Source organism: Bos mutus, chromosome 7 (genome assembly GCF_027580195.1).
Source record: "Bos mutus isolate GX-2022 chromosome 7, NWIPB_WYAK_1.1, whole genome shotgun sequence".
Classification (NCBI taxonomy): domain Eukaryota; kingdom Metazoa; phylum Chordata; class Mammalia; order Artiodactyla; family Bovidae; genus Bos; species Bos mutus.
Genome location: NC_091623.1, coordinates 82,494,539 through 82,566,627, shown reverse-complemented (window position 1 = coordinate 82,566,627; position 72,089 = coordinate 82,494,539). Strand labels below are relative to the sequence as shown.

The 72,089-nt window shown below is 40.4% G+C and overlaps 2 protein-coding genes across 2 annotated transcripts; one reads left to right on the top strand and one right to left on the bottom strand.

Moving 5' to 3' along the window:
- The first annotated feature begins 8,256 nt into the window (after positions 1–8,256).
- Positions 8,257–10,489, top strand: LOC102284129 (olfactory receptor 2V1). The gene has a single exon (XM_005892755.2). It carries the CDS (start codon positions 9,552–9,554, stop codon positions 10,473–10,475), a length of 924 nt encoding a protein of 307 aa, XP_005892817.1. The 5' UTR covers positions 8,257–9,551; the 3' UTR covers positions 10,476–10,489.
- A 22,867-nt stretch (positions 10,490–33,356) lies between these two features.
- PGBD2 (piggyBac transposable element derived 2) lies at positions 33,357–48,697 on the bottom strand. Its single transcript, XM_005892756.3, has 3 exons — positions 48,414–48,697; positions 44,182–44,245; positions 33,357–41,347 (listed from the first exon to the last, which is right to left on the bottom strand). Exons 2-3 carry the CDS (start codon positions 44,196–44,198, stop codon positions 39,583–39,585), a joined length of 1,782 nt encoding a protein of 593 aa, XP_005892818.2. The 5' UTR covers positions 44,199–44,245; positions 48,414–48,697; the 3' UTR covers positions 33,357–39,582.
- Between the last annotated feature and the right edge of the window lie 23,392 nt (positions 48,698–72,089).

Sequence of the window (72,089 nt, the reverse complement as noted above, 5' to 3'; positions counted from 1 at the left end):
AGGCCACAAAAAAAGTCTTAGCAAATTTTAGAAAACTGAAATCATACCAAGTATGTTTTCCAACAACAATGGTATGTAGGCAGAAATCAGTAAGAAGAGAAAAGCTGGAAATTTTACAACATGGAAACTAAACAAATACTCTTGAACAAACCAATGGATCAAAAAAAAAATCAAAGGAGAAAGTATAAAATATTATTAAACAAATGAAAATGGAAGCACAACACACCAAATCCTTTGAGATGCTGCAAAAGCAATTCTTAGAAGGAAGTTATCTATAAATGCATATATTAAGAAAAAATATATGTCAAAAAAAAAACAAAAACAAACTTATGCACGGTACTGGATGCTTGGGGCTAGTGCACTGGGACGACCCAGAGGGATGGTATGGGGAGGGAGGAGGGAGGAGGGTTCAGGATGGGGAACACATGTATACCTGTGGCGGATTCATTTTGATATTTTTGAAACTAATACAATTATGTAAAGTTTAAAAATAAAATAAAATTAAAAAAAAAAAAAACACACCAAACTTTAGACCTCAAGGAACTAAAAAAACAAACTAAGCCCAAATTTAGCAAAAGGAAAGAAAGAAAGATCAGAACAGAAATAAATAATATAAAGACCAGAAAAACAATACAAAAGATCAATGAAGCTAATAGCTGGCTTAAAAAAAAAAAGGGTAAACAAAAGAAACTTTTAGCTAGACAATAAAGAAAAGGCAAATATCTAAAAAAAAAAAAATCAGAAATAACAAAGGGGATGTTAACTTTGATAACACAAAAATACAAATGATCCTGAGTCACCTATGAGCATTTATATGCCAAGAAATTAAACAACCTGTAATACCACCTGACCTGCCTCTTGAGAAACCTATATGCAGGTCAAGAAGCAACAGTTAGAACTGGACATGGAACAACAGACTGGTTCCAAACAGGAAAAAGAGTATGTCAAGGCTGTATATTGTCACCCTGCTTATTTAACTTATATGCAGAGTACATCATGAGAAACGCTGGGCTGGAGGAAGCACAAGCTGGAATCAAGTTTGCCGGGAGAAATATCAATAACCTCAAATATGCAGATGACACCACCCTTATGGCAGAAAGTGAAGAGAAACTAAAAAGCCTCTTGATGAAAGTGAAAGAGGAGAGTGAAAAAGTTGGCTTAAAGCTCAACATCCAGAAAACTAAGATTATGGCATCTGGTCCCATCACTTCATGGGAAATAGATGGGGAAACAGTGGAAACAGTGTCAGACTTTATTTTTCTGGGCTCCAAAATCACTGCAGATGGTGATTGCAGCCATGAAATTAAAAGACGCTTACTCCTTGGAAGGAAAGTTATGACCAACCTAGATAACATATTCAAAAGCAGAGATATTACTTTGCCAAAAAAGGTCCGTCTAGTCAAGGTATGGTTTTTCCAGTGGTCATGTATGGATGTGAGAGTTGGACTATGAAGAAAGCTGAGTGCCGAAGAATTGATGCTTTTTGAACTGTGGTGTTGGAGAAGACTCTTGAGAGTCCCTTGGACTGCAAGGAGATCCAACCAGTCCATTCCAAAGGAGATCAGTCCTGGGTGTTCTTTGGAAGGAATGATACTAAAGCTGAAACTTCAATATTTTGGCCAACGCTGCAAAGAGTTGACTTATTGGAAAAGACTCTGATGCTGGGAGGGATTGGGGGCAAGATGAGAAGGGGATGACAGAGGATGAGATGGCTGGATGGCATTACCGACTCGTTGGACATGAGTTTGAGTGAACTCCAGGAGTTGATGATGGACAAGGAGGCCTGGCGTGCTGCGATTCATGGGGTCGCAAAGAATTGGACACGACTGAGCAACTGAACTGAACTGAAGAAGCTTATACATTTCCAGAAATATACAATCTACCAAGACTGAATCAAGTAGAGATACAAAATCAGAACAAACCAGTAATGTGAAAGGAGACTGAATCAGTAATCAAAAACCTCCCAACACAGACAAGCCCAGAACCATTTGCTTTTATTGGTTAACTCTACCAAAGCAGTAAAAAAGAATTAAAGTCAATTCTTTCCAAACCTTTCCAAAAACCTGAATTGGAGGAAACTCTCAAACTCTTTTTATAATACCAGAGTTACCCTGAAATCAAAATCAACTAAGGTACTACAAAAAAGAAAATTATAAATCAATATCCCTGATGAATACAGGTGTAAAAATTTAGCAAAATACTAGTAAAACAAATTCAACAGCACATTAAAAGGATCACACTCAACGATCAAATAGGATTGAACCCTGGGATTCAAGGATGGTTCAACATAAACATATCAATAAATGTGATATACCACATTAATAGAATGAAAGATAGAAATATTAGAATCATTTCAGTAGGTGCAGAAAAATCATTTTACAAAATGTAACATTTTATTTTCACAGAAAAAATCTTCAACAATTTAGGTACAGAAAGAATATACCTCAATATAATAAAGGCTATAAAAAACAAATTCATAGCTAACATTATACTCAATGGTGAAAGTTTCAAAGTTTTTCCTTTAAGACCAGGAATAAGATAAATGTGCCTAATCTCACCAATTTTATTCAACATAGTACTGCAAGTCCTATCTAGAGTAGTTACAAAAGATTAAAGAAATAAAAGTCATCCAAATCAGAAAGACAGAAGTAAATTTTTATTTATTTGCAGGTGATATGATATACATTGAAAATCCTAAAGACTTAACCAAAAAACTCTTGTAATTAGTTAACAATTCAGTAAAGTTGCAAGATACAAGGTCAACCTATAGAAATTCATTTCTGATATTTATAAACACTAACAGTAAAGCACTGGATAAAGAAACAAGGAAGACCATCTTATTCACGATAGAACACAAAAGAATATACTACTAGGAATAAATTTAAACAAAATATGAATGATCTATACAACCAAACTGGCAAGAATTTGATAAAAGAAACTGAAGAAGACACAAACAAATGCAAAGATATCTTGTGCTCATGGGTTAGAAAAATTAATATTATTAAAATATTCAGAGTATCCAGAGCCATCTATACATTCAAGAAAATCATAACTCAAAAAGACACATGTACCCAAATGTTCATTGCAGTACTATTTACAACAGCCAGGACATGGAAGAAATCTAGATGTTTAGCAACAGATGAATGGATAAAGAAGATGTGGTATATATAATATATATACAATGGAATATTACTCAGCCATGAAAAGGAATGAAGTTGTCAGTTGAAGTGATATGAACCTAGAGTCTGTCATACAGTCTGAAGTAAGTCAGAAAGAGAAAAATAAATATCATATATTAATGTTTATATATGGAATCTAGAAAATGGTACTCATGAACCCATTTGCAGGGCAGGAATAGAGGCACAGATGAGAGAACAGACTTGTGCATATGGAGGGAGAAGGAGAGAGGGAGACTTGAGGAAGAACTGAGAAGAATTGAGAAAGTAGCATTGACATGTATACACTACCATGTGCAAAATAGATAGTTAGTGGGAAGCTGCTGCATAGCCCAAGGAGCTCAGCTTGGTGCTCTGTGATGACCTAGAGGGGTAAAATCGGAGGATGGGAGGGAGGCTCAAGAGGGAAGGGATATATGTATGCATATGGCCAATTCACAATGTTGTACAGCAGAAACTAACACAACATTATAAAGCAATTATATTCCAATAAAGCACAAACAAAAAACAACTTGGCTCCTGGAAAAGGAAAAAACATTCAATAAAATTTTTATAGAAATAGAAAAAATAATCTTCAAAAAGTCACTGAACAACCAACATTTCTTAGAAATGGCTCACCTCCCTGATTTCAAAGTATGCTTCATAGCTATAGCAATAAAAATGGTATGATGTTAATACTAAAATAGATATATACACCATTAAGCAAAATAAAGAGCCCCAAATTAAACATATGCATAAACAGTCAATTATTTGACAAGGAAGCCAAGTTCCTTATTTATGATGATAACACATTGTCTCAACTTCACATTGTCCTCTTGAGAACTGTATGAGGCAAGGTAAGCAAAATTATTTATGTCAAATCTAAACTCCAGATACAACTTGCTGTTTCAACTTCAAAGCAGAAACATGTAAATCTCAGTAACATACTCCTCCCATCACTCTCATGAATAGCTCATTCTGATCAGAAACCAGAGCAGGCACCAGGACAACAGAAGTGTCTACAGAGATCCAAGGAATCTGCTTGCACTGGGTCCTTTGGGAAAGGACAACATAGAAAGGGCAGAGAATGGTTCTTCATGTTACAGAGAACTTCTGTTACCAGCTCCCATTAACTGGTTGAAATAAAAAATCAGGGGGAACTTCCTGAGCATAAGAAACCTACCTGCCTAACAATTTCTGGATTTTCTTCTATGGATGACAACAAAAAAATAGTTCTGTCTGCTTGGCTGGATTAGCCCAAGAAAACGGTCAAGAGCAAAGAAATAAATACATTGTCAAACTGCGCAATTATGGATTCAACTAGAAATTTACAGTGAGGAAGAAAAGGAAAATGGTCTACTTTATGACATAACATTTACCTTGCTTGTATTTATCATATGTCATAAGAAGTTTCATCTTGAATATTCAGAAGTCTATTCTTTTGATAAACCATTTCACAAATTCAAAGTTCCACATTACATTCAACAAATGTATTTTGTGAGTTACCTGTTAAAACACTGCCTTTAAACCAGAAAATAACTGTCTTCTTTTACCTAGTGATTTACTTGAAAATGATATTAAAGAAATTTCACAGAGGTGATAAAATTTGAAATACTTAAGATAATCTTCTCAGAAATAGCTGTGAATTGTGGGTTCCTCTAACCATGTAATGTTCTATAAAGGAAAGAGTATTCCATTCATCATGATTAGTTAGTCAATAACCAATAAACAACAAAGCCCCTCTCTGTATACCACAGACATATTTTCTGTTAAACTATATTTCCTCTCCTTCAGCAACCATCAGAGTAATTAGAATTTGATTTTGCTCTTAAAGGGAAGGTGAAATGGAAGAAACAGTGTGTGGTCCTTAGGGGTGGTCCTCTAGGGAAGCATAGAAAAGAAAATTAACAGGGTTGACAGTTAACTAAGAAAAGAAAGTAGAGAGGAATAGTGAGTGGAAGAGTAAAACTTTAAATGAGAGAAAGGGAGATGGAGATGCTTTTTGGAGACTAAGCATGTGACTTTAAGTGGCAGGTGGACTTGAAGCCAATAGGTGTGTGGATAAAGGAGAATAAATAGATGAAGAGAAGAGATGCTGATTCCGTTTCATGCATGCATAAAAGGTGCCAGGAATGTCCCCACACTCTGCATTTCTGCCAATTGGTTCCTGAGGCCAGAATGACTCCTTTAAAGGTCCGTGTCTTTGATTCTTGAATTTATTTCCTGTGGAACTCAGTGCATTCTCACAGAGGATAGCCTGTTAGATCATAAGGCATGCATTTAGCAGATCCTTTGCTAAAGATGTTTAATCAGAGAAAGGGTGTCAGAACAAGAGGGCATAAGTCCTTCCAGGATAATAAGAAAGTAATTCACCAACAAGGCAACGTTGGAAATGGGATGGATCTCGAGATGAATGTCCCATGTTATACCATCAACCAAAGGATTCACTGGCATGTGAACTCACAGGAGATGCTAAGGATGAGGACATTCTACTCAGAGTAATTTACTTGTTTACTACTTTGCTCAGGGCTGCCAACTGTGGGAATCAAAGGTCTGAATCTATACATGTGACAATATAAGGGTTAAGACCCAGAAAAAGAGTTGCAGAGCAGGCTATAATGCCTAATAACTTGGGTTTATATCAAGTAGCAGCTTCTACCATAAAACGGCTGATTTTTCTAATCTGGTTCTGCTTGTCCCACCACTTTGCAGTCCAACCAAAATGATTCATTTACCTAACAATTAAAAAATAGAACAGTTATCAAAATAGTCAACCTGTCAAGATATAGAAAATAACCCAAAATATATTGTCACATCTATTTGCAGATTTAAGGGTTAAATATGAATATCTTTTAAATGGGTGGGCTCAGGAAACTCAAACAGGGGCTCTGTATCAACCTAGAGGGGTGGGATGGGGAGGGAGATGGGAGGGAGGTTCAAAAGGGAAGGGATATATGTATACCTATGGCTGATTTATGCTGAGGTTTGACAGAAAACAACAAAATTATATAAAGCAATTATCCTTCAATAAATAAATAAAAGGTTTTATGCATAAATGAAATTTATAAATTTATTTCCTGAAGAACTCAGTGTTCCACTTAACATATAAAACTGAAATACATTAATATTAGAGTATGTTCTAGGTGGTTAAAATCCACACACAAACTAATAATTTGGAAGTTAAAAGTAGTTTTTTCAGAGCTTTCTAAACACTTTTTCACAATTCTTACCTATGAGAGTGAATTTTATGCTGATCTAGAGCATCATTGGTAGTTCTTTAAGGATTCTAGAAGGAAAACAACTAATGTAAATAACTTTATAAAAAATCTTTTTATTTTATATTGGAGTATAGCTGATTAACAATGTTGTAATAGTTTCACATGGACAGCAAAGGGACTCAGCCATACATATACATGTAGCTATTTTCCTCCAAGTTCCCCTCCCATCCAGTCTGCCACATAACATTGAGCAGAGTTCCACATGCTATACAGTAGGTCCTTGTTGGTTGTCCATTTTATTTTTAAAATTTTTAAATTGGAGAAAAATTGCTTTATAATGTTGTGTGAATAATTTATGAAATAATTTATGGTCAAGTCCTGATAGTCAAGAAAATCAAAGTAATAGTAGAGTTGGGTAAATTTCTTTCCTTGTTGGGCTTCCCCGGTGGCTCAGATGGTAAAGAAATCTTCCTGCAAGGTAGGAGATCTGGGTCTGATCACTGGGACATGAAGATACCCTGGAGAAGGGAATGGTTATCCACTCCAGTATTCTTGCCTGGAGAATTCTATGGACTGAGGGGCCTGGTGGGCTGCAGTCCATGAGGTCACAAAGGTCACAACTGTGAGACTAGCACTGAGAGACTAACACTTTTACTTTTTACTTCCTTCCTGGTTAACTAGCTGGTTGATATGGAACTAACCATTTAACTTTTTGGAACTGTAAATCCGTCACTAAAGTAACAAGGACAAAAAATTTACTGGGGATAAGAGTGAAGTAGATTTTTCTAAAGCAGATTTCAACTTTAAAGGTCAAAGCTTCTGCAAATATACAATCAACTTACAGAATCTTTGATATAGGTAACCTCAACCCTGCCTGCTGTGCTGCAATGCATGGGGTTGCAAAGAGTTGGACACAACTGAGTGCTGAACTGAACTGAACCTCAACCCTAATGATCCTTGCCTGCCAATATTCATACCCTTATGTATTCTGCCTTTAACAAAGGGCTGGGCCTTTTTACTCATTACTTCTGATATTAGGTTACAAAAAGACTGATTTCCATCCTGCTCTCATGATCTTCCTTCTCCCTCCCCTCTTTCTTGAAGGAAACTACCATGATGTGAGCTGTCCCATGGAAAGGCAAGGAACTGAGAGAGGCTCCCAGCCAATAGCCAGCAAGGATTTGAGGCCATTGGTCCAAAAGCGCAGGAGGGCTGCACTGAACCCTGCCAATGACACCTGAGTGGGCTTGGAAGCAGATCTTCCCCCAGTGGAAAATTCAGATGAGACTATAGCACCAGCTAGTACTTGATTATAGTCTTGTCAGAGATCTTTAGCAAGGCATCAGCCAAGCTTCACTCAGATTCCTATTGGAAGAGCTGTAAGGTAATAAATGTGTGTTGTTTTATCTTGGGATAGTTATTATGCTGCAATAGTAATTATCAATTACTAATACAGGCTCCAAAAAAAGATCACACCTATTTTGAAAGAGCCAAGAATTGGGATCATAGATAGGGGAATGAGGAATTTCTTTCCTGAGTGACTAGACTCAACAAGCACTGATAGAACAGGTCAAGCAAAGTAAAGGAATGCAATACAGTATTCCTGCTATGAACCAGCTTACAGGCTTTGTACAAACACAAAGTAACTTAGAAATGACAGGGACTGGCAGCTGTTTACCAAACCTATTTCTGTTCTGTCCATTCACTAAGCTAGAAACACTTCCCAGCCTCCCCTGGAATGTGACTTGATCCAAATATTAGGTGAGGGCTCAGGCAGGGCAGTAGTTTTAGGCTTGGTCCTAAACCTTTCCGTATCTTGCCTGCTACCTGTTTGATACAGAAGAGCAGAACAACCTTAGAAATCAACATTGAAGATGGTAAGCAACAAAAGCAGAAGCAGGTGAGCATGAGCCTCGGTCTGTGAAATGTCACTCAGACGAGAGCCAACCGCCTATCAACAATGTCTATTTTGGACTTCATCTGATGAGAAATACACTTCTATTATCTTAAGCCACTGAGATTTGGCAGATTATCTGTTACATGAGCTAGCATTATACTATTAAATGTAGTACAGAACAATACAAGGCTATATGTAATTAACATTCTTAATGAGGATTTGAAAGAGGCCTATAACTGAAAAACGCTGGGACATGATTTTTAGTCATTTCTCTTCAGTGTTAGGGCTTCCCTGGTAGCTCAGCGGTTAAAGCGTCTGTCAGCAATGCGGGAGACCTGCGTTCGATCCCTGGGTTGGGAAGATGCCCTGGAGAAGGAAATGGCAACCCACTCCAGTATTCTTGCCTGGAGAATCCCATGGATGGAGGAGCCTGGTGGGCTACAGTCCACAGGGTCGCAAAGAGACGGATACGACTGAGCGACTTCACTTTCGCTTTCTTCAATGTTAAGTACTGATATGACTTTGAACAAGTCACTTTTCTGGGCTAGATAATATTTCAAACAGCCTTCCTTTCTAAATGCCTACCTTTGCAGAATGCTAAGTCTTAAATTTGATAGTTCAAAGACTGTGTGAGGTTACACTTAGCCATCATGCAATTCCTCTAGCTTTTGAAAATGAAGCAATTTGCATCTCCATTGTACAGTGTATCATCTATATTCTTCCATTATAACATCTTTCATCCATTTTTCATAGGTACCTTTCATTGGTCTTCTTCAATAAAGCTAAATGTCTTTGGCATCAGAAATTATATTTTATTAATCTTTACACTGTAAGACTTAGCATAGTGTCTGGTACAGAGTAGGATGGAAAAACAAGTGATTTGGTGAGGGTGGAACAAATGTCATAACATTTTCAAAGGTTCAAGCAGGGACTGAGACAGCATAAAGAGGAGAGGGGAAGGAGTCTCTGAGTAATGAGGTGGATAGGAGGGGAGATGGTAGTATTGGAATTTGAACTACTATGTACTAGATATGGGTTAAACATTAACTGTTCCAGGTGGTGGCAATTTGTTCCATGAGTAAAGGAAATAGGTGGGGACTTGAGAGAGCCTACCTAACCAAAAAATTGGCCAAATTGCTGTTATCTACATAAGTATCCTAGCCTGTTGACACTTTATATAAGGATTAAAAAGGAAAGACCTTGGAGGACAGAATCCAATAAATCCTCATGAGTTCTACAACTCTTTCCTCCAGGGTTGATTAATTCTAACAAGGCAGAGACATGGACAAAAGAAATGAGTCTTCAAATACAGATTTAATACTCCTGGGCCTCTTCCCTGATATGAAACATGTCAACTTCCTTGTCTGTGCCATTCTCCTGATCTACACCATGGCTCTCACCTCAAACTCCATTCTAATCCTCCTAATCTGGGTGGATTCTCACCTCCACATGCCCATGTACTTCCTGCTCAGCCAACTGGCTCTCATGGACATGACATTAATCTCTAGCATCGTACCCAAGATGGCAACTGACTTCTTCTCAGGGAAGAGAAACATATCACTAGTGGCCTGTGGAACTCAGATTTTCTTCTTCCTGACTGTAGGAATTGCTGAGTGCACCCTCATCACCCTCATGTCCTATGACCGATATGTGGCCATCTGCAACCCTCTGAGATACACCCTCATCATGAGCCAGAAAGTCTGTCTGCAGATGGCTGCCATCTCCTGGGCTGGGGGTGCCCTTACATCACTTGCACACACGGCCTATGCCATGCATTTCCCCATCTGCGGTTCCAGAGAGATTCCCCATTTCCTCTGTGAGATCATGTCCATCCTAAAATTGGCCTGTGATGATGTCTCTGCCTGTGAGAAGGCTTTGGTAGTGACAAGTATTGTGGTACTCCTCATCCCCTTGTCCCTCATCATGTCCTCTTACGCTCTCATATTCCTTGTTGTCCTCCACATGAAATCTCCAAAGGGAAGGGACAAAGCTCTAGCCACTTGCTTTTCCCACTTGACTGTAGTGTGCCTCTATTATGGCCCTGCCATGGTGGTCTACATGAGGCCTAGTTCCTATCATAATCCCAGACTGGACCAAGTCCTCTTTATACTTGACCCTATTCTTACTCCTCTGCTAAATCCTTTGATTTATAGTCTTAGAAACAAAGAAGTGCTGGGGGCCCTAAGGAAGGTTCTAACTTCATGATACAGAATCAAACTAAAAGAAGAAGATATGCCCATTTGTAATCACTAACTTTAATATAGTCTAAATAAATTAGACTCATGTTAAGAAGTCTTACATTTCAAATTATCCATTCATCCACAAATATTTAATGTCTCCATTTTAGGTACTTTTGGCATCATCTTTAGAATCACTTTAGAATCATAGTGGAATTTCTCAGTTTTTTTTTTTTTTTTCTTTCTATTTCTCGTGGTTTCACTTGTGCTTCCCTGCTTTGGAACATTTTTACAATATTCAGTTTCTACATAGAAGCTGTGAACTTCCACAAGTGTGGTGGCAGTAGCAAACTGATGATAAAACTCCACAGAAACTGGAGTTTTGGCAAGTTGGAAAATTAGATCAATGATAGAACTTTCTACCGCTGAGAAACATATAGGTCTCATTCAACCCCTTAAAGAAGCACACCTTGACATAAATCCAGAAATGTTATATGCCTGTGTTCTCCATCTTCAAAAACATGCATGTATCCATTCACACACAAAATGACCATATATAAACCACTCTTGATACACAACACTTTGCATTTCCAAAACCTTAATTAAGTATACTCAAGTTGAACTGTAACACTGCAACCAAAGAATAGAATAAAGAGAGCCAAGATTACAGATTTTGATAATAATTTAAAAGCCACTGAGCACAAACCAGTGGATGAAATGTTTTCATTTTTTAGCTCAATCAAGTAGTTCATCTGAATACAACTAATAGATGGGGAAACAGTGGAAACAGTGTCAGACTTTATTTTTTTGGACTCCAAAATCACTGCAGATGGTGACTGCAGCCATGAAATTAAAAGACACTTGCTCCTTGGAAGGAAAGTTATGACCCACCTAGACAGCATATTAAAAAGCAGAGACATTACTTTGTCAACAAAGGTGTATCTAGTCAAGGCTATGGTTTTTCCAGTGGTCATGTATGGATGTGAGAGTTGGACTATAAAGAAGGCTGAGTGCTGAAGAATTGATGCTTTCAAACTGTGTACAAAGTCACGAACCTCCATCCATAGTTCATCAGGCACTCTGTCTATCAGATCTAGTCCCTTAAATCTATTTCTCACTTCATTTAAATGCAGAGTTCCAGAGAATAGCAAGGAGAGATAAGAAAGCCTTCCTCAGAGATCAATGCAAAGAAGTAGAGGAAAACAATAGAATGGGAAAGACCAGAGATCACTTCAAGAAAATTAGAGATACCAAGGGAACATTTCATGCAAATATGGGCTCAATAAAGGACAGAAATGGTATGGACCTGACAGAAGCAGAAGATATTAAAAGGAGGTGGCAAGAATACACAGAAGAACTGTACAAAAAAGATCTTCACGATCAAGATAATCACGAAGTGTGATCACTCACACTCACCTAGAGCCAGACATCCTGGAATGTGAAGTCAAGTGGGCTTTAGGAAGCAGCACTACGAACAAAGCTAGTGGAGGTGATGGAATTCCAGTTGAACTATTTCAAATCCTTAAAGATGATTCTGTGAAAGTGCTGCACTCAATATGCCAGCAAATTTGGAAAACTCAGCAGTGGCCACAGGACTGGAAAAGGTCAGTTTTCATTCCAATCCCAAAGAAAGGCAATGCCAAAGAATGCTCAAACTACTGCACAATTGCACTCATCTCACACACTAGTAAAGTAATGCTCAAAATTCTCCAAGCCAGGCTTCAGCAATACGTGAACCATGAATTTCCAGATATTCAAGCTGGTTTTAGAAAAGGCAGAGGAACCAGAGATCAAATTGCTAACATCTGATGGATCACAGAAAAAGCAAGAGAGTTCCAGAAAAACATCTATTTCTGCTTTATTGACTATGCCAAAGCCTTTGACTGTGAGGATCACAATAAACTGTGGAAAATTCTGAAGGAGATGGGAATACCAGACCGCCTGACCTGCCTCTTGAGAAACCTGTATACAGGTCAGGAAGCAACAGTTAGAACTGGACATGGAACAACAGACTGGTTCCAAATAGGAAAAGGAGTACATCAAGGCTGTATATTGTCACCCTGCTTATTTAACTTATATGCAGAATACATCATGAGAAACACTGGGCTGGAGGAAGCACAAGCTGGAAACAAGATTGCTGGGAGAAATATCAATAACGTCAGATATGCAGATGACACCACCCTTATGGCAGAAAGTGAAGAGGAACTAAAGAGCCTCTTGATGAAAGTGAAAGTGGAGAGTGAAAAAGTTGGCTTAAAGCTCAACATTCAGAAAACTAAGATCATAGCATCCGGTCCCATCACTTCATGGGAAATAGATGGGGCAACAGTGTCAGACTTTATTTTTTGGGGCTCCCAAATCACTGCAGATGGTGATTGCAGCCATGAAATTAAAAGACACTTTCTGCTTTTTGGTATTTGTTATCAATTTTGTACCTATATCTTCTTTATAATTTTTGTGACTTTTTTTTTCTCTTTCTTTTCCTTCTTCTTTTCTTTAACATTGCATTTTTGAAATTCCAAACTCTACTCTAGATTTTTAACTTTTGATTTTTGGTATTGGTTATCAATTTTGTACCTATATTTTCTTAAATTTTTGTGATTTTGTTTTTTCTTTTTCTTTTTCTCTCTTTCTTTTCCTTCTTCTTTTCTTTAACATCGTATTTTTGAAATTCCAAACTCTACTCTAGATTTTTAATTTTTGCTTTTAGGTATTTGTTACCAATTTTGTACCCTTAATAACCCAATCTTCAGTACCCATTTTTTACTAGGGAGCGAGATTACTGGCTTGACTGCTCTCTCCCCCTTTGGACTCTCCTTTTTTTCCACCAGGTCGCCTGTGTCTCCTCCCTAACCCCTCTCTACTCTACCCAACTCTGTGAATTTCTGTGTGTTCCAGATGGTGGAGAACACTTAGGGAACTGATTACTGGCTGGATCTGTCTCTCTCCTTTTCATTCCCTCCTTTTATCCTCCTGGCCACCTCTGTTTCCTTCCTCCCTCTTCTTTTCTCTGTATAACTCCGTGAACATCTCTGAGCGGTCCAGTTGTGGAGTGCACATAAGGAAGTGATTACTGGTTAGCCCGCTCTCTCCTCTATTGATTCCACCTCATCTCATTCGGGTCACCTCTAACTTCCTCCTCCCTCTTCTCTTCTCCATGTAATGCTGTGCACCTCTCTGGGTGACCCTCACGGTGGAGAAACTTTTCATCTTTAACCTAGATGTTTTATCAATGGTGCTGTATAGAAGGAAAAGTTTTGAGACTACTGTAAAAATAAGACCGATAACTGGAAGCAGGAGACTTAAGTCCAAACCCTGACTCCAGGGAACATTAATTGACAGGAGCTCATCAAATGCCTCCATAACTACACTGAAACCAAGCACCACACAAGGGCCAACAAGTTCCAGGGCAAGACATACCAAGCAAATTCTCCAGCAACACAGGAACACAGCCCTGAGCTCCAATATACAGGCCGCCCAAAGTCACCCCAAAACCATAGACATTTCATAACTCATTACTGGACACTTCATTGCACTCCAGAGAGAAGAAATCCAGCTCCACCCACCAGAACACCGACACAAGCTTCTCTAACCAAGAAACCTCGACAAGCCACCTGTACAAACCCACACACAGTGAGGAAACGCCACAATAAATAGAACTCCACAAACTGCCAGAATACAGAAAGGACACCCCAAACTCAGCAATTTAAACCAGATGAAGAGACAGAGGAATATCCAGCAGGTAAAGGAACAGGATAAATGCCCACCAAACCAAACCAAAGAGGAAGAGATAGGGAATCTACCTGATAAAGAATTCCGAATAATGATAGTGAAATTGATCCAAAATCTTGAAATCAAAATGGAATCACAGATAAATAGCCTGGAGACAAAGATTGAGAAGATGCAAGAAAGGTTTAACAAGGACCTAGAAGAAATAAAAAAGAGTCAATATATAATGAATAATGCAATAAATGAGATCAAAAACAATCTGGAGGCAACAAATAGTAGAATAACAGAGGCAGAAGATAGGATTAGTGAATTAGAAGATAGAATGGTAGAAATAAATGAATCAGAGAAAAAAAAAAAAACGAATTAAAAGAAATGAGGACAATCTCAGAGACCTCCAGGACAATATTAAATGCTACAACATTCGAATCATAGGGGTCCCAGAAGAAGAAGACAAAAAGAAAGACCATGAGAAAATACTTGAGGAGATAATAGTTGAAAACTTTCCTAAAATGGGGAAGGAAATAATCACTCAAGTCCAAGAAACCCAGAGAGTCCCAAACAGGATAAATCCAACAAGTAAACACCCCAAGACACATATTAATTAAATTAACAAAGATCAAACACAAAGAACAAATATTAAAAGCAGCAAGGGAAAAACAACAAATAACACACAAGGGAATTCCCATAAGGCTAACAGCCGATCTTTCAATAGAAACTCTCCAAGCCAGGAGGGAATGGCAAGACATACTTAAAGTGATGAAAGAAAATAACCTACAGCCCAGATTATTGTACCCAGCAAGGATCTCATTCAAATATGAAGGAGAAATCAAAAGCTTTACAGACAAGCAAAAGCTGAGAGAATTCAGCACCACCAAACCAGCTCTCCAACAAATACTAAAGGATATTCTCTAGACAGGAAACACAAAAATGGTGTATAAATCTGAACCCAAAACAATAAAGTAAATGGCAATGGGATCATACTTATCAATAATTACCTTAAACATAAATGGGTTGAATGCCCCAACCAAAAGACAAAGACTGGCTGAATGCATACAAAAACAAGACCCCTACATATGTTGTCTACAAGAGACCCACCTCAAAACAGGGGACACATATAGACTGAAAGTGAAGGGCTGGAAAAAGATTTTCCATGCAAATAGGGACCAAAAGAAAGCAGGAGTAGCAATACTCGTATCATATAAGATAGACTTTAAAACAAAGGCTGTGAAAAGAGACAAAGAAGGTCATTACATAATGATCAAAGGATCAATCCAAGAAGATATAACAATTATAAATATATATGCACCCAACATAGGAGCACTGCAATATGTAAGACAAATACTAACAAGTATGAAAGGAGAAATTAACAATAACACAATAATAGTGGGAGACTTTAATACCCCACTCACACCTATGGATAGATCAACTAAACAGAAAATTAACAAGGAAACACAAACTTTAAACAATACAATAGACCAGTTAGACCTAATTGATATCTATAGGACATTTCATCCCAAAACAATGAATTTCACCTTTTTCTCAAGCGCACATGGAACCTTCTCCAGGATAGATCACATCCTGGGCCATAAAGCTAGCCTTGGTAAATTCAAAAAAATAGAAATCATTCCAAGCATCTTTTCTGACCACAATGCAGTAAGATTAGATCTCAACTACAGGAGAAAAACTATTAAAAATTCCAACATATGGAGGCTGAACAACACACTGCTGAGTAACCAAAAAATCACAGAAGAAATCAAAAAAGAAATCAAAATTTGCATAGAAACGAATGAAAATGAAAACACAACAACCCAAAACCTGTGGGACACTGTAAAAGCAGTCCTAAGGGGAAAGTTCATAGCAATACAGGCATACCTCAAGAAACAAGAAAAAAGTCAAATAAACAATCTAACTCTACACCTAAAGCAACTAGAAAAGGAAGAAATGAAGAACCCCAGGGTTAGTAGAAGGAAAGAAATCTTAAAAATTAGGGCAGAAATAAATGCAAAAGAAACAAAAGCGACCATAGCAAAAATCAACAAAGCCAAAAGCTCGTTCTTTGAAAGGATAAATAAAATTGACAAACCATTAGCCAGACTCATCAAGAAACAAAGGGAGAAAAATCAAATCAATAAAATTAGAAATGAAAATGGAGAGATCACAACAGACAACACAGAAATACAAAGGATCATAAGAGACTACTATCAACAATTATATGGCGATAAAATGGACAACGTGGAAGAAATGGACAAATTCTTAGAAAAGTACAACTTTCCAAAACTGGACCAGGAAGAAATAGAAAATCTTAACAGACCCATCACAAGCACAGAAATTGAAACTGTAATCGGAAATCTTCCAGCAAACAAAAGCCCAGGTCCAGACGGCTTCACAGCTGAATTCCATCAAAAATTTAGAGAAGAGCTAACACCTATCCTACTCAAACTCTTCCAGAAAATTGCAGAGAAAGGTAAACTTCCAAACTCATTCTATGAGGCCACCATCACCCTAATACCAAAACCTGACAAAGATGCCACAAAAAAAGAAAACTACAGGCCAATATCACTGATGAACATAGATGCAAAAATCCTTAACAAAATTCTAGCAATCAGAATCCAACAACACATTAAAAAGATCATACACCATGACCAAGTGGGCTTTATCCCAGGGATGCAAGGATTCTTCAATATCCACAAATCAATCAATGTAATACACCACATTAACAAATTGAAAAATAAAAACCATATGATTATCTCAATAGATGCAGAGAAAGCCTTTGACAAAATTCAACATCTATTTATGATAAAAACTCTCCAGAAAGCAGGAATACAAGGAACATACCTCAACATAATAAAAGCTATATATGACAAACCCACAGCAAACATTATCCTCAATGGTGAAAAATTGAAAGCATTTCCTCTACAGTCAGGAACAAGACAAGGGTGCCCACTTTCACCATTACTATTCAACATAGTTTTGGAAGTTTTGGCCACAGCAATCAGAGCAGAAAAAGAAATACAAGGAATCCAAATTGGAAAGGAAGAAGTAAAACTCCCACTGTTTGCAGATGACATGATCCTCTACATAGAAAACCCTAAAGACTCCACCAGAAAATTACTAGAACTAATCAATGATTATAGTAAAGTCGCAGGATATAAAATCAACACACAGAAATCCCTTGCATTCCTATACACTAATAATGAGAAAACAGAAAGAGAAATTAAGGAAACAATTCCATTCACCATTGCAACGAAAAGAATAAAATACTTAGGAATATATCTACCTAAAGAAACTAAAGACCTATATATAGAAAACTATAAAACACTGGTGAAAGAAATCAAAGAGGACACTAATAGATGGAGAAATATACCATGTTCATGGGTTGGAAGAATCAATATAGTGAAAATGAGTATACTACCCAAAGCAATTTATAGATTCAATGCAATCCCTATCAAGCTACCAACGGTATTCTTCACAGAGCTAGAACAAATAATTTCACAATTTGTATGGAAATACAAAAAACCTCGAATAGCCAAAGCAATCTTGAGAAAGAAGAATGGAACTGGAGGAATCAACCTACCTGACTTCAGGCTCTACTACAAAGCCACAGTTATCAAGACAGTATGGTACTGGCACAAAGACAGAAATATAGATCAGTGGGACAAAATAGAAAGCCCAGAGATAAATCCACGCACATATGGACACCTTATCTTTGACAAAGGAGGCAAGAATATACAATGGATTAAAGACAATCTCTTTAACAAGTGGTGCTGGGAAAACTGGTCAACCACGTGTAAAAGAATGAAACTAGAGCACTTTCTAACACCATACACAAAAATAAACTCAAAATGGATTAAAGATCTAAACGTAAGACCAGAAACTATAAAACTCCTAGAGGAGAACATAGGCAAAACACTCTCTGACATACATCACAGCAGGATCCTCTATGACCCACCTGCCAGAATATTGGAAATGAAAGCAAAAATAAACAAATGGGACCTAATTGAACTTAAAAGCTTCTGCACAACTAAGGAAACTATTAGCAAGGTGAAAAGACAGCTTTCAGAATGGGAGAAAATAATAGCAAATGAAGCAACTGACAAACAACTAATCACAAAAATACATAAGCAACTCCTACAGCTCAATTCCAGAAAAATAAATGACCCAATCAAAGAATGGGCTGAAGAACTAAATAGACCTTTCTCCAAAGAAGACATACAGATGGCTAACAAACACATGAAAAGATGCTCAACATCACTCATTATCAGAGAAATGCAAATCAAAACCACTATGAGGTACCAATTCACGCCAGTCAGAATGGCTGCGATCCAAAAGTCCACAAGCAATAAATGCTGGAGAGGGTGTGGAGAAAAGGGAACCCTCTTACACTGTTGGCGGGAATGCAAACTAGTACAGCCACTATGGAGAACAGTGTGGAGATTCCTTAAAAAACTGGAAATAGAACTGCCTTATGATCCAGCAATCCCACTGCTGGGCATACACACTGAGGAAACCAGAATTGAAAGAGACACGTGTACCCCAATGTTCATCGCAGCATTGTTTGTAATAGCCAGGACATGGAAGCAACCTAGATGTCCATCAGCAGATGAATGGATAAGAAAGCTGTGGTACCTATACACAATGGAGTATTACTAAGCCATTAAAAAGAATACATTTGAATCAGTTCTAATGAGGTGGATGAAACTGGAGCCTATTATACAGAGTGAAGTAAGCCAGAAAGAAAAACACCAATACAGTATACTAAGGCATATATATGGAATTTAGAAAGATGGTAATAATAACCCTGTATACGAGACAGCAAAAGAGACACTGACGTATAGAACAGTCTTTTGGACTCTGTGGGAGAGGGAGAGGGTGGGATGATTTGGGAGAATGGCATTGAAATATGTATAATATCATATATGAAACGAGTTGCCAGTCCAGGTTCGATGCACGATACTGGATGCTTGGGGCTGGTGCACTGGGATGACCCAGAGGGATGGTATGGGGAGGGAGGAGGGAGGAGGGTTCAGGATGGGGAACACATGTATACCTGAGGCAGATTCATTTTGATATATGGCAAAACCAATACAATATTGTAAAGTTAAATAAAATAAAATTTAAAAATGAAAAATGAAAAAAAAATTAAGATAAAAAAAAAGACACTTTCTCCTTGGAAGGAAAGTTATGACCTACCTAGAAAGCATATTAAAAAGCAGAGACATTACTTTGTCAACAAAGGTGTGTCTAGTCAAGGCTATGGTTTTTCCAGTGGTCATGTATGGATGTGAGAGATGGACTATAAAGAAAGCTGAGCGCTGAAGAATTGATGCTTTCGAACTGTGGTGTTGGAGAAGACTCTTGAGAGTCCCTGGGACTGCAAGGAGATCCAACCAGTCCATTCTGAAGATCAGTCCTCGGTGTTCATTGGAAGGACTGATGTTGACAGTGAAACTCCAATATTTGGCCACCCGATGCAAAGAGCTGATTCATTTGAAAAGACCCTGATGCTGGGAAACATTGAAGGCAGGAGGAGCAGGGGACAACAGAGGATGAGATGGTTGGATGGCATCACCGAGTCAATGGACATGAGTTTGGGTAGACTGCGGCAGTTGGTGATGAACAGAGATGCCTGGTGTGCTGGGGTTCATGGGGTTTCAAAGAGTTGGACATGACTGAGCGACTGAACTGAACTGATGGATAGGGAAGCCTGGCATACTGCAGTCCATGGGGTCGCAAAGAGTCAGACATGACTGAGCGACTGAACTGAACTGAAGGTTTATGAACGTTAACAATTGAACAAAAATAAAGTATGATGTGCTAAATGAGATCAATGACTGAAGAGTATTCCATGGTTTAAAAATATCAGTCTCTTTAATGATGATTGAATGAATTATGCAAAGACCTGCTGACAGAGAAAGGACCAAATTATCTCAGTCCCTGAACTATGACTTACAAATCAGTTCTTGTATGTCAAAGAAATTTAACACTCAGCACTTCAGTAAAAACATTATACAATACTGAGAAAATGCCAACAAATCAGCACTCATCAAAATGAAACAGTCTAAACTTACTTAAGCCATGCCTCAGATTTACTGAATCAAACCAAGATCCCACATGGTCCATATTCCCCATAAAGCTGGAAAAGACTATCTGATCCCATTCCAATTTCACTGTTCATCCCTAATTGCACTTAGTTCACAGTCTCATACTCTGTTCCTTTATTGTTTCAATAGCTTCATTACTGGTCTTCATACCCCAGACTCTTCCCATCTCATACAACATCCATGCAGTTGCTAGAAGTAGGTTTTCTAGTAGGTCATTATGTTCCTTCCATTTCCACAAGATTAAAAAAAAACAACAATAATGCCTACCTTATATTCAAACTCTTTAGAAATTATCTAACTGGACTCCAGACTTAATCTTGACTACTTTCTTCCATTCCTTTCACATACTCACACTTCAGCTTCATAGAATCATGTTTTTCTTCTCAGAGTATGTCTTCCACTATTGAGAAAGTCAACGTTCTTGTCCAAAATGGCCTTCTCATCTGTCCTGACCTTTTATTCATGGTGTGAACAAAGAGTTTGGAGCAAAAAGTTGGGTTTAATCTTGACTTGCCAGATATGGAACATTGGACAATGTGGTCATGCATCTATTTTCTCATGTACAGAATTGGAGTTAGAATACCTGCCAGGGACCTAAAGAATTCACATGCCAATCAATACCTGGCCTGGAGCAGTCATATCTTTCATGTTTCTCATTTCCTTATTCAAATATCACCTGCTCCATGATCATTCTGCCTGATCCTCAATAAAGTCAGTCCCTTCCTCCCTTCTCTTTCCAGTGTGCTTGTTCCCAGAGCTTTAAATCTCTAACTCTGCACTTAAGAATGTGGGATGATTGTGACTTCTTTGTCTTGAAAGGGACTGATGCCTTCCTCCACTACGACTGTGCCTACTCAGGATTACACAGTCTTAACTGTCACAGGCAGCACAGTGACAATTCAGTATTCCCTTGACCATATGGTGATCAGAATTGGAGCATCACACAAAAGTATACATTGCATAATTTAGTTTCATTAAGGACATTCATGAGATTAGCAATCTGTTTTTTTAAAAACAACTAACCAATCAATAAAAATGTTTATAGAAATCCAAGAATTTGCAAGGAAAGGAAATACAGCATTTATTAAATGAAGAAAATAACCAAATTAGGATTTTGAACTTCTGAGTTTCCTTATTTTTCTTTCTTTTTACATATGAAATAGGTTTGTGTGGTTGGTCTTTATTTGCTCCCAAGGGCATATAAAAGTTACAACTATTACAAAGGATCTACCAATATAAATGACCTGAAGACCAACAGAAAAGATCGTTTACAACAAAAGATATAAAGAAAGAACCACAATGCAACAGGGAGGAGGGCCAGAGATGCAGATTGGTCAGGAACAATAATCACAGATTGGTGATCCAAACAGGAGTATAATTAAAATTGCAGAGGTTTTCCAAAAGGAATGAAGAGTAGATCCCCACATTGGGCTCCCTAGTCTGAAGACCCTGTATTGGGACGATGAGCACTCAGAATATTTGGCTTTGAAGGCCAGTGGGGCTTATTTCTAGAGCACCAAAGGACTGAAGGAAACAGAGACTCCAGTCTTAAAGAGTGTATACAATATCTCATATACTTGGTGTCAAGAATAGAAGTAGTAATTTGAAACTTGCTTGGATCAATCTACTTGTTGATAATGGAGAGTGTCCCAGAGAGACAGGAGGCAACTGGGACTCACTTGGGGGACAAAGACATTGCAATATATATTTTAGGGAGCTCATCCCACCACGAGGACTTTGATGCAGCAAAGCATCATTTTGGATCCTCCCTTTCATTTATTAGTCTTGGGACATGGCCCCAAACACCAGCTGGTAGGCATCAGGCCTGAGATGCAGTGGGCCATGCAGCTAGTAAGGCAGGGACACATTATCAGGCCAGATGCCCCCCTTTGCACCCACTGAACCCCTAGCTGCCCCAGGACCTGATTCCAACCACGAGGAGGCCCACAATCCAGCCCCACCTCCCAGTGGCCAACTAGCACCAGCAGTCAACCATGTCAAGAAATGGCCCAGTCATCATAGAACAGCAAACCCTCAACATACTCGGGGCACCTTTCTTTTTCAAGGTTGATTTGGCTATTTGGGGTGTTTTGTGGTTTCATACATGTTATAAAATTATTCTACCTTTGTGGGAAATGCCTTTGGTATTTTCATAGGAATTGCCTTAAATCTGTAGATTGCTTTAGATAATATGGCCATTTTAACAATATTAACTCTTCCAATAATACATGGAAAAAAATAAGAATGAACCATTACTTAGTAGTCAGTTGAATCAGTAATTGAAAAACTTCCCACAAATGAAAGTCCAGGACCAGATGACTTCAGAGGTGAATTCTACCAAATACTTAGAGACGAGTTAACACCTATCATTCTCAGATTTCAAAAACTGCAAAGGAAATATTGCTTTCGAACTCAATGTATGAGATTAGATTCACCCTGATACTAAGATTCAGGAAAAAAGAAAATTACAGGTCAATGTCATTGACACAAATGCAAAAATCCTCAACAAATAATAGCAGACTGCATCCAACAATGTATTAAAAGGATCATACACCACAGTCAAGTGGGATTTTATCATAAGGATGGAAACAGTTTTCAATATCTGAAAATCAATCAATGACAAGTTGACAAACTGAAGCATAAAAACTATATGAACATCTCAATAGATGCAGGAAAGACTTTGGATAAAATTCAACATATTTTTATGATAGAAACTCTTCAGAAAGTAGGCACAGAAAGAACCTATCTCAACATAATAAAGACCATATATGACAAACCCACAGCTAATGTTATACTCAATGCTGAAAAGCTGAAAGCATTTCCTCTAAGATTAAAAAAAAAAAAAAAAGAATGTCCACGTTCATCACTTCAATTCAACATAGTTTTGGAAGTCTTAGACACAACAATCAGAATAGAAAAAGAAATGAAAAGAATTAAAATTGGAAAGAAAGAAAACTGTCACTGTTTGCAGATGACATAATACTATATGAAGAAAATTCTAAAGATTCTACCAAAAACCATCTACAATTCATGAATGAATTTGGTAAAGTTTCAGAATACAAAATTAGTACACATAAATCTCTTGGATTCCTATATGCTCACTGTGAAAGATCACAAAGAGAAATTAGGACACAATTCCTTATATCATCATATCAACAATAATAAAATATCTAGGAATACACCTGCTACTGCTAAGTCGCTTCAGTCGTGTCCAACTCTGTGCGACCCCATAGACGGCAGCCCACCAAGCTCCCCTGTCCCTGGGATTCTCCAGGCAAGAATACTGGATTGGGTTGCCATTTCCTTCTCCAGGAACACACCTACCTAGGCAAAAATCTGTACCCTGAATCTATAAGAAGCTTATGAAAGAAATTGAAGATGACACAAATGGATAGAAATATATACCATGTTCTTAAATTGGAAGAATTAATATTGTTAAAATGGGCAATCTACAGATTCAACGCAATCTCTAAAACAACAGTTATTTTTCACAGGACTAGTACAAAATATTTTAAATTTTATATGGAAAAACAAAACCCTTGAAAATCCAAAGCAACCTAGAGAAAAAAGAACAGAGCTGGAGGAATCACGCTTCCTGACTTCAGACTATACTACAAAGATACAGTACTACAAAGGTATAATAATCAAAGCAGTATAGTAATGACACACACAGACACACACACAAATAAAAAACAGAAACATGGGTCAACGGAACAGGATAGAGAGCCCAGAAGTAAATTCACACATACTAATTAAGATCAATTAATTTATGAAAAAGGAGGCAAGAATATATCATGGAGAAAAGAGCCTCTTCAATAAATGGTTCTGGGAAAACTAGACAGCTACAAGAAAAAGAATGAAATTAGAACACTCTGTAACACCATACACATATACAAAGAAATGGATTAAAGACACAAATATAAGGTCAATACTTCAAACCTCTTAGAGGAAAACATAGGCAGAACATTCTCTGATGTAAATAATAGCAAGATCATTTTTTCAATCCACTGCTGAGAGTAAGGAAACTGAAAACAAAAATAAACAAATGGTACTTAATTAAACTTAAACTTCTGCACGGCAAAAGAAAGCCTTAAACAAAATGAAAAAGACCTGCCACAGAATGAGAAAGATATTTGTAAACAGGGCAGCTGACAAGGGATTCATCTCCAAAATATGCAAATAGGTCATTCAGTTCAATATCAAAAGAAAAAACAATCAAAAATTGGTTGGAAGATCTAAATAGATATTTCTCCAAAGAAGACATGCAATTGTCCAAAAAAACACAATGGAAACATACTCAACATCTCTAATTATTGTTGTTTAGTTGCCTGCTGCTGCTGCTGCTACTAAGTTGCTTCAGTTGTGTCCGACTCTGTGCGACCCCATAGACGGCAGCCCACCAGGCTCCCCTGTCCCAGGGATTCTCCAGTCAAGAACACTGGACTGGGTTGCCATTTCCTTCTCCAATGCATGAAAGTGAAAAGTGTAAGTGAAGTTGCTCAGTTGTGTCTGACTCTTAACGACCCCATGGACTGCAGCCTACTAGGCTCCTCCGTCCATAGGATTTTCCAGGCAAGACTGGAGTGGGTTGCCATTGCCTTCTCCAGTTGTCTAGTCATGTTCAATTCTTTGTGACCCCATGGACTGCAGCACACCCGGCGTCCCTGTCCTTCACTATCTCCCAGTTTGCTCAAACTCATGTCCATTGAGTTGATGATACCATCCAACCATCTCATTCTCTGTCGTCCCTTTCTCTTCCTGCCCTTAATCTTTCCCAGCATCAGGGTCTTTTCCAATGAGTCAGATCTTCACATCAGGTGGCCAAAGTATTGGAGCTTCAGTTTCAGCATCAGTTCTTGCAAAGAATTTCAGGGTTGATTTCCTTTAGGATTGACTGGTTTGATCTTGCTCTCCAAATAAAAACTAAAATGAGACAACACCTCACATTTGTTAGAATGGCCATCATCAAAAAAAAAAAAAAAAAAATCTACAAACAATTCTAGAGAGGGTGTGGAGAAAAGAGGACCTCTTCTACACTGTAGGTGGGAATGCAGGCTTGAATAGTCACTATGGAGAACAATATGGAGGTTCTTTCAATGACTAAAAATAAAGTTACCATATTATCCATCAATTCTACCAGAGAAAACCATAATTTGAAAACCATAACCAATTCTACCAGAGAAAGGCATATATCCAGAGGAAAACCATAATTTGAAAATACTTATATGTGGAACCTAAAAAAAAAATGGTACAAATGAACTTATTTAGAAAACAGAAATAGAGTCACAGATATAAAAAACAAACATGGTTATGATGGAGGTAAAAGGAGGAGGGATAAACTGGGAGATTGGGATTGACTTATACATACTGATATATATAAAATAGATAAATAATAAATATCTACTGTGTAGCACAGGGAACTCTTCCCAATACTCTGCAGTGATGTATATGGGAAAAGAATCTAAAAAAGAGTGCATATATACATGTGCATAACTGATTCGTATTGCTGTAGACCTGAAACTACACATTGCAAATCAACTACAGTTCAATAAAAATTGAAAATAAAAAACCCAGTGATCTGAATTATGAGGATAGGAAGACTGTTCCTGCTCCAATTAAGTCCATTCCTTTAAATTTTTTTTTTTGTTATTTCAATACAATCTTGAAAGGTTACTTTCCATTTATGGTTATTACAAAATATTGGCCATATCACTGTGCTGTACAATATAATCCTGAGCCTGTTTTACACCCAATAGCGTAAAAATGTCCACTTCTTTCCACTTTTTCCCAGGTATATTGTCCCTCCCCACTCACACTGGCAACCAGCAGTTTGTTTTCTCTGCGTTTGAATCTGCTTCCTTTTTGTTATATTCACTAGTTTGGTGTATCTTTTAGATTCCACATATAAGTGATATCATAAAGTGTTTGTCTTTCTCCATATGACTTCATGTAGCAAGTGCTTTCCCTGTCCATCCATTTGAAACAATTGCAAAATTTCCTTCTTTTAAGCTTTCTTTTTTTAAAATTGGAGGATGATTGCTTTACAATGTTGTGATGTCTTCTGCTACACAACAGCATGAATTAGTTATAACCATATATGTATCACCTCCCTCTTGAGCCTCCCTCTCACACTCCCCATTCCACCCATCTAGGTTTCCACAGAGCATCAGACTGGGCTCCCTATGTTATACTGCAGCTTCTCCTAGCTATCTATTTTACACATGGTAGGGTATATGTAAATACTACTTTCTCAATTCACTCGACCCTCTCCTTCTCCCTCTGTGTCCACAAATCTTTTCTCTACATCTCCATCTCTATTCCTGCCCTTAAAGAAATTCATCAAATAGTACCATTTTTCTAGATTCCATATATATACATTAGTATACAATATTTGATTTCATTTTTATGACTTCACTCTGTATAACAAGCTTTATGATCAAGTGTTTCACATTTGTTCCTTTTTATGGCTGAATAACATTCCATTGTATATATGTACCACAACTTCTTTATCCATTCATCTGTTGATGGATATCCAAGTTTCTTCCGTGTTCTGGCTATTGGAAATAGTGCTGCAATGAACATTCAGTTACATGTCTTTTTTGAGTTATGGTTTTATCAGGGTATATACCCAGTAGTGGGATTCCTGGGTCATAGCTTTATTCCTAGTTAGTTAAGTCATCTCCATACTGTTCTCCATAGTGGCTGTATCAATTTGCATTCCCAACAACAGTGCAAGATGGTTTTCTTTTCTCTACAGACTCACCAGAATTTATTATTTGTAGATTTTTTGATGATAGTCATTCTCACTGTGTGAGGTGATACCTCATGGTAGTTTTGGTTTGCACTTCTCTAATAATGAGTGATGTTGAGTATCTTTTCATGCATTTGTTGGCCATTTGTATGTTTTCTTTGGAGAAATATCTATTGAGGTCTTCTGCCAATTTTTTGATTTGGTTGTTGTTTTTCTGATTTGGTTGTTGTTTTTCTGATATTGAATTGCATGAGCTCTTGTATATTTTGGAGATTAATCCTTTGTTAGTTGCTTCATTTTCAACTTTCTCTTGTTCTGAGAGTTGTCTTTCATTGTGTTTCAAGTTTCTTTTGTTGTGCAAAGGCTTTTAAGTTTAATTAGGTCCAATTTATTTTTGTTTTTATTTCCATTACTCTGGGAGGTGGGTCATAGAGGATCTTGTGATTTATGTCAAAGAGTGTTCTACTTACGATTTCCTCTAAGATTTTTATAGTTTCTGGCCTTGCATTTAGGTTTTTAATCCATTTTGAGTTTATCAGTAGTATTCATATGTGTATGTATTCATATATATATATACACACACATACCATTTGCACGTTATACATTCAATTGTTGATGGACCATTAGACTGTTTCTGTATCTCAGCAATTGTAAATAATGCTAACATGAACATTGGGATGCATGTACCTTTTAAAATTAGTGTTTTTATTTTCTTCAAATATATACCCAGAAGTGGAATTGCTGGGTCAGATAATAGCTCTATTTTTTTTTTTTTTTTTTTTTGAGAAACATTCACACTATTTTACATGGTGACTGTTTCAATTTACATTCCCACCAACAGTGTATAAAGGCTCCCTTTTCTCCACATCCTCATCAACACTTGTTATTTGTGTTCATTTTGATGATAGCCATTCTAACAAGTATGAGGTGATATCTCATCATGTTTTTATTTGAATTTCCTTGATTATTAGCAATGTTGAACTCTTCATGTGTTTGTCAGCCATCTGCATTTCTTCTTTGGAAAAATGTCTTTTCAGGTCTTCTGCCCTTTTTAAAAAACTGGTTGTTTGTTTTTATTTTTCTTTTGCTATTAAGTTGTATGAACTGTTTCTATTTGCTGGATATTAATCCCTTATCAGCCATATAATTTACAAATATTTTCTCCCATTCAATATGTTATCTTTTCACTTAATCAATAGTTTCCTTTGCTGTGAAAAGCTTTCAAGTTTAATCATGTTTGCTTTTATTTCTTTACTTTGGGGCACCAAAAAAGATGGTTAAAAAGGGCCATTAGAATTTGTGATAGACATTGCACTTAATCTGTAGATCACTTTCAATAATAGGAACATTTGATAATACTAAATATTTCTAATCCATATGAGGCATGTTGTTTCATTTAATTTTGTCTTGCTCAAATTCTTTCACTAATGTTTTATAATTTTCAGTGTATATGTCTTTCATCTCCTCGGTTAAGTTTATTTCTATATATTTTTGTTGCTTTTATAAATGGAATTCTTTCTGGGTTTCCTTTCTGAATAGTTTGTTGTTAATTATAAAAATGCGGAAGCTTTTATTTTTATGTAATAAAAATAAATGTTAAAAACTAATTATCTAGAAAACCATATCCACTAACACATTAAAAGGATCACACACCATGATCAAGGTGGGATTTACCCCCAAATGCAAAGATTCTTCAATATCTGCAAATTAATGTAATATAGCACATTAACAAACTGAAGAATAAAAAACATATGATCATGTCCCTAAATGTAGAAAAAGCTTTTGCCAAAATTCTATACCCATTTATGGTTAAAAACTCTTAAGGAAGTGGGAATACAGGGAAACTACCTCAAATAATATAGGTCAAACCAATATTAACATCACTTGTAATCATGAAAAGCTTAAAATATTTCAAATTCAGGAACAAAATAAGATTGACAAAGCAATCTTCAGATAGAAAAACAAAAATAGAGGCATCATACTTCCTGATTTCAAAATATATTACGAAGCCATAGTAAATTAAAACAGTATGTTGCCAACATAAGAGCAGATATATAGACATATGTAACAATAGAGGAACCATGTATTTCCCCAGCTGTGGTTCCAAAGAGATTCCCCATTTTCTCTGTGAGGTCATGGCCATCCTGAAACTGGCCTGTGAAGACATCTCTGCCTATGAGAAGGCTGTGATGATGACAAGCATCACGGGGTTCCTCATCCCCTTGTCCCTCATCATGTCCTCTTATGCCCTCATCTTCCTTGCTGTCCTCTGCACAAACTTCCCTGAGGCCAGGAACAAAGCCCTGGCCACCGGCTCCTCCCACCTGACTGTGGTAATTCTCTAGTTTGGCCCAGCCATGCTGGTCTGCATGAAGCCTAATTCTCACCACAGTCCCAAGCTGGCCAAGGTTCTTTTTATGCTTCGTGCCATTCTCACTCCTATGATGACCCCCCTCATATACAGTCTGAGGAACAAGGAGGTGGTGTGCGCTTGGCAAATGGCGTTGGGATGCTGCCTAACCTCAGTTTAGATACAAACATGATGGATGTTGATCACTAGCTCTATTTCATTCTAAAGCAGTGCTGCTTAGATTCCATTTCAGCCCTGGTCTTTTCATACTTGAAATTGCAACGGGATCATTGACTTCATGGGTTCAGTTAATATATACATAAAACTAGTGACCTGTGTTTATCCTCTTCATGCTTCTTTGAGAATTGTAGGCCCACATTCTCAAATTGGGCACTGTAGGACTGATGATGGTGGTGGTTGTGGTGATAGTGGTAGTGTTGGCACTGGTAGTGGTGAGAATAGTGATGGTGGCAATAATGATGGTGGTAAAAGGTGTAATTGGAGTGATGGTAGCTGAGGTGGCAGATGTAGTGATGGTAAGGATGATGAAGTTTCACCAAGAAAACTGGATCGATGATGCTGTTTTCAACTACAAAGGAAATTCGAGTCTATTATAGTCTTTGAAAGAGGCCAACCATGACTGAAAGTCCCAAAATGCTGCAGCTTCTAAAAGACCCTTGTGCTGTGCTGTGCCTAGTTGCTCAGTCAGGTCCGACTCTTTGTGACCCCATGGACTGTAGCCCGCCAGGCTCCTCTGTCCATGGGGATTCTCCAGGCAAGGATACTGGAGTGGGTTGGCATGCCCTCCTCCAGGGGATCTTCCTGACCCAGGGATTGAACCCAGGTCTCCCTCATTGCAGGTGGATTCTTTACCACAAAAGACCCTTAAGTGAAGATAAAAACAGTTGAGTTCTTGCTGTCAAATTTTTAAAATTTGGCTAAAAACAGACCTAAACAAAAATCCAATTAAATTACTCTATTTTAATCTTGTAATAACGTATAATGTGAAAGAATCTGAAAAAAGATATATATATATATATACACACACACATATACACACTCATATATATGAGTGTGTGTGTGTGTGTGTGTGTGCACGTGCATGCTCAGTTATGTCCAACTCTTTGCGACCTCATGGACTGTGCCTGCCAGGTTCCTCTGTCAGTGGGAATTCCCAGGCAAGAATACTGGAGTGGGTTGCCATTTCCTCCCCCAGGACATCTTCCTGACCCAGGGATAAAACCTGTGTCTCCCAAGTCTCCTGCATTGCAGGCAAATTCTTTACCACTGTGCCACCTAGGAAGCCATATATATATGTATATATATGGCAGAGTGGGAAGAAGGTGATTTATTTTTAATAATATTTTGAGTATTATATGGAAGAAATGTTTTAATCTACCAAGTGGGTAACAAAGTTTTAGGACATTCTTCATATAAGGGATTAACATAAATTATCTGTACAAGAAAGAAATGTATGTGCTGATCAAGGTGTAGAGCAGGGAGGGTTAGGGGAAAGGTATGAACTAGAAATCTTTGATAGTGATTGAACAAGGACACATGCTACAGCCCATAAGCATTTATTCAGGTATCACTTGTCAGGTTTGAGCCTGTCTACTTCTGGCAATAAAGCTGAATTCCTCGCACTTCAGTTTTCTTTCTGATATAACCATTCTATTATTATACTAATTGAAACCAGAGAGGAAGTGCTTTACAAATGCCCACACAAAGTTCTATAAGTACCCTCTTCCTCCATGCAAGAACAAAATTAAGTTTTAGTAAATTGACTTATTTTTAAGATAATAAAAAAGAAAGACTGGGCAAAGAAAATTCCTAGGCAAGGCTCTCATCCATTTGCTCACTACTGCCAATGTCACATCCCTTATCAACAGGCTTCCGGTAAATGGGATGCATAACCAACTCAACTCAGCAGCTAGGAAAAAGACAAAGGCAGCCCCACTGCCCTTGAAAAGTTCATTGACCTATCAAAAATCTCTCTCCATGGAGAATGAAGCCACATGGCAGAAACCACTTCTTTCTGATCTAATTGGAAACCTCTGTGTGTGTGTGTTAGTCGCTCAGTCATGGCCAACTCTTTGCAACCCCATGAATTCTTCTGTCCATGGGATTCTCCAGGCAAGAATACTGCAGTGGGTTGCTGTTCCCTTCTCCAGGGGATCTTCCTGACCCAGGGATTGAACCCAGGTCTCCTGCATGGCAGGCAGATGCTTTACCATGTGAGCCACCAGGGAAACCTCTGGATATGTCTTAAAAGAGAAGATAAAGTTATCTAGTGCAGAGAAATGAGATACTTCAAAAGATAAAAATGACTAAGAAAAGACCTGCGACAGAGTGAGGGTAAGGCAGAATGGGAAACCAACTTTTCTCTTTTTAGACTGGAATTTCTTCAGAGGGGAGAGTCTCTAACATAAACTTAAACCTCACTGAAACAAAAATTAGTCTTTGTAGAAGACTGAAATCGTCACTGGTCCTTTATTGCCCTCTTCCTCTGAAATTAACAATTAGATGAACAGCATCCTCACTATCAGACCAAGCTGCATCACTGAATATAGTAAAGTCATTCTTAAATTCTAAATAATTGATCTAGCATGATTTCAGTTCCTTTATTTGAATCTATTTCCTTCCATGAATGATCTAGATTCCACCTCATTTGCCATTTTTATTGTGATTTAACCAGCCTCCCTGCCCCTCTGTTTTCACTTAACAATATAAATGCTAAGAGCTAAATTTCTAATGCTATATATATATATCGTGTTCCAACCCTGAATGATTCCAGAATTCTGCAGTTAGAGCTGCCCAGTGGTGAACCAATTGCAGAATCATCTCAGGAAAAGAGCATAAACAGCACCCTATGTCCCCGAGGACAGGACTTTTCTCAGCAACCGTCTCAGGACCTTTCTGTGAGTGACCATTATGCTTTCTCCCCAGTTTTTCTTACAGAATCCTTAATTTTGAAGATTTCATAAATGCTAGAGATGCAATGACACAAATTTTAGATGAGGAAACCAAACCCATCAACATGAGAAAGAATTTGAACCAAAGAATTAAAGCTAGAAGGAATGTCAAAGATTCAGAGTGAGGGAAACAGAGAAAGAGAGAGACTGAAAAGGAGGAAAGTAGGGAGGTTGAGGATATATTTTCTCTAAGTTAAGGTAACACTAGATGACTTTATTCCAAAGATTTGACACTAGAATTTCTCAGATTTAATTCATATGACACCAGCAACAAGAGTGCAAACCGACACCACTCAGTTACAGTGACAGAGCTACCAAGTTGCTGTCACAGTTGGTTCTGCACAATCATCCACTAAGGATGAGCGCAAATGTAGACTGTTACATGCAGTTTTCTGCACTGTCAACTCTGTTCATCCCCATGAGGGTTTACTGAAGTACCTGACACTCCCGGATGATTTCTGGACCATGCTCACTAAGATCAAAGCTGTTATGCTCTTGGGGTGACCTAGGTATTGTGTAAGAATGTTACATTCTTGAGGTAATCCAGGCAAGAATAGTCTCTTACTCCCAGGTTTCTGTGTTCACCAAACCAGCTAGCAGTTTAATATCAATAAAAAAATTGCCATCTTCCACACATTCAAATATTACCACATGTCTGAACATACCTAATAAATGGAGCCAGAAGTAAAATGTTTATATTAACAAGATAGAAAAGTTTTGCAAAAATTTACAAAACCACACACTCTGGTTTTCCTTCCCATAATTTTTCAGATGAAATCAATCAAGGCTAAACTATGAGGCAAGGAAATAAAAGTTAACACAAGACTTCATTTTCTAGAACTATTCTCTAGAACTTCCTTGCTACCTCACTTCCACTCACCTTCTTTCCAGGTTGCTTGTCCCTGGAAACACAGACCTGACTTTTCTTCATGCAATCTGCACTTTCTTCCGTGTCCTGCTTCATCCACTAACATCCCCAAGACGGCCTCCAGCTTCTAAAGAATAAAGAAGCACTCAAAAGGGCTGTGGAGCACATATTTTCTTTCACTGACATCTTATTTGATGAATGTTTCCTTTTCTGTGTCTTCTGATCTATGGCTGTCACCCTTCCAAGGGTCTGGGTGAAATGCCTGCTGAGTGCTGGGTTAGGTGGCTTGTTTTTTCTAAACCTTACTGTTTGTGCCATATATTCCACTACCAGTGTTCTGGAGCTGGTTCACACCGACTCACAAGAGCTAATTGTTAAATCTTAAATACTTCTGCAAGTTGGTTGTTAAACCATTGATAGCGTGGTGGAGGTATTCAGACCATGGCAGCTGAAAAAGACTATAAACTAAGGCTTTTTATTTTTTTTGAGAGCTAATTTACCAACACATCACTGTCTCTACCTACACCTTGAAGGAGAGCGTCATTTCTCCTGTGAAATCACTGCCTTCCCGAAATTCACTTCTGAATTTCACTACACATAGTTTTTGATTTCAAGGTTTGTTTAACTTATTCTTTTTATAACTTACCCTCCCCAGCCCCTATAAGTACTCCTCCCAAGTGCTGAGCCCTTACTCTCGTGCTGCCACTGTTACATCTACAACCCCAGAGACCACCCATGTACACAGGGAAAAACAACTTATTTTTCCCTTTGATTCACTGCACACCTACACCCCTCATTTGTCATTTAAGAAACAAGGACAGTTATTCTATCATTCAAGAAATAAGTGAGAGGGTAACAGGCAGGAAGGCCAGGGGTCTCCAAATGGAGGAAATAGGCTGCAAGTGTCAGACATTTTTTTCTCTCTTTTAAGCGGCAGGAGGAAACAAACTAGTGATACATTCCCCCAACCCCCACCGCCCCTTCTCTATATAAATTTAAAAAGAGGTTTCTCTTAAAATACTGTGTCGCCATAATGACACCTGGTTCCACTTGAACTTAACTATTCTCAAACCTTGAGTTAACCAATGCATTTTTCTTATGGAAATGTTTGTCTTAAGCTATGTTAATGTACTCAGAGAAGGCAATGGCACCCCACTCCAGTACTCTTGCCTGGAAAATCCCATGGGCAGAGGAGCCTGGTAGGCTGCAGTCCATGGGGTCGCTGAGTCAGACATGACTGAGTGACTTCACTTTCACTTTTCACTTTCATGCATTGGAGAAGGAAATGGCAACCCACTCCAGTGTTCTTGCCTGGAGAATCCCAGGGACGGCGGAGCCTGGTGGGCTGCTGTCTGTGGGGTTGCACAGAGTCGGACACGACTGAAGCGACTTAGCAGCAGCAGCAGCATGTTAATGTACTAAGCATTTACCCCAGCCTCTGTCTTTAAGTTGGTTCCACCTAATGGCTCAGAATCGACTTGACAAACCAGTATGTTATACTCAGACATTGTTTCTCTAATCTATGTAAGTAAAACTATTTGTATGGTAATCTGCCTTTCTACAAGATTCAAGTCAATCATTTTATGGCCCGGAATGACTTGTCTGGTGCCAAGATTATCCCAAAATACATCTTATGGATGAGGGGCCTGGTGCCATTCTCTGAGTTTTAAGACATTCCTTCTTTCATTAACAGACTGCTAGTAACTGTATCACATCCAGCTAAAAACTAGCAGGGAGGTATTCTTTCTGCCCTCTTCTGATATCTATGTCAGAAGCTTTCTCTATCTCCTTTATACTTTAATAAAACTTTATTACACAAAAGCTCTGAGCGATCAAGCCTCATCTCTGGCCCTGGATTGAATTCTTCTCCTTTGGGGGGCCAAGAATCCCAGTGCCTTTTCGTGGCTCAGCAACAACCTCTCACAAGGATAGTTCTTCTATCATTCAAGAACAGTTCTGAAGAGTATTAACATTCACAAAGGACAGTTCTGAAGAGTATTAAGATATTTAAACAAAACATTTGATGAAAATTGAACTGACATACCCAAGAAGCTCAAATATTCCCAAGCAATGGGAAGAAATAGGAAGAAAACTACAAAGAACAGCATAATAAAATTGCTAAAAATCAATGATAAAGAGACAGACAGTCTTAAAGCACCTGGGGAGAAAAAGACACATTATGTACAGAACCAAGAGAATAAGAATTACAAGAGACTTACCAAAAAACAAAACAAAACAATGCAAGCCAGCAGACAATGAACAGGTATCTTCAGAGGACAGAAAGAAAAACTTGTCTATGCAGCAGAAACAACTTTTCAAAACTAATGTTAGTAAAAATGCCAGAGTAAGGACTTCTGAAAATAAATTTCATACCCATAAAAGCAATGAAAACACTGGACATTTTTCTAGAATCAACTTTTTTCAGACTTCTGAAAATTAAACAAAGGCTTTCAGCAATCTGGTGAGGATTTTCTTGAGAAAAATGGCTGAAACTTACTAAATCAGTGAGTTTTATGGGCTTTTAACTCATCTATTCTTATTGTTCCCTCTCCTGTTTAGCTATTGAAAAACAACAGCCTGAAATGGAAAAAACAGGAGCAGGGCAATAACTGGAGTGGCAAGTCAAGACTGGATCTCCTTCAAAGACCAATCCCCAGAGAATTATCATGTACTCTGTTTGCTGATTCCCTGGAAGATCCTCACTAGCAAAACCATCTATATTTGATCTGACTCAGCACTCATCCAGTACAAATAGGCCCCACAGGCATTTTGAAAAAAAAACAATCAAAGGCAACTGTTGGAACATCGTGACCGCCAAAGGCAATACATACTATTTGGGCAAAAATTGGTTAACCAAAAGGCTTAAAAAGAAAACTTGGGGAATGAGATATCTATAGCAGACCGTGAAAAGCTTTCACACAGTCCTGGGATTCTTGAAGGCCGTGTGCTTTCATAGGACTATGTACACTGTCAGAGATTTGTGCTTACTCAGGAATACCTGAGAAGCTCTAAGCACTCACTTCTGGTTAACAAGGAGGCTCAACACAAGCTGGAAGTGAAGGCTGAGGGGAAACTGTACAGCCTGACTCCATGCTGAAGGCAGGTCCCAGCACGCAAACTGAGGTCCACGACAAAGACTGGGAGACTTCTGGGTTGTAGGCTGAGGGAAGAGGGAAGATGAGTTGTTCAACTGATACAGAGTTTCAGTTCTACAGATCTTTTGCACAACAACGTGAACATATTTAACACTACTGAACTATATATACTTCAAAACAGTGAAGACAGAAATTTTATGTGTTTTACATTTGTCATTTTATAAAGACATAATTGTCTGGTAATCAATGAAGCCTTAAGACAAAGTCGTTTTCATTGTTCATTAGAAGAACTTCAATGTTATACATGTTTCCACAGTCTGGTATACTGTTTTTTTGTTTAATTTTGTCCAGCTTCTTAACAACTGGAAGGATTTTGAAATGTCATTCAGAATAACCAGGACAACTTTCATATCCTTTCCAGTTAAAAGATTTGTGAATGGTTCTGCTAGAGTACACAAGGCAGACACTCTGTTCAAGTGCTTCCCTGCTTGTGGGAATGGTGACCAACCATAGTTTCATTTTGTACCCTAAATTCTTTTGGGAATATGCCAACAAGGAATGTCATCTGGCCTTGACTGCCAGTGTGATACTTGGTATTGTCTACACAGATTCTACTGTATTAGTTCTGGCATCATTCAGTGGCCTGGAATAGTCTGCACATGTTCCTACATCAATTACAACTTGAGACTATCCATCAGTCTCAGTGGGAATTTTTCCTTTAGCTCTTAAGCAAGTGTTAGTCACTTAGTTGTGTGTGACTCTGCAACCCCAGGGACTATAGCCTGCCATGTTCCTCGGCCCATGGAATTCTCCAGGCAAGAATACTGGAGCGGGTAGCCATTCCCTGCTCCAGAGGAGCTTCCTGACTCAGGGATTGAAGCTGGGTTTCCTACATCGCAGGCAGATTCTTTCCTATCTGAGCCACCACAGAAGTCACAGTTGGCCATTCTGTAGCTTCTGGAAGCTTTACAAACTGTTCTCACAACCATTCAATTAATTCAGTTGGATGATTAGTTAGGTAAAAAATACCTGATAAGTAAATGCTAAAATCTCAGGATCATCATGATGCAAGAGACAAAAACTGAAAAGTAAAATCTGATCAACAAACTTCTTAAGACAAATGTTTTAAGTGTCCAGGCTAGATTCCTAAAGATGTGCCAAAGGCTTAAACATTTTTTAACATCCACTTTGAAAGCATGTCAAACCCACAAAAGTTCCAGTGGTACTAGATAGCTAGCTTCTATTACCTGTCTTCCCCAGATGTTGACATCCTGCATAACCATAGTACAATTGTCAAAGGCAGGAAATGAATATTTATAAAATGGTGTGACTTCAGACCTTATTCAAGTTTCATCAGTTATCCCACTAAACCTTTTTTTGTGGAACCTGGCCAGTATCACACACTGTATTTGTTATACTTCATTGGTTTCATCTAATCTTGGACAGATCCGCCTTTTCATTTTCTTTTACAGCCTCAACACTTTCAAAAGCTATTAGCCAACTGTTCTGTGAAATGTCCCTCAATTTGGGTCTATCTTGTGTTTTCTCATGATTTAGAATTCAGGTTGTATCTTCTGGGCAGGAATATCAAAGTGTACCTACCATACCTGAGGTGAGGTGGGTAGCACAGGACATCTATATCTCAACACTGGTAGTATTAACTTTGTTTGGTTGTGGTGGTGTGCCTGATTTTCCCACTAAGTGGTTACTGTTTATTCCCTCTGGAAATCTTGCCCCTAAGGAAATTCTTGCCCCTAAGGTTAGCATCTACGGATAGTTATTGGCTGAAAAATTACTGCTGTGACATTTGCCAAATAGCAGTATTTTATTTCCATCCTCCCTTCTCCATTTATTCGTTGGGATTCTACTAAAAGAAGGATCTGTCCCTTTTCTCCCTTTTATTTACATCACAAGGGACCAGACATTTGCTTTTCTATGGGTATGAACAATTTTTAAGGTTTGGATGGACCTGTTAGATCACCTTCAGAAAGGCTGCAGATTCATACTTCCTCAGGTACTGCATGAGCCTGTCACCTTTCTACACCCATACCAACAGGAATTAGGTACAAATAAATTAGTTTTTTTAAAAAAGGATATCTCAGTTCAGTTCAGTTGCTCAGTTGTGTCCGACTCTTTACGACCCCATGGACTGCAGCACACCAGGCTTCCCTGTCCATCACTTATGTATCTTCACTGTTCATCTTCCATTTGCTCTTTTATATATAAGAGCACATTTTATTCTTGCCACCTATGTGTTTATAAGATCTTTTTGCACTGAAGATACTACTACAAATGGAATAATGTGAAACATATCTTTTTAATTTCCTCGTGTTTTCCTTTGCTAATGGATGTTTTAGTTGTATATGGTCAAATATATTGATATACTCTTTTTATTTGTGCTATTGTAGCAAGTTCTTTCCCAAATAAAAATACTCAACATGCTCTCTTAGGTTTTTTATTAAGTCCAAATTTTTATATGCATTTCTTATATTCTTCTGGATTATATTCCACTAGGCTTTCCAACATAAACTTTTTTCTTTGTTTTAATACTTTCCCCCAAAGTTCAGGAATTTTTAAAGGAAGAATTTAAATCATTGGGGAAATATATTTAATCTTTAATAAATGATGCTGACCATCCTTTTGGGTGAAAAAATTCCCTCCACACTATTTATAAAAATGGATTCCATATGGATATACATGTATTAGGAAAATATTTTTTATCAAGAAAATACAAACTCTATACATCTAGTCAGCTGGGTAAATAATGGCAGATTATCTATCCCTGGAAAGTTTGCTAGCATTAGATAAAATGAAATAAATATGATTAAGATATCCTTCATCATATTGATACAATATTGCCTATATCAGATTAGTATAACTGATAGCATATACTATAAAATCTTTTTACTGTTCACAAGTTTCTATAAGGTTTTGGTTACATTCAGTTGTCCTTACCAGACAGCTATACCCCAAAGGAAGAATTTTATTTGAATAAAAAGGGCCCATAAGTTGAAATAAATAGTTGTATAAAATATATCTTTACAAAAATTTATGATTACTAATGTAAATATTAATGTATATTACATGTAGGCATAATAGAAGATAATTAAAAGGTAACGGTGATGAAAATGGGGAAAAATACAAAACCAAATCAAGGACTCAGGTCTCTTGTCAACACCACCACAAGTGCCCCAAATGCTCTATGTAATTAGCTGTAAACATCTCATTGCAAACCACATATCCCGAGGGCTCCCTCTGCCCATCAGGCATTACCGGATGTGGTATGCCCTGAAGCACTTGGCATGGACGCCCTTCTGGCACTTCTCACAGCGGGTGTTGGTCTGTGAGTGGCACAGGGCACACCGGGTCCTCTTGTCCTGGTGGATGATCCAGTGCCCAATCATGTCGAAGCGGCTCTCAGTTTCCAGCCGCCTGCTTCTCCTCCCTTGGGATGATGTGTCTGCATTGCTCTCTAAGTACACACAGGCCACATATCTTCGGAAGGCCAGGAGGTCCACCTGGGCATCATGGCAGCATATCCTATGCAGCTGCCAAGCATTGTTAAGAGCTGCATCAATAACATAACCAATGAAACTCGAGTACCACTTCATACCCCGGATCTTCACCTTGTACTTGGCGATGTTCTGGTCCATACGGCCGACACCCCCCACCTTCTCCTGGTACAGTCTCAGCAGGGATGGCTGATGAACCTGGGTCTGCATCTTGTTTGCTCCTGAGTGATGGCTCGTCAGCCCCACTGGTTCTATGCCCACAGCATTGGAGCAGATGTTGACCACACTGCTATCGTGCCAGCGACACACAATGATCTCCTCACTCTCGTCAACTTTGTAATCAAACGAACCCCTCTTCATTTTCTTCAGTTCTTTGGGATCTTTAAGGGGACAACGCTCAGTTCTGTACTCACGAACAGTTCCTGTGGCCTTCACTCCTTTCTTCCTTAAAATGGACATCAATTTGACACTTGTAAAAACCTTGTCAAAAAATATGTGGTATGGCAGACAGCCACGAGTCTGAAGTGCGTCCACAAATTTCACCACCATACTGCCTCCCAGGTCCAGGCCCCTGTCTGGCTTAGTGAACAGTGTGCCCTGGGAGGGCTCGAACCATACCAGATAGCCCCTGCTGGTCGTCCCACACCAGATCTTGTAGCCCAACCGCACAGGCTTCCCCGCAGGCAGCTGCTTAGACCCCCGGTATCCAAAATATTCACACATGGATTCGCCAAAGCTATAGAACTCTTCCAAGGGTGCATGTTTCTGGAAATTGTAGTTCATGCGTACGATGAGAGGCCTGACCTTGGCAAACCTATCACTTTCATCAAGCTCATTGTTATCTGCAAAATGTAGGTATGAGAAGATCAGTTCAAATCTGTCCCTTCGAATTGCATCAGCCACAAGATGGTGATGTGAGTCAGGAGATGTTTCCCAAAACATCCTTCTCCTTGGATAAGAGATATACCCACTTAAAATCAAAATGCCCAAGACACACTTCAATTCCTGGGCTGTGAGACCCAGGTTGACATTTTTCTGCCTAGCATAACGATTGGTTTCATTAACAATAAAATTAATCGTTCCTTCATCAAAAAACAGTTCAAAGAGACCTACAGGACTCAGTTCCTGGCTTTTGAGATCTTCCATATGAGGATCTGTTGCTGTCCAACTGCTGAAGTCTGGGCGGATATCTCTTTTGGTCCAAACACGTTGAGGTTCCACTACTGCCTTCTGCTTCTTCATGGCTGGCTGCAGCTGCAGCTCCTCCTCCTCCTCCTCCCGGGTGCCAGAGTCCTCAGGGACCACAAAAGCATGCAGCACATTACCGGGCACGTGGGTTCCTCGCTGACCATCTTCATCACCTGAGTCTTCATCAGTGAAGTCCCCTGCAGCATTTTTGGGCGGTGCAATGAAGATCTCCTCCCTACTGTGGCCAGATTCCTCCTCTTCCAGAGCATTCAGAACCTCAAGTAACTTCACAGACTTCAGCTTTGAGCTGGTACTTTTCCCAGTAAAGAGGCCGCTGCAATGACAGGAAACAGAATGAAGAGAGGCCATGCAGGAAAGCTAGTGCTTCAGCAGAAAACTCCACCAAACCACTGCCCAAGAAGGGGGCACTCCCGCTGTAACAGTATCTCAGATCCAACAGCACCAGGCAATGTGCCAGATAAGTCAAAGTTCCAGACAAACACAGAGTACTCTTCTAATCTGTGTTTTAATAAAGGGAGGCATTCTAAAGAGGTATTCCATACTTCCTTTCCTTCTTCAAGTCTTTGAATAGAGGATTCTCTCTAGTGATGAGTCCAGATGCCACTGTCATCACCTGGTTAATAGTAACTGCCAATGGGAAGGTTGGGCTGCTGAAGTGACCTCCACTGATGTCTCTTGACTCAGTGACCTGAGCAGCCCTGCTTTTGTGCTTCTGCCTTACCTCTCTCTTCCCTTGTTCTTACTCACTTGACAAATATGTTTCCTCACTTTCCAAATTCTCATTCTCCCTACCTGAACTCTCATTACCCAAATTCAAGACCTAGCCAGATTCAGACAGATTTTCACATGGCTCCCTCAACATCTGCTATCCTACTGCATGCTGCTGCTGCTGCTGCTATGTCACTTCAGTCATGTCCGACTCTGTGTGACCCCATAGACGGCAGCCCACCAGGCTCCCCCGTCCCTGGGATTCTCCAGGCAAGAACACTGGAGTGGGTTGCCATTTCCTTCTCCAATGCATGAAAGTGAAAAGTGAAAGTGAAGTCGCTCAGTCGTGTCCAACTCTTTGCGACCCCATGGACTGCAGCCTACCAGGCTCCTCCATCCATGGGATTTTCCAGGCAAGAGTACTGGAGTGGGGTGCCATTGCCTTCTCCATACTGCCTGCCAAATGGATTTGGAAACATGGAAACCCCTGTTATTCTAATTCTGCCTGTCCATGTGGGAACCAAATACAAGAGATGTTTGTATTTAGTGCTGCTCAGGGACTGCAGTGGGCACACTCCGCTCCCCAACCTGCATAGCACTTGTTTCCAAATGAAGGAAACAAATGACATATCAACAAGCAAGTAGCTATACAGGATGGCATCAGGTAGTGATGCGGGCCATCCTGAATAAGGGACAGAGAATACAGCAAAGGAATAGGGCTGGGGGTGCTACTTTAGACAGATGATGAGGGAAGGCTTACAGGGCAGACAGACTGGCAAGGTGAAGGAGTGAGCCTGCAGCCTTGCAGGGTATCCCAGATGGAGAGAACTGCAGGTACAGGCACAAGGCCCTGTGGCTGAAGGGCCTTGAGATCTATGAAGAGCAAGGAGGTTAGTGACACTGCAGACCATAGTGAGGGGAGAAGAGTAGAGCAGAGGTAGCTAGGTCCAGGGCCAAGGCTCCAAAGGGTTCCAGAGTCCTGATGAGGACTTCCAGGTTATCAGAGGAAGTCCCTAAGGGGCATGGAGCAGGACAGTGAGTGGTCAATACATCACTGTGGCTATGAGAATAGACTGGACTTGAGAAGGTGGGCACGCTGATGTGCTATTTCCTGGCCACTGCATGAGAAAAGCCACACACCAGAGGGAGGATACAGACTTTACCATGAAGGCTATTTCTCTGCAGGTCTGCCCTGTAGTTTTGGAGTTTAGGCTGCATTAGAGACTCACTCCAACTTCACTTTCAGGGCATTGGCTCCACCAGCCCCCATACTAGAGGCTAGGGCACAAGACATCTGACCTCTGGGGAGATGAGGTACACCTCAAGCTCTCTGCGCCAGCCAGAAAGGGAGAGGAAACCTGAAGCTCTGCCTTTCCACAGACCTCAAAGGAAGACATGTTCTCAAAGAGCATCAGCCCTTTTCATGCCTCCTCCAGCCACCCATGGTCTATAGCAGCAGATTCAGACCTGCCCACCCACGGTCTTGGCTAATCTCACCACTCAAGCTGTTGTGCACCCACAGGCCCTCAAACACCTTCTCTGCCTGGCTGTTCACACCCCTGTATTGAGAAAGCCTACAGGAACTGAGGCAGCCCCACACAGAACCCTCTTGTGTCTTGAAGGATGGGGAAAGCAAATCACATCTTTAGATCAAGTGTGGAACTAGAGCTACACAGCTGCATCCATAGCACCCCACACACTCCCCTGTCTGCCTTGCCTTTTCTCCTATCTTCCTTTCTCCTCTCCCTCCTTGGTGCTTCATAGACAACAAGTGCTTAGGGTGGCTGGCAGGACTGAGAGCTGAAAACGTTGAAAACTTGGCCTTTCGAAAGCAAAGGGGTGAATACAGTTAGCCTTGAATAACATAGGTTTGAACTATGTAAACTGAGAGAAGACTCTTGAGAGTCTTGGACTACAAGAAGATCAAACCAGTCCATCCCAGAGGAATTCAGTCCTGAATATTCACTGGAAGGACTGATGCTGAAGCTGAAGTTCCAGTACTTTGGCCACCTGATGCGAAGAACTGACTCACTGGAAAAGACCCTGATGCTGGGAAAGATTGAAAGCAGGAGGAGAAGGGGATGACAGAGGATGAGATGGTTGGATGGCATCACTGACTCGATGGACATGAATTTGAGCAAGTTCCGGGAGTTGGTGATGGACAGGAGGCCTGGCATGCTGCAGTCCATGGGGTCGCAAAGAGTCGGACACGACTGAGCGACTGAACTGAACTATGTGAGTTCACTTATACATGGATTCTTTTTCAGTAAATATGTACTAGAGTACTACACGATCCTCAGTTGGAGCCAGCAGTGCAGAGGGCTCCATTATAAAGTTACACACAGATTTGTGAATGCACAGAGGTGAGCAACCCTAGTCCCCATGTGTTGAAGAGTCAACTGTACTTGCATAAAGCCTTTCATCAAACATTACTCCTACCTTGAAGATGAAGCCATGATATACTGGGAACACCAGGTTATCTTTACTTGCAGAGTCTAAGAATCTGTAAGAAAATGGAAGTCAGTTTTAAGAAATCATATGCAAGACAATAGGACCTTCTCTATCATTTGAGGGAAAAAAAATCTTCAGATTCACTACCAACCAGAGGGAAATGGATCAAGTACACACAGAAAATGATGTGTAGTTGACTGGCTAGTCAGAGAAGAAAAGAAGAAGCTCCTTCATCTCACACCTCACAACAAAATACATTCTGGGACAGGGTTTCCAATAGTCAGAACTATTGGCATTGTTTGTTGTGGGGGGCTCTCCTATGTATTGTGTGATGTTTAACAGCATCCCAGGCCTCCATTTACTACATACCACTGTATGGGTATGTACAGAACAACTGTCCCACTGGTTGTGAAAAACAAAAGGGTTTCTAGACATCACCAAGCGTTCCCTGGTGGGAAGGACTGGAGGTAAAATCTGCCTTGGTTGAAAACTACAGTCCTACATCAGTGCTGCCAATAGAACTTGCCACAGTGATAGAAATATTTTGCATCAGTGCTATCCAATATAGTAGGCATGAGACATCTGTGAAGATTAAGCACTGGATATATGGCTAGTGTGACTGGGACACTGAATTTTTGAATTTATTTAATTTTTAGTAATTCTAATTTACACAGTCACATGTGGACCATGGCTACTTTTTAGACAGTGAAGTCCTAGATGTATTAAGCACTAATTGCAACAAAACAAAACAAAAACACAACTTTAAAACTTTTGAAGTATATTAATGACTACAGCATGGGGAAACCTTTCTTTTAGAAAACACAGAAACTCAAAGGAGGATGGACAATTTTAACTATATCAAACTTCCAACAAATCTGTAGTAGGTTGTTTTTGAACTGTAGTGTTGGAGAAGACTCTTGAGAGTCCCTTGGACTGCAAGGAGATCAAACCAGTCAATCCTAAAGGGAAATCAACCCTGAATATTCTCACTGGAAGGACTGATGCTGAAGCTGAAGCTTCATTACTTTGGCCATCTGATATGAAGAACTGTCTCATTGGAAAAGACCCTGATGCTGAGAAAGATTGAAGGCAGGAGGAGAAGGGGACAATAAAGGACAAGATGGTTGGATGGCATCACCGACTCAATGGACATAAGTTTGAGCAAGCTTTGGGAGATGGTGAAGGACAGGGAAGCCTGGTGTGCTGCAGTCCATGGGGTCACAAAGAGTCGGACATGACTCAGTGACTGAACTGACTGATCCTTAGAAGCCAACACAGCCCCTGGCATGTAACAGGCACACAGTAAATACCTTCTGAACTGAACAACTTCTGCTGTAGAGCAAATGGCCATACTGCAGGGCATTCTCCTAATTCTATAGCAGGCTTTCATTTTCATCTTAACTTTTTGGCTTTAAGACAGCTATTTAGTAAAGTACTAAGGAACTCAATACTTAATTCACCCTAACAAAAATGCATTCCTAAAGATTCTCTAAAACTTTGCATACGAAATGTCTAGCAATGGAGAGCCAACTGATACAGTGGACTCAAGAACAGAAGGGATAGCTAGGCAGAAAGGGTAGGAAAAGCCATTTTTCTCTTTCAGTGGTCCTCTGGCCGTGCTCCTCAGTCCCTCCATACCCTACTGCATGGCCCTTCCATCCTTCTTGCCCTTCTTGACAGAACCACCAGAGGAACTGGACAAGAGTAAACAGTGCCTCTGCAGGCTAAGCAAATTCCCAACGGGAATGATTTCCAGAAAGAGGTTGTTGGGCAGCCATATAAAGCAGCCCTTAATTTCTTCACTCCTTTAGCAAACATCAGAAGTGCCTACTAGACACCTAGGCATGTATAAAATCACTACTCTAACAAGGCTACCAAAAAGCAGAGGTAGGCGAGATTAAGATCTCCAAAACAGGACTTAGTTAGATCTAGTCAGGAAAGTCACAGAACTTCTAAGGAAAGGATAATTAGACCTCCCCTAGGAAAGAGATGGAGAAGGCAATGGCACCCCACTCCAGTACTCTTGCCTGGAAAATCCCATGGACGGAGGAGCTTGGTAGGCTGCAGTCCATGGGGTCGCTAAGAGTCGGGCACAACTGAGTGACTTCACTTTCACTTTCACGCACTGGAGAAGCAAATGGCAACTCGCTCCAGTGTTCTTGCCTGGAGAATCCCAGGGACGGGGGAGCCTGATGGGCTGCCGTCCATTGGGTCGCACAGAGTTGGACACGACTGAAGCAACTTAGCAGCAGTAGCAGCAGCAGGAAACAGACCCTCCAAAAGAGTACAAATTCCCCGAGGAGGCAGAGAACAGCATCCCAAGCAGAAGAAACAGCAAATACGCGGGAAAGCAAAGACAATTATGACAGGGTAGAGAACCCAAGGGAGAGGGTATACGAAGAGACTGGATCAACTATTCCATGTCTTGAAGGCACTGTTTAAAGAGACTTATCTTTAACGTAAAGCAAAGGGAAATCAAAGAAGGTTATAGGCAGAGCATGACACATTTGGCTTTACATTTTAATAAGTTTATTCTGACTGTGGTATAGACAACTGAGTGAGGGCACCAAAGCAGACGTAAGGAGATAAGAGCGATCATCAGGATGGTGGTGCTTATGGCAAAAAGTGGGCCAGCCCAAGTAGGACTCAAAAAGTAAACCAACAAGTTTGGATGATTGAGGGGGAGGGAGAGGGCTGATCAGGGAGGCCTCCCAGAGTTAAGGTTTAGTGGCTAGAGTAGGGTGGTGCCATTCACAGAGGCCAGGAGCACAAGTATGGCATGAGACGTGGGTGATTTGGACCTGTGTCTTGCACATATTGGGATGGAAGTGCTTTTGAGATAACCCAGAAAGGTACTGAAAGGCCACAGTCCCTCTAGGTCTGAGAAATGGCCTGGGATAAAGTCATAAGTGAGTCCGTTTTCTGAGGATTTGTGGAAGCCCCAAATCCACAAGAATCCCTGAAGCCACAGGTGATACCCAGGGAGGAAGCCTGAAATGAAAGAGAAGCTGGAAAAGGCATCTTCAGAGATGTCTAAGAGATATAAGGGCAGGAGGTTGACCTGAGAGATAGAAAAACCAGGAAATGCTGAGCAGTCAAGGGCCAGATGTGTCAAGGCACAGGTGTGCAAAGCTGTGGCTCAGCTGGACATTCTCAGTTGGACATTCCCAGAGGCTCAGCTGGACATTTTCAACTGACTCTGGCACCCAGGAAGAAAAGGCTCTTAGATTTGAGATCTGATGTTCCTAGGGCCATTCTGAGGGATCTTAGAGGTGAGGGGACCTCTAGTGCTTAAAATATTAAATTTTCCAATGAGACAGGACAACTAAATGGAACTAAATCCTGACTTGGATCCTATACCACAAAAAGGAAATGGCTGAGAAGAGCGAAAAATTCTGAACAAGGCCTGTAGACCTTTGGTGTCCTGGTTTCGCTAACTGCTCTCTTAAGTAAGATGTTAACATTTGGGGAACCCAGGTGACTTGAATGTAGGGATTCTTTGTATTAGTTTTCAAACTTTTCTCATTTTTTATTTTTATTTTTATTTTTTTTTTTAACCGCCGCATCCCGCCGCGCCGCGCCGCGCCTCACCGGGCCGGGGGACTCGATGCCCCACACACCTCAGAGCGCCGCCGAGCAAGCCAGCGAGCCAGCGAGCCAGCCGCGGCCTCATTTTTTAAAGTTACTTAGAAAAAACATTGTTTAGTAAGACATTTTATAAACGTAAATGCCTCAAAGTCAAGCCAGATGCAAAACGGCTCAAGAATGGCCTTTGTGAGATATGGTGGCTCTCCTTCTCGTACGCATCTCAATGCTAAACAAAAAAGGGGAAGAGAGGAAAACAAAGATGCTATGCAACCTCAGAGATCCCAGAAGCAGGCAGAAACTGTGGAAATGCCAAAAGCGCCCTTCACACAGCGTATCCCCACGCAGAACCCCTTCTCTCCTAAAGGGCAAGGCCTCTAAGCCCGCCCGATCCCGCCGACCCCGCCCACAGATGTCCACCCGCTCCGCCCCCAGCGTCAGCCCGCCCGAGCCCAAGCTCCGCCCACAGCAGTCTTTCCCGCCCCAGCCCGGCCTAGCCCCACGCTCGCTCCGCCCCAGTTAACCCCGCCCCGGTGCCGGCCCCGCCTTCCTCCCCGCAGGGGGACCCCCTCAAACGGCTCTGTTAACTCGAAGCCCCGAGGTCCGTTGTGCCTGTACCAGTCACACCTACTCACCGTGCGCCCGCGGCATCGAGGCCCAACGCCTGGGGCACCGTTGAGAAAAAACATCGCTACGGTCCGCCGCTCCCACATCCAAGAGGGGTATAGTCGGCGGTGCAAGCGGGGCGACCTCGACCTGCGATGAACAGACTGGAGCCTCGTGGTTCGTGCCAGATACCACTAGTAGCGCGGAGCCTAGAGCGCCTCGGCGCTGCTTGCGTCGGCCGTCGCGGCAGCGCAACGTCCGGCAAGAGAGCGCTCCACTCGCCTTCGGCCCGCCTTCCGCTCCCCGCCCAGGACACACCCTGCTTAGGACACGCCCCCGATCCCAGCAACCAACGAGACTTTGGGGCTTCCGCTGTGCCTAGGGGAAACCCGGAAGTGCCTCTGAAGCCGGGGCCAGGGAAGTGAAATATACTCTTGCACCCCTTGCACCTCTTGCACTTCTCCAAGGCCTCTCTTGCACCCTCCACTCCCCCGGTTCCTCTACTTGCTAGCCTAGGCACTTTCCTCTCTATTACTTACGAAGGGACGAAACCTTTTTTTCTCTCTAGGTGGGTGGTTCTCCAATATAATTCAACAACAGCTTCGCTTGGGAACATGATAAAAATGCATATTCTGGGGCCCCATCCCAGAAATACCTAATCAGAAATTCCGAGGCTTGGCCCAGTAACTTGCATAACCTGCTCAACTTTACACCTTGGACTTTTTAGTTTGGATAATTCTTTGTCGTGGGGGTCTGTCCTGTGTATTGCAGGTAGGATCACCAGATATAAATCAGGGTGCTCAGTTAAGTTCGAATTTCAAATAAATATATACCCTAAGATTAATCTTAGATTGGCATGCTGCAGTCCATGGGGCAGCAAAGAATTGGACAAGACTGAACAATAAGATTAATCTAGGAGTTAAGGATTTCATCTGGTGACGCTGTTGTTGTTCAGTCCCTCAGTCCTGTCCAATTCTTTGTGACCCTATGGGCTGCATGCAGCATGCCAGGCTCCTCTGTCCTTCACCATCTCCCAGAGTTTGCTCAAGCTCATGTGCATTGAGTTGGTGATGATATCCAACCATTTCATCCTCTGTCTCCCTCTTCTCCCCATGCCCTCAATCTTTCCCAGCATCAGGGTCTTTTCCAGTTAGTTGGCTCTTCCCATCAGGTGGCAAAGTATTGGAGTTTCAACTTCAGCATCAGTCCTTCCAATGAGTATTCAGGGATGATTTCCTTTAGAATTACTGGTTTGATCTCCTTGTTGCCCAAGGGACTCTCAAGAGTCTTCTCTAGCACCACAGTTCAAAAGCATCAATTCTTCAGCACCCAGCCTTCTTTATGGTCCAAATTTCACACCTGTACTTGACTACTGGAAAAACCATAGCCTTGAATATGTGGACCTTTATCAGCAAAGTGATGTCTCTGCTTTTTAATGGTAGGTTTGTCATAGCTTTTCTTCCACAAAGCAAGCATCTTCTAATTTCATAACTGCAGTCACCATTCATGGTGATTTTGGAACCCAAGAAAATTAAGTCTCACTGTTTCCATTTTTTCACCATCTGTTTGCCATGAAGTGATGGAACCAAAATGCTATGATCTTAGTGTTTTGAATTTTGAGTTTTAAGCCAGCTTTTTCACTCTCCTCTTTCATCAAGTGGCTCTTTAGTTCCTCTTTGCTTTTTGCATAAGGGTGGTGTCATCTGCATATCTGAGGTTATTGATATTTCTCCTGCAAGCTTGATTGCAGCTTGTGATTTATCCAGCCCAATGTTTTGCATGATATACCCTGCATATAAGTTAAATAAGCAGGGTGACAGTGTACAGTCTTGACATATTCCTTTCCCAATTTTGAACCAGTCCATTATTCCATGTCTGGTTCTAACTGTTACTTCTTGACTGACATACAGGTTTCTCAGGAGGCAGGTAAGGTGGTCTGGTATTTCCATCTCTTTAAGAATTTTCCACAGTTTGTTGTAATCCAGACAAAGTCTTTCTCATAGTGAAGCAGAAGAAGGCATTTTTCTGGAATTCTCTTGCTTTTCCTGTGACCCAACGGATGTTGGCAATTTGATTTTTGGTTCCTCTGACTTTTAAAAATCCAGCTTGTGCATCTTGAAGTTCTTGGTTCAAGTACTGTTGAAGCCTAGCTTGAAGGGTTTTGAGCATTACCTTCCTAGCATGTGAAATGAGCACAGTTGTGCAGTAGTTTGAACATTCTTTGGCATTGCTCTTCTTTGGGATTGGAATGAAAGCTGACCTTTTCCTGTGGCCACTACTGAGTTTTCCAAATTTGCTGGCATATTGAGTGCAGCCTTTTTATACTGTTCATGTAGTTTTTGTGGGCTTCTCTGGTGGCTCAAAGGTTAAAGCATCTGCCTGGAATGTGGGAGGCCCAGGTTTGATCCCTGGGTCGGGAAGATCCCCTGAGAAGAAAATGGCAACCCACTCCAGTACTCTTGCCTGGAGAATCCCATGGAGGGAGGAGTTTTTGTGGCAAGAATACTGGAGTGGCTTGCCATTCCCTCCTCCAGGAGATCAAACAAGTCAATCCTAAGGGAAATCAACCCTGAATATTCATTGGAAGGACTCATGCTAAAGCTGAATCTCCAATACTTTGGCCACCTGATGTGAAGTGCCAACTCACTGGAAAAGACCCTGATGCTGGGAAAGACTGAAGGCAAAAGGAGGAGAGGGCAGCAGATGGTTGGATGGCATCAGTGATTCAATGGACATGAACTTAGTGAACTCTGGGAGATGGTAAGGGACAGGGAGGCCTGGTGTGCTGCAGTCCGTGGGGTCACAAGGAATCAGACACAACTTAGCGACTGAACAACAACAATGGGTGAAGCACTTTAACAGAATCATCTTTTAGGATTTGAAATAGCTCAGCTGTAATTCCATCACCTGCATTAGCTTTGTTCATAGTAATGCTTCCTAAGGCTCACTTGACTTCACAGTCCAGAATACCTGGTTCTATGGGAGTGGCCACACCATCATGGTTATCCAAGTCATTAAGACCTTTTGCTGATTCTACCTATAGGTATTTTTACTTGCTAAATCTGGTAGCACTGATTTAGGATTTTGAGCATCCCTTGGCTGTATCCACTAGGTGCCAGTAGCAAACCACACTCCCTGTTCCACCAGTTATGATAACATCAACTACAAACTGGCACTTGCCATGGGTGCTTTCCATCTACTTCTACAAGGATTAAGTCATGTGCTGCTGCAGCTGCTGACCTTCAACACCCCCTGAAGGAGTTGAGGCTGGAGAGAAGAAATGAGGTGCTCTGTGCTCAGAGAAAAACTGGCAGGACAGGTTCTTCAGATAGGTATTCTCAGGAGCTGACTTTATGAGCCCAATTCTCATATCTCATATCTAGAAAAGCACCAAAATCCTTCATGGTGATGACTGTTTCTTGTGACTAGCAGAAGCTTCACGAGACTAGTAGAAACCTTGTGGAAAATATGTGCTTGATTGCAAGTACTCCCCCCATTACTAAAATCACATACATACTGACCTTTCCCCCTTGCCTCCGTGGAGCAGTTTCTCAGAGGTATCTGAGGTGCTGTCTCCTCAACTGCAGTCCTCATTTTTGTCCCCAATAAAACTTAACTCACAACTCTCACATTCTGCAGGTACTATGAAGGGGGTGGTGGGCAAAGTCCCCCTTCCACCCAAGATTACCCCCATCTCCTCCCTATACACACACTTTGAGACTCAGCTCCATAAGGTATATATGAGTGTACTTTACAGTAAAAGGTGCCTTGACCTCCAAGGGATTTTCTAAACACAAAAATCCTTGGGACCAAATCATGCTAAATATTCAAGAAGAGGGCCAAGTAGCGAAGATTCTGTATTGGCTTCTCTAAGTTGGCATTTCTCCATAAGGGTTTTGGTTAGCGTAAAAAGTAAACCACCTAGGTCAGGAAAATAAGTCATCATCCTCATTTGTGAGATTCTGGAGCCAAGGGCACACTCAAGTTTGTCACTGTTTATTCCACAAATCGATTGATGGCCTGCAAACAAGATACAGCAGAGAACAAAAAAGTTCTTGTTCTCAGTGGAGTCTCTTTTTAATAAAAGAGGCACTCAAGAAACAAATAGTGTCAAAGGTGATAGAAGCTGTGAAGAAAAAGGAAGTAAGTTAAGTGGGTAGATGAGTTCTGGGAGGGTGGAGTGCTATTTTAGGTAACGTAAGTGCAGTTATTCCTATCTTCCTTTGTTCCCCATACCTACATCTCATTCATTCACACGTTCAGCAAGATCTGTTGCAGTAAAAACAGAAATGAGTGAATGGCCTTTGGCACATACCAGTCAAACAGGCCTGCAGGAGTTAAACAATCTTTGTTGTTCTTTAGCTGTTGCTACTCGGAGAAGGCAATGGCACCCCACTCCAGTACTCTTGCCTGGAAAATCCCACGGACGGAGGAGCCTGGTAGGCTGCAGTCCATGGGGTCGCTAAGAGTCGGGCACAACTGAGTGACTTCACTTTCACTTTTCACTTTCATGCACTGAAGAAGGAAATGGCAACCCACTCCAGTATTCTTGCCTGGAGAATCCCAGGGATGGGGGAGCCTGGTGGGCTGCTGTCTATGGGGTCGCACAGAGTCAGACACGACTGAAGCAACTTAGCAGCAGCAGCTGTTGCTACTAGCAAACACTTGTAGCTGAACTTATCCTTTACAAAGCTAATCATTCTCTGACTGATACATAGATTATACTCTGCACCTGGCATTCTTTGACCCTACACTCTTGTAGCAGTCTGCATTTCAAAAAGAAGGTCATGGGCCAATAACTGCAGGGTCACTAGACCCAGTTGCTGAGTTGCCTGATGGCAGCTGTGGCCATTTTGAGACTACAGAAGAAAAAAAAAAAAATGCAAGACCTTTAAGAGGATATAAAACCTTTCCCTATTCCTGAGCAAGGGGGGCACAGTTCTTGAGGAGCTAGCCGACTGTGTTTCCCTTTTGCCTGGCAAAAATAATAAAGCTACTCTTTTCTGTTTACCCCAAACTCTGTCTCCGTATTTCTATTTCGCATTGGCAGACAAGGAGCCAAGATTTTGGCAACACAGCTACTGAGTGCCCACTCTGTGACAGTCACTGCTTACATCCCAGTGAGAGAAACAGACAATAAACAAACTAGTAAAATATGTGGTATTTATTATAAGTGGAAAGTTCTATGGAGAAAATGAAATCAGAAAAGGGGGATGTTGTATCCTGTTTTAAATAGTGTGGTCATGGAAAGTATCCCTGAAAAAAATTATATTTGAGGGGAAAGCCAAAAGTTATGAAGAATAAGCCATGCAGAATTCAAGCAGGGAAATACTTGAGATGGGAAGAATAGCATGTCCAAAGACCTTGAGGTGGGATGAACCCCAACACTTTGGAGGAATGGAATAGCTGCAGCTGAGTAAAGAAGGGGAATCAAAACAATGAAGTTGGAGAGATGATAAGTTATATGCCAGATATGTGGCCAGCCTCTGCATGCATTTAGGGTCCTAGTGGAGGAAGAACGCAGTCTGATGAAGCTTTTGTAAGTGCCCTCTGAGGTGAAGCAAGAGCAAAGAACCGCACAGGAGGCTATTGCAGTGGTTCAGAAGAAAGACGATAGTGACTTCCAAGGTGCGAATGGTGGAGCCACAGAGAAACAGTAGTGTTCTGAAAGTATTTTGCAGGTAGAGTCAAAGTTTGCTTATAGATTGGGTGTAGAACATGAGAATAAGGAGTCAGGGAACACTTCAGGTTTGGGGCCTTCACAAGTGGAAGAATAGGGTTGTCATTGACTGAGAAGGGCAAGATGGCACAAGGAGCAGGTTTGGTGGGAGATGCGGAGTGTGGTGTTACATACATAATCCTCAAAATTCAAAAAAATAAGATCATGGCATCCAGTCCCATCAGATCAGATCAGTCGCTCAGTCGTGTCCAACTCTTTGCAACCCCATGAATCGCTGCACGCCAGGCCTCACTGTCTATCACCAACTCCCGGAGTTCACTGAGACTCACGTCCATCGAGTCAGTGATGCCATCCAGCCATCTCATCCTCTGTCATCCCCCTTCTCCTCCTGCCCCAATCCCTCCCAGCATCAGAGTCTTTTCCAATGAGTCAACTCTTCGCATGAGGTGGCCAAAATACTGGAGTTTCAGCTTTAGCATCATTCCTTCCAAAGAAATCCCAGGGCTGATCTCCTTCAGAATGGACTGGTTGGATCTCCTTGCAGTCCAAGGGACTCTCAAGAGTCTTCTCTAACACCACAGTTCAAAAGCATCAATTCTTCGGTGCTCAGCCTTCTTCACAGTCCAACTCTCACATCCATACATGACCGCAGGAAAAACCATAGCCTTGACTAGATGGACCTTTGTTGGCAAAGTAATGTCTCTGCTTTTGAATATGCTATCTAGGTTGGTCATAACCTTCCTTCCAAGGAGTAAGTGTCTTTTATTTTCATGGCTGCAGTCACCATCTGTAGTGATTTTGGAGCCCAGAAAAATAAAGTCTGACACTGTTTCCACTGTTTCCCCATCTATTCCCCATGAAGTGGTGGGACCAGATGCCATGATCTTCGTTTTCTGAATGTTGAGCTTTAAGCCAACTTTTTCACTCTCCACTTTCACTTTCATCAAGAGGCTTTTTAGTTCCTCTTCACTTTCTGCCATAAGGGTGGTGTCATCTGCATATCTGAGGTTATTGATATTTCTCCTGGCAATCTTGATTTCAGCTTGTGCTTCTTCCAGCCCAGTATTTCTCACGATGTACTCTGAATATAAGTTAAATAAACAGGGTGACAACATACAGCCTCGACGAACTCCTTTTCCTATTTGGAACCAGTCTGTTGTTCCATGTCCAGTTCTAACTGTTGCTTCCTGACCTGCATATAGATTTCTCAAGAGGCAGGTCAGGTGGTCTGGTCTTCCCATCTCTTTCAGAATTTTCCACAGTTTCTTGTGATCCACACAGTCAAAGGCTTTGGCATAGTCAATAAAGCAGAAATAGATGTTTTTCTGGAACTCTCTTGCTTTTTCCGTGATCCAGCGGATGTTGGCAATTTGATCTCTGGTTCCTCTGCCTTTTCTAAAACCAGCTTGAACATCAGGAAGTTCATGGTTCACATATTGCTGAAGCCCCATCACTTCATGGCAAATAGATGGGGGAAAAAATGAAAACAGTGACAGACTTAATTTTCATGGGCTCCAAAATCACTGTGAACAGTGACTGCAGCCATGAAATTAAAAGACGCTTGCTCCTTGGAAGAAAAGACACGACAAAACTAGACACGTATGAAAAACCAAAGACATCACTTTGCCGACAAAGGTCTGCATACTCAAAGCTATGGTTTTTTCCAGTAGTCGTGTACACGTGTGAGGTTTGGCCCATAAAGAAGGCTGAGCACCAAAGAAGTAATGCTTTTGAACTGTGGTGGTGGAGAAGATGCTTGAGAGTCCCTTGGACAGCAAGGAGATCAAACCAGTCAATCCTAAAGGAAATCAACTCTGAGTATTCATTGGAAGGACTGATGCTGAAGTTGAAGCTCTGGTACTTTGGCCACCTGATGGGAAGAGTCAACTAATTGGAAACCCTGATGCTGGGAAAGATTGAGACCAGGAGAAGAAGGAGACAGAGGATGAAATGACTGGATGGTATCACTGACTCAATGGACTTGAGTTTGAACAAACTCTGTAAGATAGTGAAGGACAGGGAAGCCTGGCGTGCTGCAATCCATGGGGTTGCAAAAATCAGACATGACTGAGCAACCAAACAACAACAACATAATCCTCATTCTTTTGGGACCTTGCTTCACAAGTTAGTGGAGGTGACTGACTGGCTTTCTTTTCTAGATGGAGAAATACTTACTCAACTCATACCCACCTCTGTCTAAATTGATGGTTAGGATCCTTAGCTAAGTCATTTTCTCCTGCATAAATGCTCAGTAAAAATCTGAGATTTTTGCCTGGATGACTGGTTTGTTACACTCAAAATTTAGCTTCTTCATATAAATAATGAAAATATTCACAATCCCTGGGTGATTCATAGAGTTTAGCCTGGGAAGGATTACACTGAACCATCCCCCTCCATTCTGGATCCCCAATTCCTTCCTTTTCAGATAACAGAAGGGGTATGCGAAAGGATTTCACTATTCATACAGCAGTACATGTGCTGGCAACTGTGGCTCTTCATTCACAAATCACCTCAAATAGAGGATGGAGGACTCTGAGAATGAGAGGCCAACACTGTTCCAGAATAAACCTGCATACAAACCACTAGAAATATCAGATCCCTATTTTGGGATATTAGGATCATAGAGATTTGGGGGAGAGGGGGGTCTAAGATACAGGGAGAAATAAGCATAGATCAAAATGGAGAAGAAAATAATCATGAAAAGATGGACTGAGGTGGAAAAGAGAAGAAAGAGGAGAATGATGGGATAGTGCCAGGGTTCTCCAAGTGAGCCCATCTAGTAATGCAGGTGCTCTCTCCTTGACTGATGTTACCTTAAAACAATAAAACAACCAATTATTCTACCAGCAAAAATGAGTTTATTGGGGGGGGGGCAGCAAAGAACTGCAATTATGGTGAACCACATGCAAGTCCTATAAAAGGAGAGGAAACCTTTTACAGAAAAAAAGATGTTGGGATGGGCTGTTACAATAAGTCCACTGAAGTATAGTGACTTTTCATTGGCTGAGTTGTGACAATGTCACGTTTGTTGTGCTGTTGCCAAACAAGGAGAAAAACATCTTTCTTCCTCATGCTGGCAGTGGGTAAAGTAGGGTCATTTTCAGCCAGAGATGCAAAGCAGGTGTCTTCCTATTAAGATTTGTATTGCCATGGAGTGGTATGTGTGTGAAGCTTCCCATTCTGGCCTCCCAACTCTAATATAGTTCCTTTTATTAATTTTGACACTCAGCTGCCTTCTCAGAGTACACTGAAGGAATTTTTTTATATAAACAATTCCTTTGCTAGCGGTATTGGATGTTTTAACCAGCACTGTAGCATATTGATTGATGCTCCCTCAAAAGCTATATCCACCCAGAACCTCAGAATATGACCTTATTTGGGATAAGAGTCTTTGCAGATATGATAAAGGTGAAGTGAAATCATCATAGATTATGGTGGGGCTTAAATCCAATGATGAGTGTCCTTGGTGTTTTTGGCTTGTGGCTTCATCAATTCAATCTCTGCCTCTTCAACATGTGTCTGTGTGTGCCTTCTGCTTTTCTGTCTTCTATAAGGACATCCATCATCTCACTTTTGTGTTTTAAGCTGTTGCTCATAGTATTCTGGCAAAACAAACAAACAAAAAAAAATGTGTTTTGTTAGTTGTTTAGGTTTAGGGCTCAGCATGGTGGAATCTTGGTTTTCATGTATTTTAAAATGTTAAAATCACTTTTGTAGATTATTTTTATTTCAGCTAGAGCTTTTTAATGGCTTTGGTTAAAGTTTAACTTTCTTAATTCTGTTAAATACACGTTGTGACAAATTTTGTTGAGTTAGCATATGCTCACAGTGACTGGTATGAAATTTATCAACCCTTATATATGCTTATGAGTATAACTCAGTCAAACTTTCATTTATTGCAGAATTTTTATTATTGCTGTGTCCCATGAAAGTGAATTGAGCAAGGAGTAATGAGATACATAAACAGTACGTAGACAGTGTGCTCAGAGCTTGCTCCCTTCAGCTTTTTATAATGTAGAGAGAATTCTGAGAGCATTCACATCTAGAGAGCGTTTGTCACCTATGGAGCATTTTGTTAATGTTACACGTGAATGCTAGCACATGTAACTTTATGAAAAATTAATTACAGAGATTTGAAGAGCCCATGTAGACATTTTCAGTGCCTTGCTTGGAATTAAGCTACATTAACAATTTTTAAAATTTGAGTTGGAGACTAAACAATATGCCACTAAATAACCAAGAGGTCACTTAAGAAATCAAAGAGAAAATAAAAAGTACCTGGAAACAAAAGAATGAAAACACAACCCAAAACCTATGAGATGCAGCAAAAGCAGTGCTAAGAGGGAAGTTAATGGCAATACAATCCTACCTCAAGAAACATGAAAAAGATTCAAACAACCTAACCTTACACCTAAAGCAATTAGAGAAAGAACAACAACCCCTCCCCCCTCCCCCAAAATCCTCAAAGTTAGTAGAAGCAAAGAAATTATAGAAATAAATGAAGAAATGAAGAAAACAGTAGCAAAGAGCAATAAAACTACAAGCTGCTTCTTTGAGAAGATAAACAAAATAGATTAACCATTGTGTTAAATCACTTCAGTTGTCTCTGACTCTTTGCTACCCTATGGACTGTAGCCTGCCAGGCTCTTTTGTCCATGGGATTCTCCAGGCAAGAACCCTGGAATGAGTTGCCCCAAGATCTCCAGGGGATCTTCCCAACCCAGGGATGGAATCCACGTCTCTTACATCTCCTGCATTTGTAGGTGGGTTCTTTGCCATTAGTGCCACACTAGCCAGACTCATTCAGAAAAAAAGTGAGAAGGCTCAAATCAATAAAATTAGAAATGAAGAAAGGGGAAATTACCATTGACACCACAAAAATACAAAGGATCACAAGAGACTACTACAAGCAACTATATGCCAATAAAATGGACAACCTCAAAGAAATGGACAAATGTTTAGAAAAGTACAGCCTTCCAAGCCTGAACCAGGAAGCAATAGAAAATATGAACAGACCATTCACAAGCACTGAAATTGAAACTGTAATAAAAAATCTTCCAACAAACAAAAGCCCAGGGCCAGATGGCTTCACAGGTGAATTCTATCAAGCATTTAGATACAAGTTAGTTAACACTTATCCTTCTCAAACTCTTCCAAAAATTGCAGAGGGAGGAATATCCTCAAACTCATTCTATTAGGCCACCGTCACTCTGATGTCAAAACCAGACATAATATTACACAAAAAGGAAAGTTACAGTCCAGTATCACTTAAGAACATAAATGCAAAAATCCTTGATGGAAAACTAGGAAATAGAATCCAATAATACATTAAAAGGATCATACACTACAATTGAGTGAGGTTTACACCAGAGGTGCAAAGTGTATATATATATACAAATCAATCAACGTGATACACCATATTAACAAATGAAGAATGATGCAAAAAATTGGGGATGAAAAGGAGGAAAAAACCTACATTATAGGAATTAGAAAAATCAGGCCTTTAAACCAGAATTCTTTCTAAAATATAAATTTTGAAATTGTCTTTAATTGAGAAATAGGATGTTTTAAAGAAACAAATTTGGGAAAAAAAGTTTTAAATTTATTATCTTAAAAGCAAATTTCAAATAAATCTGTCGTAGCTCATTTATAAATGAGCTTCAGGGGGTTGATGATTTTTTTAGGGTGTTTGTAAAAATGCTGTAAGACATATTTAAGGAGGAAAAGGAACAGGAGGAATTAAACTTCTATCTTTATGTAAGTGATCACTGAGTTTATTTCATGTGTATGCGTATACATCTACACGTGTATGTGTGGGATAAATTTTTACATATTAAAATTATCATGTCTGCCAAGCATGAACTAAATAACACTTTACGGTTGATGATGTTGATAAATAACATTCAATTATAGCTCAGCTACCTGAACTTAAGTGTCAAGGCCTTCATTAGCCATGAGAAGAATCACAGGCTACTCAACAATTAAGTATGCCACATGCATGACATCACAGTTCTATGGGACCACTAGCAGGTTAGTCATCTGTTCATCAAGGTGTCTTATTTAGGGGAGTGCATGAAGTTTTTAGGCAAGATGGCTCTGAAGAAAGAATCAGATCCCAAGTATAGAGTCAAGCTGGAATCTCTTGCTATTAACAGGCCCAGGGCAATGAAAATGGCATTAACCAAGAGGCTGCTGTTTCCCCAAACTTGCTTGTTAAGGGATGATACTGACTGTGATATGCATGCTGATAAGAATAGAACTGATTGAATACACTCTGTATGATTAAGGAGTTAATGTCCTATGTAAAATCTAAAATTACTATTGGTAAAGAATATCCATGGAGATGATAAACATATGCACAATTAAACATAATATGTATTATGTAACACCAAGAATACAATGTACACGCTTAGGGTAATATTATATTCATATTATATAGTATTAATTCCATGATACTTATGTATGACAACATATAGTATATACTATACAAAATTAAACATACATAGCATTAATAGAAATATTAGTGGGGAAAGCACGGAAACTTGGCATACAGAGGAATATGTCACTCTTTTTCACATCTTCTATATAGATATAGCACATGAAAAGAGTTTTGAATACAAAGAATTCATTTCTTTGTTTTTTTAATATATGTCCTTATATTTTAAAAATATTATTTATCTGAATTTAATACAGAGTCTGAATCCATGTATAATGCCCTTCCCTTAATTTAAACACTTGAAGGAGACATGGTCTCTAACTGCCATGTTGACAATAGACAAGTAGGGGCCAGCAGATGCAAGGAGAGAAGCTGGGAGGCTACAGAGATATCCAGACAGAAGATGGTGGTTGGGACCAGGATAGGAGCAGGGGAAGTGCTGAGAAGTTGAAAGTAGAGTTGATGGAATCTGTTGATGTGAGTGTGAGGAATCCAGAACGATCCCCTGGATTTTGTCTTGAGCAGCTGGAAGTGTGGGGATATTTTTATTTAAACTGGGAAGATAGCAAGTTTGGGCTGGGATGGACAGAAATTAGCAGATCAATTTGACCCATGTGAGGTGCTTATTAAATATCCCAATAGATTAATGTAGAGCTCCTGGCTAGACAGATAGACTGGGGTAGGCAGAATATAAATGTTACTGAAAGCTGCCAGCCTCAAGGAAAGCACAAGCCATGAGGGTAAGTGGATTGGATTGCAGGGTATGAGTGGAGCTCCTTCCAGGCCACCTGTCCTCCCAATCAAGGAGGCTGAGCTGAGTGAACTTCAATATCTCAGTGGCCTCAATGCCTACCTGTGCATGCAGGCCAGATCTCAGCCACCAACCTGGAAAGAACAGGGTGCTGGTCTCTCTGATGTGGCCTGGGAGCCCAGACAATTCAGACAAATCTCAAAGAAGGAGCTTAGGGTTCTGTATTCAATTCAAGTTTCTGTTATGTGAAGATAAAACAGAAACGGGGTAGAACTCTTCCTGAAACTCACTGATCTGCTCATAGTCTGGCAACAACCACTGAGTCACTCACAAATCATTGATTTTTATTAGAATAAGGCTCTTGAACTTGGACCTCCCCAACAGAAGCCAGGCCCCCCCAGGCTATAGTTCTCAAATCTCTGAGTTTGCTCATTTCCCTGTAATTTAGCTCCTCCCACCCCACCCCAAAAGGGATATCAGAAAGTCACATTTCCAATTAAATGAGGGAACTGATTAACAGCGTTCTGAATTAAGCAAGGGTTGACTTGTTTTTCCTGGTCCACCAAAGACAGACAGGAGTCTTTCTCCACCCTCATACCTATGCTGCTGCTTCTCCTTCAGCAGCTTTCTCAGGGTCAGAGTCCATCAGTCACAACATTCTCAAAGGCAGTCTTGCCACAGATTTGCTCCCTTGAGCAGCAGACCCCTCGCTGCTCACATCCTCCCCTTTATATTTTATACCCAAGTGTGTGTTCAGTTGGGCTGGCAATATGGCCTCTGCATGTATGGGGGCCACTCACACCAAAAGAACTAACACTGCAGGGTTGGGACTAGTCTCCATGAGGTCAGAGCAAAACTAGATAGCAGCCACAGTCACACCCCTCTGGCTGCTTTCTGTTTAAACTCCCAATCACCAGCCTGTTGTTGGGGATCCCCAAGACGATTCTCAGCTTCAATAGAAGGAGTCACAGAACTGAGAAAATCTTTTATATTAATTTCTATGGTTTATTACAGTGGAAGGATAAAGAGTAAAATAAGTAACAGGGTCCAGGTTCCCCCCAAAACATACAGGGGCAAGATAAGACCAGGAGCAGGCTTCCAGGTGTTCTCTCCTGGTGGAGTCATACAAACAGTGCTTAGTTCTCCAGTGATGACAACACAAAATACTATCATCCAGAAAAGCTCGCCTGAGCCTTGGTGTTCAGTGTTTTATGGAAGTTTTTATGGTTGATCTTAGTCTCCAGCCCTTGCAGAGGTCAAGTCGACACTGCATGGCCCAAGGTATCCAATATAACTCAAGTTATTGCAGACTATATGAGGTGGCCCAAGCCCCAGGCAAACAAAGACTCTTATCAGACAAGTTATTCCTAGGTCTTATAAGTTACTTCCCAAGAGCCAGGCAAAGCCTTCTTTGGAATGTGCAAGGTTTGGAAGCTGCAGACCTCCTTAGTCTTTACTGCTAGACCTCATAAAGGGCTTAGAAACTTTCATTTCATTGGTCATTGCCTAGAAAAGAAGAAATTAGCTGTAAAGACTTTGGCTACAAGGGGTTGGACTTTTCTTCAAAACATATTTTAAAAGTATCTTTGATGATTTTCTTGTGACTTTCCATCAAAGTACATAATTCTTATTAAGCAAAAGGAATGATGGGGCTTTCCTGGTGGACAAGTAGTTAAGAATCCACCTGCCAATGCAGGGGACACGGGTCTAGGAAGATTCCACATGCCTCGAGGCAATTAAGCCCATGTGCTGCAACTGCTGAACTAGAGAAAGCCTGCACACAGCAACAAAGATGCAGAGCAGCCAAAATATATAATTAATATTTTAAAAAGAATGATAAGTACTGAATCAAAATCTTCAAAATGTACATGAGGAAACTCAAAAAGTTTAACCCATATTCCACTGTCATAATTACAGATTTTCCCAGAAATATCTGTGACACAGCCAATCTACACAGTTCTTACCCTCTGGGTCCCACTGATATCTGGCCCCAGGGTCGACACCTGAAAGAAAGTACAGTGTGAGCATCTCTCAGGCTAGTGGGTTGCAGGCAGGGATTCCCCATCCTTCAGAGAATCATTGATGTCCAACATTTTGAAAAATGAAATGGAAGACAAGATGAAATTCAGGCATCACACCTGGTAGAGGCAGATTCTGTATACCTTTTATTTCAGTTATGTTAACTGTAAGTATGAGTATCTGTGTGTGTGACTGTGTAAGTATAGGAGAGTGTGTGAGGTGGTATGTGTTCATGAGTGGGCTGGGTCCTTTCTTGACGTATATTACTCCTATGGCCCTTTGGCTGGTTGGAGGCAGCATGGTTAAGTGGTGAAGCATAAGAGACAGTATATGCAGAGTACATCATGAGAAACGCTGGGCTGGAAGAAGCACAAGCTGAAATCAAGATTGCCAGGAGAAATATCAATAACCTCAGATATGCAGATGACATCAACCTTATGGCAGAAAGTGAAGAGGAGCTAAAGAGCCTCTTGATGAAAGTTAAAGAGGAGAGTGAAAAAGCTGGCTTAAAGCTCAACATTCAGAAAACTAAGATCATGGCATCTGGTCCCATCTCTTCATGGTAAACAGATGGGGAAACAGTGGAAACAGGGTCAGACTTTATTTTTGGGGGCTCCCAAATCACTGCAGATGGTGATTGCAGCCATGAAATTAAAAGATGCTTACTCCTTGGAAGGAAAGTTATGACCAACCTAGATAGCATATTGAAAAGCAGAGACATTACTTTGCCAACAAAGTTTCGTCTAGTCAAGGCTATAGTTTTTCCAGTGGTCATGTATGGATGTGAAAGTTGGACTGTGAAGAAAGCTGAGCGCTGAAGAGTTGATGCTTTTGAACTGTGGTGTTGGAGAAGACTCTTGAGAGTCCCTTGGACTGCAAGGAGATCCAACCAGTCCATTCTAAAGGAGATTAGTCCTGGGTGTTCATTGGAAGGACTGATGCTGAAGCTGAAACTCCAATACTTTGGCCACCTCATGCGAAGAGTTGACTCATTGGAAAAGACTCTGATGCTGGGAGGGATTGGGGCAGGAGGAGAAGGGGATGACAGAGGATGAGAAGGCTGGATGGCATCACCAACTCCATGGACATAAGTTTGGGTGAACTCCAGGAGTTGGTGATTGTCAGGGAGGCCTGGCGTGCTGCAATTCATGGGGTCGCAAAGGGTTGGATGCGACTAAGCGACTAAACTGAACTGAATTGAACTCCTAAGGCCCTTTGGCTGGTTGGAAACAGCATGGTTAAGTGGTGAAGGGTAAGAGTCAAGGGCCCAGAGGCCTGGCCTTGAGTCCCGGCCCTGCATCTTAGGGATTTTGTGACTTTGGATAATTTTCTTGAACTCATTGAGTCTCAATTTCTTTAAAAAAAAAAAAAAAAAAGTAACTACCTCAAGGTTATCATAAGGACTGAATTAAAAAAAATGTAAAGCATCTAGTACCATGCCTTGCTCAGTAAGTACTATTTATTTTATTCTCATCATTCTTATTACTGTTGCTATTATTATAGATCATGGTCAAACATGAGAAAGTGTTTGAGAAATAGTAACCTAGAGGATATGATTGACAAAGCCAAAGTCAGTGCCTTCCATCAAGCCAGCCTGATTTTTTAACACCTGAAGAAGGGATGGTGGTTTTGTACAGCCCAAGCCTGAGGGATAGACGTTCACTTTAGGTTTAAGTTCCCCTGTGGGCAGTGAGTGGACAGACATACTTCCCAAAGCAATGGCTGGACACTTGCCCAGGCTGGAACATTCCGCTTTTTGTAACACATGTTCCTCCCACCACCTCTTAACTCAAAACTTGTCTTTGCTAATCAAGTTTAACATCATCAATAACAAGACAGACTGACATCAGGTATCCCCTGATACAATGCTTTGGGAACGACACAACATCCTTTCTGTGACACTTGACGAGAATGCAAGTCCTTATTTAACAATGAGTAAAAAGCCAAAAAAAAAAAAAAATCAAACCAATCTGAGAGCCATTCACAAACTTAGAGAATAAACTTATGGTTGCCAGGAGGAAGGGATAGCTAAGGAGTTTGGGATGGACATATGCACACTGCTCTATTCAAAATGGATAACAAACAAGGACTTACTGTACAGCACATAGACATCTGCTCAGTGTTATGTGACAGCCTGAATGGAAGAAGGGTTTGGGGGAGAATGGATACACGTGTTTATATATGGCTGAGTGCATTCCCTGTTCACCAGAAACATTTACAATGTTGTTAATTGGCTATACCTCAACACAAAACAAAAAATTTTTTAAAAATCACAGTATCCTTGATTGGACACAATACCAAAAAATGCAATACGAGATACTGTTTGGACATTAGTGAAACAGCTTGTGAAATATAAGTAAAGCCTGTAGTTTAGTTAACTCTCTGCTTTTGATAACTGTACTATGGTTAGCATTAGGAGAACCTGACTGAAAGGGATTCTCTTTTTTACTATTTTTGTAACTTCTCTGTAAGTTTAAAACTTTTTCTAAATAAGTAGCAGACGTGTCTATGTATGTATACACACATAGACATATATGTATGTATGCATATAAACATATATATATATGATCCACGTTGAGTGAGTTGGCTGCCAGCAGGCCACAGGGTTTTACCCTGTTGAGTTTTTCTGATTAGCCTGCTCTTTGAGAAAGCGTGATTCTTCCACTGCAAGTTCCCTGTTGACTGCTTGCATTATTAAAAAGTAAGCATCTATTTTTTTTTTTAAGTTTCCTATTAAACACTCCAGGGAGGACCCGTGTGGCGCTGGTTAGGGAGTACTTATTATGCTAAGTCCCTAGGCCCCACCAACATTCCCTGTCCCCAGAAGGCCAGGCCGCATGTGCTGTCGGACCTGAACCACACATGAAAACCAGATCCTCCAACCCCTATTTCCCATCCCAACACCTGGGAAAATACTTTTCAGTTGTACTGTTTGTTCAAAACCTGAGTCTGTATAATTTTAATTCAAAGAGATCAAACTTTCAGATGGAGCAGAAACAATCCCTGAAGGAGTCCTGAAAGTGATGAATCTCTTAGTACCAAATTAACAATCACCTTCATTTCTCAGCTCAAAAGAATAATTAGTCCCAGAGGATAGAACTCATTTAGTTGATCACATTAGGATGGATATGCTGCTGCTGCTGCTAAGTCGCTTCAGTCGTGTCCGACTCTGTGCGACCCCACAGACGGCAGTCCACCAGGCCTCGCCTTCCCTGGGATTCTCCAGGCAAGAACACTGGAGTGGGTATAGACAACACTATTTCTATTAATGGATGTACCCTTAAGTATCAGGCTGATGATATTGATACTAATAACATCGTTAACAAGAATTTATTATTGCATTATTATTAACAATGCATATCATTGACAATTCTAATTTCTACCTTTATGCCAATAAACTGTAAGCATCCCCCATAGAAACCTGGCAGGAGCTGAGAGCTCTGTCTTCATCACTTTGCCAGTTTGGATGTGGGGCAAGTTTTGCAAACCAGAGATAATCTCAGCAAAGCCTTTGGCAACCACTGTCTGCACAAACTATCTTAAAACGTATTATTAAAGGGAACATATCTTACTTTGATGTATGCATGCAGGATAGGAAAGCTTGCTAGGAAGAGATCAATTTCCAAGCTAGCTAAGAGCAGAAGCTTGATGGGGATTTGACAAGATGAATTTGTGAAAAATGTTCACCCAGCAAGGACTTTGTACAAGAAATTTTGTTCTAACATCAAATTTAATATATAGGCTGGTCTCAAGGGCTGCATGTATTTATTTAGCAATTACTATGTATTTGATTGTGTAGCAGGATATTAAAATAGGATTCTTTCTGCTTCAGTTTAAACTGAGTCACCGGGAGTTCCCTGGTGGTCCATGGTTAGGACTCAGTGCTTTCACTGCTGCTAAGTCACTTCAGTCGTGTCCGACTCTGTGTGACCCCATAGACGGCAGCCCACCAGGCTCCTCTGTCCCTGGAATTCTCCAGGCAAGAACACTGGAGTGGGTTGCCATTTCCTGCCATGGTCCATGTCCAGGTTCAATTCCTGGTCGGGTAACTAAGATCACAAACACAGTGTGGCCAAAACAAAGAAATAAACTGAGTCACCAATCTGAGGGACATCAGATACCACACTGTAAGACAGATCTCTGGATGCAGAATTTAGGAAAGAAGCAATTGGGGAACCAGTCCCTGACCCTTTTCTCTTTTTATCAATGTAGATAGATGGGGGTGGTGACGGAGATCAACAGGACTGATGAGATTATCTTTGTCAAGCCCTGTTGATGATGAGAAATGGGGTGGGATCCTTTTACTAGTCTTGAGTCTAATAATGTGAAGAGGTGTTGTTTCTGAACTGAGACTAGGTTTGAAAATTCAAATGATGGTAAATCTGTAAAATAGCAATTTTCTTTTGCTGCTATAACAAATTAAATGCAAATCTATTGGCTTCAGTTCAGTTCAGTCGCTCAGTCGTGTCTGACTCTTTGCGACCCCATGAACTGCAGCACGCCAAGCCTCCCTGTCCATCACCAACTCCCGGAGTTCACTCAAACTCGTGTCCATCGAGTCGGTGATGCCATCCAGCCTTCTCATCCTCTGTCGACCCCTTCTCCTCCTGCCCCCAATCCCTCCCAGCATCAGGGTCTTTTCCAATGAGTCAATTCTTCACATCAGGTGGCCAAAGTATTGGAGTTTCAGCCTCAGCATCAGTCCTTCCAATAAACACCCAGGACTGATTTCCTTTAGGATGGACTGGTTGGATCTCCTTGCAGTCCAAGGGACTCTCAAGAGTCTTCTCCAACATCGCATTTCAAAAGCATCAATTCTTTGATGCTCAGCTTTCTTCACAGTCCAACTCTCACATCCATACATGACCACTGGAAAAACTATAGCCTTGACTAAGATGGAACTTTGTTGGCAAAGTAATGTCTCTGCTTTTGAATATGCTATCTAGGTTGGTCATAACTTTCCCTCCAAGGAGTAAGCATCTTTTAATTTCATGGCTGCAATCACCATCTGCAGTGATTTAGGAGCCCCCAAAAATAAAGTCTGACACTGTTTCCACTGTTTCCCATCTATTTGCCATGAAGAGATGGGACCAGATGCCATGAGCTTCGTTTTCTGAATGTTGAGCTTTAAGCCAACTTTTTCATTCTCCTCTTTCACTTTCATCAAGAGACTTTTTAGTTCCTCTTCACTTTCTGCCATAAGGGTGGTGTCATCTGCATATCTGAGGTTATTGATATTTCTCCTGGCAATCTTGGTTCCAGCTTGTGCTTCTTCTAGCCCAGCGTTTCTCATGATGTACTTCGCATATAAGTTAAATAGGCAGGGTGACAATATACAGCCTTGACATATTCCTTTTCCTATTTGGAACCAGTCTGTTGTTCCATGTCCAGTTTTAACTGTTGCTTCCTGACCTGCATATAGGTTTCTCAATAGGCAGGTCAGGCCGTCTGGTATTCCCATCTCTTTCAGAATTTTCCACAGTTTATTGTGATCCATACTCTATTGGATTAACACAATGCAATTTTTTGGTCTTACTGTTCTGAAAATCAGAAGTCTGACACAGGGCTTGCTAGGCTAAAGTCAAAATGTTGGCAGGACTGTGTTCCTTTTGGAGACTCTAGGGTCAGTATGTTTCCTTGATTTTCCAGCTTCTGCATTCCTTTGCTTATGGCCCCTTCCTCTCTCTTCAAAGGATCATTGTCGAGCTAAGTCCTTTCCATGTCACTTCACTCTGAGCTGCTCTTCTGCTTCTATCTTCCACATTTAAGGGACCTTGTGATTATATTTGGCCCACCTAGATAATCTAGGATAATCTCTCCATTGCAAAGTCCACCGATTAGCAAACTAGTATTCTATATACTCCATGTGCAACCTTAATTCTCCTTTACTATGTTACATAATATATTCATACATTCTGGGGATTAGAATGTGGATTTGGGGAGATCATTGCTATGCCCATCACAGGTGCCTGCCTGCTGCTGCTGCTGCTAAATTGCTTCAGTTGTGTCTGACTCTGTGCGACCCCATAGACGGCAGCCCACCAGGCTCTGCCATCCCTGGGATTCTCCAGGCAAGAACACTGGTTGCTATTTCCTTCTCCAATGCATGGAAGTGAAAAGTGAAAGTGAAGTCACTCAGTCGTGTCCTACCCTTTGCTACCCCATGGACTGAAGCCTACCAGGCTCCTTTGTCCATAGGATTTTCCAGGCAAGAGTACTGGAGTGGGGTGCCATCGCCTTCTCCACACAGGTGCCTAAGAGTGAGTATAAGTGGCCTGAGTATGTGCATGTGTGCATGCTAAGTTGCTTCAGTTGTGTCCGACTTTTTGTGACTCTATGGACTATAGCCCTCCAGGCTCCTCTGTCCTGGGATTCCCTAGGCAAGGTTCTGGAGTGGGTTGCCATGCCCTCCTCCAGGGGCTCTTCAACACAGGAATTGAAGCCACATCTCTTATGTCTCCTGCATTGGCAGCTGGGTTCTTTACCACTAGGACCACCTGGAAAGCCCGTGAGTGGCCTGGCCCTCTCCAAATTTTCTCCTGTAAACAGGAATTGACTATCCTTCTGAACACATTTTTAACGGACTGTAGTAGACATGTAAAATTGTGTTTAAGCTTTCCACAAATGGTGATTGATTATGCTGGAAGAAATTTTTACACATTGAGGTTTGAGGAAGTCATCCTACTTACCACATTATGATGGCTGTTTTAAAGCTTTTGGCTTGTCACTCGATAAATCACTGACTGCTTTCCATGTCAATAAACTTAGCACTACATCATCATTTGTAGGGCTTCCCTGGTGGCTCAGATGGTAAAGAATCTGCCTGCAATGTGGGAGACTCAGATTTGATCCCTGGATCAGGAAGATCCCCTGGAGAAGGGAATGGCAACCCACTCCAGTATTCTTGCCTGGAGAATTCCACAGAGAGAGGAGTCTGGTGGGGTACAGTCCATGGAGTTGCAGCAGCAAACACAACAACATTTGTAATGACTGAGAGGTATCCCATTATTCATTTAACAATGATTGTTTTAAAAATCCCTCAGTGAATGAATTCGATTTAGATTTTTTCAATGTTTCTCATATAAAAATAATACTTTCGTGAACCTCCTTTACACATCTTTGCAACATTTTAGTAATTATTTCCTCAGAATAAATTCCTAAAAGTATTATTGCTGTGTAGGAGGGAATGTATTTTTTTTAAGGGTTTTACATATATATTACCAAACTTTCCTCCAGGAAAGTTATGTCAATTATTTTATTTAAAACTTTACAAATCCCATACTCTTAAAAAGATTGTCATCTTAATTTTTTTTTTTTTTTGCAATTTCTTGTCCATCTTACTTCTTATAAATTGGCAGCTTCCAATGAATTTTTAAAATTAATTTATAAGATAGCATATGTTAAGAATATTACTCTTTTGTCATGAATTGTACTCATGTTTATGTTTTGTCTTTTATTTTGCTTATGCTGGTGTTTGTACACAGATTTTTTTATGTAGTCAAATACATATGTTTTTCACTTTGGTTTCCATAATGTTTGGTTAATACTATGTTTAGAAAGACCTTCTGCACTTAGAGCAGATGAAATAATTCGTCTGTATTTTTAACTAATACTTTTACAATCCTCCCCTTTTTTTTGGATTTAAAGCCTTAGTTGAGCATTCTGGAAAGTTGGTCTTGGTGGTAAGAGTTTTTATTGTATTCAGTCCTAGAAACAACCAGAGAAACTAGATGGCAAAATCTCATCAACAGTGTTTATAACAATATTAAGTGACAAGCTATCTCTATGAGGGCTTCCCAGGTGGTGCAGTGGTAAAGAACTGGCCTGCCACTTTTCGGGAAACTAAGAGATGAGGGTTCAATTCCTGGGTTGGGAAGATCCCCTGGAGAAGGGCATGACAACCCACTCCAGTATCTTGCCTGGAGAATCCCGTGGACAGAGGAGCCTGGCGGTCTATGGTCCATAGGGTTACACAGAGTTGGACACTACTGAAACAACTTAGCACACATGCCTGCACATATCCATATAAATCCAAAGTACCAGTAGGGTGAGGACAAAATAGTGGGTCACAACACCAGCACACTATTGGAGTCTGTGTAGGGGAAGCAAAGCAAAACAAGAAGATATCTGACAACTCGAAAACAGGAGAACAACAAAATTGTCAATAGATACTTATTGGAAAATTTAGCAAGCCAATTTGAGAACAGCAGATGAAATTAGAAGGGATTTTGCCCAATCCAATAGTGACTGTGCTCTGAAAAAATAGGGATAGACCAGGAAATGTCAGAGAGTGAGCAACCACTTTTTAGAAGCAATAGAAGAGATAGCTCCATGAAGTTAGAAAAGCTATCCTGAACCATGGCTCCTAATGTGTAGGACAACAAATTTCACAGGGAACTGAACAGCAGAAAAAAAATCAAGGTCAAATTGTTACTGAACTAAATAAGGTCCTCTCACTTGTCCACAATATAGCCAATTGATTGATACCAGGTTGTGGTGAAGTAAAGTACAGTATTTATTAAAAGCCCAAACAAGGAATAGGGACTGCTAATGCTCAAAAGACCTGAACTCATCAATGGCTTTCAGGGAAAGGTTTTTAAAGACAGGGTAAAGGAGAAAGTTGTAGAGTGCATGATCACTTCATAGACATTTTTCTGATTGGTTGGTGGTGAGATAATCAGGAATGAACATCATCAGCCTCATGGTTCAAATTGGTCTGGAGCCTATGTGCTTGTGGTAGCATGCAGTTAACTTCTTCCACCAGATGGGGGTTTCAGTATCTGCAAAGTACCTCAAGGACATGGCTTAGAATATCATCT

Bases quoted from the DNA above. Each gene is read 5' to 3' on its own strand.
- LOC102284129 (XM_005892755.2), top strand. From the start codon at position 9,552: ATGGACAAAAGAAATGAGTCTTCAAATACAGATTTAATACTCCTGGGC.